General features: G+C 39.8%; 6 protein-coding genes across 8 annotated transcripts; all 6 read left to right on the top strand.

Moving 5' to 3' along the window:
- Positions 1–5,021: 5,021 nt before the first annotated feature.
- Positions 5,022–10,813, top strand: zfpl1 (zinc finger protein-like 1). 2 transcript variants are annotated; one of them, XM_074610394.1, is made up of 8 exons: positions 5,022–5,188; positions 6,839–6,946; positions 7,539–7,650; positions 7,840–8,033; positions 8,203–8,281; positions 8,409–8,600; positions 8,887–9,010; positions 9,124–10,813. In XM_074610394.1, exons 2-8 carry the CDS (start codon positions 6,845–6,847, stop codon positions 9,308–9,310), a joined length of 990 nt encoding a protein of 329 aa, XP_074466495.1. In that variant the 5' UTR covers positions 5,022–5,188; positions 6,839–6,844; the 3' UTR covers positions 9,311–10,813. The 2 variants fall into 2 exon arrangements, with proteins under 2 accessions (XP_074466495.1, XP_074466494.1); XM_074610393.1 differs by having other exon boundaries at positions 5,024–5,188; positions 6,834–6,946.
- A 7,780-nt stretch (positions 10,814–18,593) lies between these two features.
- Positions 18,594–22,258, top strand: LOC141753051 (uncharacterized). The gene is made up of 4 exons (XM_074611367.1): positions 18,594–18,752; positions 19,591–19,657; positions 20,080–20,184; positions 20,350–22,258. Exons 1-4 carry the CDS (start codon positions 18,649–18,651, stop codon positions 21,136–21,138), a joined length of 1,065 nt encoding a protein of 354 aa, XP_074467468.1. The 5' UTR covers positions 18,594–18,648; the 3' UTR covers positions 21,139–22,258.
- Positions 22,259–24,684: 2,426 nt separating this feature from the next.
- rom1a (retinal outer segment membrane protein 1a) lies at positions 24,685–30,997 on the top strand. Its single transcript, XM_074611678.1, has 5 exons — positions 24,685–24,842; positions 25,075–25,308; positions 27,943–28,373; positions 28,463–28,709; positions 29,727–30,997. The coding sequence occupies exons 2-5, from the start codon at positions 25,159–25,161 to the stop codon at positions 29,922–29,924; spliced, it is 1,026 nt and encodes a 341-aa protein (XP_074467779.1). The 5' UTR covers positions 24,685–24,842; positions 25,075–25,158; the 3' UTR covers positions 29,925–30,997.
- A 2,071-nt stretch (positions 30,998–33,068) lies between these two features.
- frmd8 (FERM domain containing 8) lies at positions 33,069–48,130 on the top strand. Its single transcript, XM_074611536.1, has 11 exons — positions 33,069–33,225; positions 34,859–34,956; positions 35,093–35,260; positions 35,768–35,869; positions 38,461–38,519; positions 38,782–38,948; positions 41,804–42,019; positions 42,119–42,242; positions 42,353–42,502; positions 44,211–44,439; positions 45,164–48,130. The coding sequence occupies exons 2-11, from the start codon at positions 34,866–34,868 to the stop codon at positions 45,274–45,276; spliced, it is 1,419 nt and encodes a 472-aa protein (XP_074467637.1). The 5' UTR covers positions 33,069–33,225; positions 34,859–34,865; the 3' UTR covers positions 45,277–48,130.
- A 742-nt stretch (positions 48,131–48,872) lies between these two features.
- vps51 (VPS51 subunit of GARP complex) lies at positions 48,873–57,421 on the top strand. The gene is made up of 11 exons (XM_074611534.1): positions 48,873–49,355; positions 52,813–52,942; positions 53,051–53,197; positions 53,278–53,497; positions 53,972–54,887; positions 54,992–55,207; positions 55,442–55,525; positions 55,637–55,771; positions 55,885–56,006; positions 56,214–56,301; positions 56,391–57,421. Exons 1-11 carry the CDS (start codon positions 49,179–49,181, stop codon positions 56,649–56,651), a joined length of 2,496 nt encoding a protein of 831 aa, XP_074467635.1. The 5' UTR covers positions 48,873–49,178; the 3' UTR covers positions 56,652–57,421.
- A 1,679-nt stretch (positions 57,422–59,100) lies between these two features.
- tm7sf2 (transmembrane 7 superfamily member 2) lies at positions 59,101–69,857 on the top strand. Of its 2 annotated transcripts, XM_074610904.1 has the most exons (12): positions 59,129–59,211; positions 59,961–60,011; positions 60,426–60,508; positions 61,455–61,651; positions 62,729–62,783; positions 63,323–63,517; positions 64,521–64,624; positions 66,284–66,403; positions 66,584–66,752; positions 66,837–66,917; positions 67,108–67,230; positions 69,171–69,857. In XM_074610904.1, the coding sequence occupies exons 3-12, from the start codon at positions 60,436–60,438 to the stop codon at positions 69,329–69,331; spliced, it is 1,278 nt and encodes a 425-aa protein (XP_074467005.1). In that variant the 5' UTR covers positions 59,129–59,211; positions 59,961–60,011; positions 60,426–60,435; the 3' UTR covers positions 69,332–69,857. The 2 variants fall into 2 exon arrangements, with proteins under 2 accessions (XP_074467006.1, XP_074467005.1); XM_074610905.1 differs by lacking the exon at positions 59,961–60,011 and having other exon boundaries at positions 59,101–59,211.
- Positions 69,858–70,596: the final 739 nt, after the last annotated feature.

Genomic DNA, 70,596 nt, shown 5'->3' with positions numbered 1-70,596 from the left:
TGTCTTCCCTTGTTCAAAGCTCTTCACACAGTTAGCACAACAGGACTTTACTTGGCCCAAACAATGAATGATTTTTTCATTGCTTTGGTACTAAAATGGATTCAGCTCATTCAACAGTATTCGCTTTCTTTGTTTTTAAGAAATAAATAAACTCAAATCCAAGCCTTGAGATTTCAAATGGGTGACAGTTTACAGTGATGATGTGTCGCAAATACAAATAATTCATATCATCTCGAAATCTATCAGATACAAAGGTACAGAAAGCCTTTCAATTTCATTTCCATTAATAAAAAAAGGGACATCTTTGGAAAGATTTTATTCATTTTTATATTCAGTATATCCATGATTTCGTCTTGTCTGTATCTGTATTATATTATACAATTTTAATGCCATCAATAATAAAATGATCAGCATGAAGATGAACCGTAACATAGTGTTCATGTTTTATGTGAAATGAGTGTGCAAAGCTGGTGTACACAGCAGTAAGACAAGTGTGTATCAATTCGGGGATCTATTAGCAGAAATGGAATATAGTATTCATAACTATGTTTTCATTAGCGTATAATCACCTGAAACTGAAAGAGTTATTGTGTTTTCATTACCTTAGAATGTTTCTACAGTAGCCGAGAACAGACAAACCAAACACCAGCTCTAGCAATAGCCTTTCATGTTTTTACGTTACCGATATGTTTGTGAAACTTCGGTAACGTGAGCCGCAGAGTGCAAAACCGTGTCACCACCAGCCGCCGTCTGACTTCCGTTGCTCCTAAAGTAGTGTTATTACGGTATGGATGACCTCTTGGTTTTGCACTCTGCGGCTGACGTTACCGCAGTCTTGGAAAGGGAGGAGTGATCGGAGTGGTGCTCAGTTGGTTGCAATCTGCAACCACACCACTAGATGCCTCCAAATCCTACACACTGTCCCTTTAACTGAAACCTCAGTATTGAGCAAATCCTATGCCACATAGTATTGCCATGTTATGCCTAAATTTAAAATATAAGATATTCTTTTTTATCTATTTCATCAACACTTCTAGGAGCAACAAAAAAATTAAACAAATCCAGATTTTGTACAGCGCACGTTTATTTGTGTGAACAGCAGATCTGTAGACAATATTATGAGTAGTGTGAAAATCATCAGCAAAAATTCAAGACTTGTAAAAAACATGACATAACATGATATAAAGAAAAATATTTTCTGAAGTCCTCACAACTGCAACAAAGCTTGAGCTCTGTGAATCAAAGCTTCTCTCCCATGTGACAGACCTGAATCATCCATGCACACTCATGACAAACTAAACTCTCTGAATGAAACTGCAGGTTGTATAGGTACAAGTCTGTGATTTTGAACAGTGTTTAGGGGTCTTACTGTGTTCATTTTCAGTATTGTAAATGCAACATGTTTAAAAGGTATTACACATCAAGATGGCGTAACTCCAGTAAGCAAAGGCACCACAGACTATCAGGATTTGCAGCACCCCTCTGATTTAGGGCCCATCCCTCTACAGTAACATCAGGGAACTGATTCATTAAACAAGCCATGCCTGAATCTTAACGCTTTCCCTCACGGACAGAGCTGATAGCTGATCAATAGTTGCCAGACTCAATCAATCAATGCCCCCCCGCCCAACCCGACAACCTCTCCGGTCACTCCCGACCCAGCTGCCTCAGCTCCAGGGCTGATTTGTCCTCCAGTGCCTCTGTCATTTGTCTTTAGATTTCCCTTCCATCTGATAGCTTCAGTGCTTTCCAAATGCCCTTTCCGCATGTCCTTACCCCCTGTCAGTGATTTATATGTGTGTCTGGTCATCGCTAAGGACGCTGCAAGTTCACGCTCATTTGCACAAAGTCATTTAGTCTCATCTTAATTTTTTTTTCTTTAAACAATTTAAACAATTTGCCACTGGGGGTGAGATGATCCCACTGGAATTCAGAGTTGTTTAAGTATGCTGGATGCTCCTGCACTGATATAATCTACTTAATTGTTACATTTAACTTTATTAAAAGAATGAGAGCAAGTTAATTCATTTGCAAATGTAAGTTTTTTTCCGCCGCCATGCAAAATTGGGGTTTTTACACTCAATGCTTCATTAAACAACTTTTTATTTCCTGATTCAGTGCTTTAGACCTTATAAGATATGCAGAACATCTCTGTCTCCTTCCTTTGCACTCCTTGGACTGTAGCTGTTTTTTCTTTTTCCCATTTTACTCTCATCTCCCCCTGGCAATTCACATGTGCAGTGAACTGTGAAGGAAAAAAAATTTTTTTACCCACATTATCAAATACATGCATGGGCATTTACACACACAAGCATACATGTACTGTCAAAGGATAAAAAGTCATTATTATGCATGAACAGGCTGCGTCGTGCACACATCGATGTCATTACCATGCATTTAAAGAAACGCTTGTCATGGCTGGATTGAGAGCTGAGTCCCAACTTTTTAAAGCAGCGGCTCTGAATTATTTTAACACTGTTGATGTCTATCAAGGACGGCCTGGGTTTTTTATGACATGTCATTTCCTACATTTACAATCCCTTATTATCTCTTTACGTCAATTGCAATTTTACATTTATGACATTTGGCAGACATTCTCCGCCAAACCGACTTAAAATGTGCTCATTAAGACAACACCATCAGATCAAATGAAGACATATTTCGCTGCAATCAAATCATCCCAGTGATCTGCTGCTTATAAGTGCAAGAAAAGCATACATTACTCCTTCATAGCATCTGTTCTTCTCTGTCTTTCACTAGTTTTAATTAACTCATTGCCGTAAATCACAAGCTTATGATCATAGGCCCCTGCCATCATTGATCATCTATTTAAATGATCCACAAATACACATAGATGATCAACAACCTATATCTGTGATAACGACGCGTCGGGGTCTGCTCTGCTGATGAACGGTTGATATCTGTATCTACACAGACAGTGCTGATTGGTGAATGATTGAATCCAGCATTCTGTGTACTTTTGGTAATAGCCAATACTTTATTGGCTGTCAGTTTGTACACCATCTGCTGACTAAACACACTAACTGCAATCTGACACAAGCCTGCCAAGTACAAAAAGGCAAGAGAAAAACAACACAAGGAGCCGTTTTTGCTGCTGTCTAGCAAGGGCTATATATATATACATATATATGTGTATGAAAAAGGTCAACTTCACTAAATATGAATCGTGTTTGTCGATAGTTAATTGCGATTAAGCGCAGGTCTGTTATAATATATAATCTGTTGTGATATATATAGTCTAACTAGTTTTTATATGAGCTGGATTATTATTAAGTATCTCTATGTCTAAAGTATAGTGAAATGTGCTTCAAGTGTAGATGTAAAGGATGGGAAGACAGGATGTTTTATGCACAATGAACATTTAAATGTGTGTAAATCATAGCATCCACTAGAATCATGAGAATCTGCAGAGAGACACATGATGTGGATAATGAGTGATTCCTTGTAAATAGTCTACCTGTTGATCATAAATCTCTCTTTGGATATACAATGTCGAATAGAAGATTGTAAGAAACTGGAGCACAAAATATATGAGGTCCCATAATTTATCTTCATTCATGTAATTCACAGTGTCAGTGTGCATGTCTTGCACAGACAGTGCGGATGTGAAATAAAGCAGAGCCTCCTCCAGTACAGTGTGAAGTGACAAGCTTTTTCCACACTGATTTAGGACATGCAAATAAACAAGAGAAGAAGAAAAAATAAATAAAATGGAATCTGAAGGAACACACACTCTGGCTCAGCAGATTTTTTATTTTTTTTTATTTCAAAATGGCAGTATACATAGTAACAGCAGAAAACATTAAAAACATTTACATATAGAAGAAGCATAGTGAAAACATAAACAAAGAGCTATGCCAAACATAAAAGGACAACAGAAATAAAAAAAAAAAACATAAGATAAAAAAAAAAAAAGAAACCACGCGAGAGTATGACAATAATTTCACTTAAAAACTTTAAAGATATTGCACACATTCATTGTTTTCATTGCTTTTTTGTTTTGTGAGGAAGAAATTGTTGACAGATATAGATCCATTTCTTTCATAAATACAAAGAAATTAGTTTGTTTTTTTTGGTAAATGTACACTTGTGAATGTGGAACTTTGCGAGAATTAAAATTAAATTAAAGGGACTATTTGTAACTTTTTACACGTATAAATCTACAGGGTCGGTTTCCCATGCGCGCTGGCATATGCGCGCTCGCGTGTGGCTATGCTGTTCAGACTCAGACTCCTCTGCCTGCCTGCTTGCCTTCACTCAGCTCGCTCCACCTCGCGTGCATGCGCGCACACTACACACTGCAGAAGAGTTAGTTTAGCTCTGAGAATATCTAGTGAATGTACAGTGGACGTTTGTGCAGAAATAACTGCTGCAGCTCCTCCAGACCAACAGAGGTTTCCCATGTCTTGTGAAGTGACGGGGCTCTGCAGCGAGAAACGTTATCGTCTCTGACCGGGTGCCGGTGTCTCCCTCCAGCTGGGGAGGGTGAAGCAGGAAAAGCCAACACTAGGATCAGCAGTGATTCATGGAGACACCTTCGTCCGGTCAGCTAACATTACTGCCAAGCAGGTGAAATATAGAGTGATATTGTGGTTTTAGCTGACGTGTGTCGCCTCACTGTTTTGAGCGATGCTCGTTCATGTCTATTTAGAGCGAGCGAGCCCGACGCTGACTTTCGTTGACTTAACGGCCACAGGTGTCGCTGTTAACAAGCATTTCTGAAAGTTACAAACAGTCCCTTTAATAAGAAAAAATGCATTACTGTCTTTGTCACTGTAACCATAGCAACCAAATATAATATTTTTATAGTACAGTGCAAACATTTTTTTTTTTTTAACAAAGTATAAAATGATTGCCATCTTTCCACAGTTCACATGTAAATGTACAGGAGCAGAATAAATGAACACACACTCCTGCTCAGCAGATGGCAGAGTGCTCCTGTTAGTGTGTGACACAAACACACGAAGAAGACAGGGAAGCGGAAGAGACGTGGCACATAAACAGAGAGGAAGGAACCGGAAGTTAAGCAGCTAGCTGCAGTGAGGAGTTTACTGATGACAGCTCAAGGAAACACCTTCCTTCCACGTGAATTAGACCAGGAAGCTTAAATGACAGTCGTACAACATTACCTGAAACGAACGGGACGTGATTAAAGTCTGTGTGACAGGTAATTATTCATCATTTGTGTTGTAACTTCCTCAACTCTACCAGCTAGCTGGCTAGCTCGCTAACGTTAGCTCACCTGGTAACTTCAAGCTAAGGTTAGCAGCTGATGTTAGCTCATACAGATGTTGGGAGTGAGCTGCCTGAAGGTGTTATCTAAAGGTGTTATCGGTGTTATTACACAACATTAGCACATTCACACTAATAGACAGTATGAGGAGCATCTAGTGCCATTGATAACTAGCATTATCTAATGAGTAAATTAGCCATATAGTATGTTTACCCAAATGTCAAATGCTGCTTTTATACAATATTACAATCTGCTAGCCTCGTTTGGGACTGCTCCATCCAATAATAGTGACATGGCAATCATAAAAAGACAATATATATATATATAAACTATATCATGATGACCAAAATCCCTGGAAATACAAACAGGATTTAGCAATATAGCTAAATCTATCATAGTATATGTACTGTGATTTTTAATTGCATTATATAAAGATTAGGTTGGTTGTTTGGAAAAATCAATCAGGAAGCAATCTGCAGATGCAATCATAGATATTCTCTTTCTTTCTCTTTCAAAGGTCTTTTGATTAATTGTCAATGATCAATAGAACAGTCATTATACAGGGAAAGTTAAGTTTTGTTTTTCTGAACAACACTCACCCCGTGACACAACACATCATACCTGACAACAACATACATACACACAGACAGCCACAGCTGGCCACAAAGGACCTAACTGATGGGGAGAGTATCTGCAAATAAGTCATGAAATAATAATACAAAATTAAAATAATAATTTAATATATACATACATATATATAGAAATAGAACAAAACAAATATAATGAATAAATAAATTAAATTAAATTTAAAAAAAAAGGAAAAAAAAGATACTACTACTGGCTACTCAGAGATTACTGTAGTGGGTTTCTCAAAAAAATGACAAATCATAGATATTAATTGCCTTTATTCCTTGTTGTATGTGGTATGGCAAAGTGTCTGACGATTGGCACATTTTTATCATCTCATGGTACTGTATATTGTCATATTGCCCCACCCAATACTAACATATTTCTACGCCACGATATGTAACGTTCATAGTGCATGTTTACATTGTGATTTTTATTGCCCATTTGATTATTTACCCTATCCACATGGTGAACATTTATAAGTACCTTTAACACAACTGGTTTGTCATTAAAATTAACATAACTGGTTTGGCAGAAGCGTTACAACACTCTTAGGTTCAAACTCTTCTCATGACTTTGTATTCAGAATATAAGGGAAGTGACGCTCAAAGTGATCACAAGCAAATATATGTTAACAGACAGCGTGTCTGGGGAAATTTCAGGTTGTCAGGACAACAGGGAAGAAATAAAGTAATGTGAATCTTTGCTTCTGTTTTGCTTTGGTCTTTATTAAAGACATTAGTATCAGGATACATACATTCAGTGGAAACCTTTTAATGTCACATGCTATTGCTAGTAAATGAAGACACAATCTTCTAGCTTCTGCTCATACTAAACAGGATGACGGTATGTAATTTACAGAATGATGAGAACAAGGATCCTCAGTCTGAGGAATTGTTGTTGTATACATCCATAACAAACCTGCATTTTTTTTTGTTTTACCTCAACACAGCGCAGGCGACTATGGGTCTCTGCAAGTGTCCGAAGAGAAAGGTGACCAATTTATTCTGCTTCGAACATCGAGTAAATGTGTGCGAGCATTGCCTGGTCTCCAACCACAACAAGGTCAGTGATTGAAAAAGTTACAGGGCTCAACACTAATAATGACAGGCTGTCATGCGTATGTTGTACATACTTTGCAGTAAAATCTTCCATCCAGCTCAAAGATGGCGGGATACTTTGCCTCCCAATCCTTCACAAATTTCCTTTTTGTTTTTTGTTTAGGTTCATCTGGTTCTTTGTCAGTTCAATCAATTTGCATATTTGTTTGTGACGGGTTAGTCGAACTTTACACCCCTAAGTCAAATAACTTAATTTGCTTCGCCATTGTCTCTAAAACAAATGCAGAGTAAATGCACCAACACACATGAGGCACAGTCTGGTTCCAGTTCTGACTGTAACACCAATATTTAAATATCATTAATGCCACAAATATTAAAAATTTATTAATTTCGGGGTGCACGTTTTTTATATGTTAAAAAGTGGTAACCCCTGATGGCAACCAAAGGCCGAGAATTGGTTGCCAATTTCTGAAATTAGTTGCCAATGGCAACCTGGCAACTCTTACTGTCGAGCCCTGAAATATCACATGATGTATGTTTGTACAAAACTTGTAACATCACATTAAAATTCTGTATTTCCACTTGCTGCCCTTCAGTGTATCGTGCAGTCATATTTGCAATGGCTCCAGGACAGCGATTACAACCCCAACTGTACTCTGTGTAATAGTCCACTGAATGCTCAAGACACTGTCAGGCTGGTCTGCTATGGTGAGATTACCACATTTCTGTTTATTATAAACTTATTGGGATACATGCTCACCTGTGTTAAGCGAATACACTTGTTGTTTAAATGAACAGAATTACAAAAAACATGGAATTTTGTTGTGCTCACAGCATTGAAAAATGACATCCCATCGTTGTTGCTGTGACGTGAAACTGTTGTTTTTCCCTCCACAGATGTGTTTCACTGGTCCTGTCTTAATAACTTGGCCTCTCGGCTGCCCCTCCACACGGCTCCAGCGGGATACCAGTGTCCCACCTGTCAGAGTCCAGTGTTTCCACCTTCCAACCTCGCCAGCCCAATTGCTGATGTGCTGAAAGAACAGCTGTCATCTGTCAACTGGGCTAGAGCTGGTTTAGGGCTGCCGCTGGTAAGGGCCTATTATTGTTAAATCATAACCATTAGACAGTCTTCCTGAAAACAAATCAAGTGAGAAGAAAATACACATTCAGAACTCTGCGTTTTCTAGTTGTATTTAAAAAGCAAGTCATACAGATGTAATGTAAAGATATTAATAAAACATGTTTTTTGACTGACAGATCGAAGAGCCCATTGGTGTCCTTGAGGAGACCACAGCTAATGATGTCACTGACTATACTGACTGGTCAACATTTGATGGTGAGCCTTAATGTTTGCTTTTCAGTAAATTAAGCGCATATTAATTAGGGACTGTTTTGTAGCTGTTTATTACAAAGTATTATTTAATTGTTTTAATCAAACTCTCTTTTTTTTTTCCTTTCTACAGCACAAGAACAAAGTAACATTTACCCCAGCCACTCTTACAACGCCAGCCTCAACCCACCGCCAAATTCGGTCTCGCCTCCAGCACAGGAAGACCACGGAGGTCCTCGTAAAAACGGGGATTCAAATACACAGGAGAACTCTGTGGTCAACTTCACTAATGCCACTACCTGTGACACAGTTACACTACACACAGGTAAAGCAATGGAAAGCCCTCTGAGTCTACTCTCTCCTACTGCTTTTAAAGTACTGCTTGTCTTTCCTTAAGTGCCCTAACAACAGTGGTTCTCCACCTTTTTCGTGTCAAGCATTTTTTTGGGGAGCCCCTGGAACCGCCTCAAGGACCCCTGGTTGAGAACCACTGCTCTACAACATTTAAAAAATGATTTTAGGTCACTTTTGTGCACATACTGAAGATTTAACGTACTAAGTTGCATTTTATTTTGAAAGATTTTAAAAAATAATTTGTTGTTATTCTCCAGCACCGTCACCAAGAAAGATCTACGACACGCGGGACATTGATCAGAGCTCCGTCACACAGATTGACTTTGACGACGACAAGTACCGGCGGCGGCCAACGTTGAGTTGGTTCGCTCAAATTCTCAAGTTAGTATCATGATCTGTTTTGGAACTGGAGCTTTCTGTTATTACTTTGTCACTCTGAATAAATCTGAACAAGTATATCATTGTGATCTCTTCACATGTTTTTATCTTTTCAGAAATCGCACAGGTGGAAAGCGGACGTCTCTGTCCTGGAAACAGCGTGTCTTCATGCTCCTCGTGGTCGGAGTTCTGGGATTCTTTACGTTGATAATCATCATGGCTAAACTTGGACGTGCCTCCGCCGGCTCCGACCCAAATTTAGATCCTCTCCTTAACCCCAACATCCGTGTGGGGAAAAACTGATAACAAAGCATTGATTCCTTCTTTTCCTTCTGTGTTACACAATATACAGTAAGTCTGTGTAGAACGAGCTGAAATGGGACTTTCCAATACACGGTCAGCCCAACAGAGAGAGCCGTTTACCCAACTTGAATGGAAAAGAGAAAGAGACGCTGCACCTTGTTTTTTTTAGAATGGAGGCAGAGCTCCATTCATTTACACCAGGCGGTAAAAACATGGCAGGGCCTTTCACAGACCATAAAATATCTCCCAACATTCGGAAGTTTCTTGTGATCCAAGCAAACTCGAAAGGCGACCAAGGCCCGGTGTATATAGTCGAAGGATACGGTTATTGTTGCTTTGAAAAGCTAAAGGTGAAGAGGGGTAGTATTTATATTTACAATTCCAGCTAACATTCGGTCAGTGATCTTTGTAAGTTGATTTTTTTTAAGTTCAGTAGAAACTAATTAAACAAGGTTGGTGTTGAAAGAACATCTTTAACTGGCGGAAAAGTCAGAATGTATTTGATCAGCAGCGAAACGTTCAATAACGTTGTCTACATGGTTCTTAACTGATTTGATTTGAGTGGCCGTTGTGCGTTTCTCTTTCAGAGGAGATGCAGCCCTCACAGCTGGAATCAAATATAACCCACACATAATTAACACATAACTACTTATGGGTGTCTGCATTACTTCTGAAATTGAGTGCATTGCTTTTAGATTTGCCATACATACTGTATGTATATTTCCCTGATGTTTTTTGACTGTCTATTAAATGGGAATACTACAGAATTTCAGTATTTCTAATGTTTTTATGTACTGCTGTGCATAGGACAAATAGAGTGAAGCAATGTCAGTTGTGTTGTGCAGCTTCAATGCGAATGAATAGTACGTCATAAAACATAAATAGACATTACTGTTGCACATTTGTAGCTCATATTAAAAAAAATGGTCTGTGATAACATTTATAAACTCTCCACAGACCGTAAACGCAGTGCTAGGCTCTCTGTGTACTATACTGTAAATTGCTGCACTCCTTTTCAAAGCAATATTTCCACTAAAATGACAACATTTATAAATAATTACTTAGTAAAACAAGGCAGCAAGTAACCACTCTTATTTTACTCAATTTTATCCTATCTCACTATGGCAAGACTGCAAATATGTCTGTCTTCAAAATAAAAAAAAAAAAGCTTTCTTTCAAAGAGTGTGTACCTTATTTCAACAGGTGGCAGGTAAAAGCAGAGGCTTCACTACGATGCATTAAGCTCAGACCACCTTTAAATAACTTGCAATGCATGCATCATTACCTGATGGGATCATTTTGAATGTTTGTTTTGTGAAAGGGCAGCCCAACCTGCAGTTAAAAACTCCATCAAAATCTATTTTTTAGAAAATATATGTAAATTGTTCAGATTGTCAAAAGATGCACTGGTGAAATTCAGAAAGTAAATGGGAAAATGAGATAAAAGTGTATTTTTTGTGAAGACAATAAACTTCACTGCAAGTATTTTGTGCATGTTGACAGAAACATATCTCATGTCCAATTATTTTTACAGAGGAGATATTGGATGTTAGGTACTTCCACCTGGTGCTGAAAATCATGTATGTACCTTCTACTCTGAGAAAGAGCAGGCAGACCTGCCCCTTAGACAAAACCTGATGAAAGGACTCACTGTGGTGCTCAGCCATGACACTTCTCTGAAAATAGTTTGCACACTACTCCCCCTGGTGGTGCATCCAGCTCAGGACCTCCACAGTGATGTCCTGTAGAAGTCAATGAGCTCAGTGATAGGATAGAGACCAGGGTCTGGTCTGTGGACAAACTCTGCTGCCTCCTTCAGCCTCCAGTGAGACTATATTCTCTGTACTAGACAATAAACGCTTATATTTATGTGGATAGCTAGGGCGAAATTGAAAAAGTGTGAGAAAGAGTTACCGAGAGGAATTTCTTTCTTTATTTAGTTGTTCATTTGTTACCTCAATGCAGAAAATAAGGAAGGGCTCCCACTGGCATTTTATTTATTTATTAATTTTTTTGAGAGGACGACCAGGCATACATGGCCTATGCCTTAAAGGACCAGTATGTAACAATTAGGGGGATCTATTGGCAGAAATGGAATATAATATTAATAAGTGTGTTTTCTTAGCGTATAATCACCTGATAATGAGAATCGTGTTTTCGTTGATTGAGAATGAGCCGTTTATATCTACACAGGGAGCGGGTTCCTTCTCCACGGAGTACGCCATGTTGCACTGCCATGTTACAACAGTAGCCCAGAACGGACAAACTAAACTGTTAACTTTTCCTGCTTCGGCCGGAGTCGATAACGTTACTCGCTGCTGTCGCCGCCACTCACTTCCCACGTACACACAGACTCACTGGCTCTGCTCCAAATGGTTCTAGAGAGGGTAATTTGCGTTTTCACGTCGGCCACCGAAGCTCTCCAATACGCTTGGCACACGGGAGAGGCTTCAGTTGGTTGCAATCGGATCACTAGACCTTTAAGCCGGCCCTGTGGATAGCATTGATTTAGTTGTTTGAACTTGCAATGGCTATATACTGTACTTGATCATGTAAGATAATTAGTTCAAGAGTTGAAAATGATGGCATTTTACAAATTATTCACTAATCCATCTAATACTGTCATATTTATTCTATTATAAAATCGTATGTTGTTGCATACTACTCAACATGCATGAGAAAAAACTGTCTTTAAAGTTTTTTATGCTTTCTACCTTGTTTATGTAATGCAGCATTACTGTAGCTTTTTGTGACACATGGACAACTGGAATTTAAGACCTCAGTGGTCAACAAATTAATAGCAGTATTTGACCTTAAATCTTTCACTACTTCACTAATTCACTATGAAAGTTTGAGCTGCTCCATTTTGGAAGTTCCTCTCGAATTTTTAGCGGTGTATGTGTGTGTGCTGCATGTTGTTCTGATGTGAAATCTTCCATCTGTCACAAAAACCTAATGCTGTATCGTGATCACAACAGTTCTAAGAAGTCTAAGAAATGAAAGTAAAATTGTGAGAAGGCGATGTTCATTCACCTGAAGCAGAGATGTTAACAAGTACAGTACAAGTGCTCGCCGATGTCATACTTTATTTTGTCCTCACAAACTTGTTTCAGCATGGAGAAACACTCGCCCCATTATTGAGCCTGTGACGAGGACATCCTGTATGATGTAACTTTGTCACATGCTGTCCTTGGGAATCCTCGCAATAACCCCCTTCAATTGTTCATCGGCGTTACAAATGCTCACCAATACATCACGTGTTTACGTGTGAGTGTTAGTTGCCTCTTCTAACTTTCCATTGCGTTCGCCAAACAGTCACAGCAGTGTGGGTTTGCCATTGATTTGCCAGTGGAACCGTCTGGGCCATATTACATTGATGCAGGGAAATCTGCCGGCGGCTATGAAGACACAAAATGACAACGGGGATGACAGATCTGGCTCTTGTATACACCACAAAGCTGTGGTTTGTATTGTCTGATACATTTCTTGACATGAGTAAACGGTTTGAGTCACGAGTGGTTTAATATAACCTCATAACGCCTTGTGATGCTTAATTGCTGTTGTCACTCTATATCGGAGTTCAATGCATTTCTCAATAACTCTGAGTTATTAGATTGCCCATTGAACTGACATAATAGGGACATCCTAATCAATAACGTGACACTCTGTAGTTATGTGTGTACTGTAGGCAGCACAGTTTTTCTGTTCCTCTGCTCTATTGTTGTGATGACAAGACTGTTGACATCTAAAGTGATTTTTTTTCAAATACTGTTTTTAATTTTATGGTTCTTAGCTCGGCCTTACAGGAATATTTTCACATAAACAAAGCAAGCACTAACATATTCTGACAAGCGAGAAAGTATTTTGTGAATATTTAAAACTTAAAAAAGAGGAGGTGACATCTGACACCCACCCACTTCCATGCCTCAGGTTATACAGGCTCACTTCAACAGAAGAGTTTTGCTACTTGTGATGTGCAGCACTGAAGGGACCCCTGTACACGCTGAGGAGCCAGTGTTTTTTTGCTGCTACAGTTACTCAGATCTTAGACATTAAGACATCCATATATCATCATGTGCTCAAGGCATCTTAAAATAATGATAATAATACATTCTCTGAAACTGGGAACTGTAAACATAATATGTTATTACATTCATGTTTGGCAGTTTGAGTGGTTTATTAAAGGGAAAGATTTGGCTGCATCTAGTGGCGTGGTTGCAGATTGCAACCAACTGAGTACCTCACCACCCGCTCCAAGACTGTGATAACGTGCGCCGCTGAGTGCAAAACCGTGGTAACACCATTCATCTCGCTCAGAAGCCATCCTTAGCATAATAACACTACTTTAGGAGCAACGGAAATCAGACGGCGGCAATGTGAAAACGTTAAAGGCTGTCTTTGGAGTCAGTGTTTGGTTTGTCCGTTCTGGGCTACTGTAGAAACATGGCGGACTCTGTGAAGGGAACCCGCTCCCTGTGTAGATATAAAGGCCTCACTCAAATCTAACAAAAACACAATGATTCTTAGTTTCAGGTGATTATACACTAATGAAAACATAGTTATGGATATTATATTCCAATAGATCCCCCAAAATGTTATTCACTGTTCCTTTAAAAAAAATTCTAAAATATTCTTGAGTAGATTTGATGAAATATTTGAGATAGTTATCACTGTGATATCTTTAATCTTAAGCCATGAATAGAAAGCAAAATGTCAGGTTTGTATATATAGTGTCTACAAATGTACAGTGCGTATAGATTATCTGTGTGTTGTATTTGAAGTTGCCTACAGCATGTCATCAAGTGGCTACGTGCAGCAACTGTCCCCTCTGTCATTGGATGGCACAGGAGTATATATTGATGTGTGAGTGTGTGTGGATTCCACATGTGCCTACCAGTTCAACTAGACACCACTGCCCGTGTCATTCCTGTGGCTTCTTTGAGGACGTAAGTACAGACGATGGCTGCATGGTAGATTAAACAATGTCTGAATTAACTTCTCTGTAGCTGCTTTCTGAACTAGAGTAGAATGAACTTGCATTAGAAACCTAGAGCTTGTTTTGGAATTCAAAATTTCAAAGCATTTCTTGTAACTTTACAAAGCTGCATTTTGCATGGGACTATGTTTTACATTTTGCCCTTTCACTGCATGTAGCACTGCGATTGTCTGTAGGACTGTTAATTGTCTTTCACATGAAATAGTATTGGTATTAATACAGTTGAGAAATGAGGTGCGTAAAACTGACCAGCAATCATGTTACTGCTGTAGTAAACCAGTATAGTTTTGATCATATATTACATAATCACTGTCTTTCCTAATTTACTGCAAGAATAAAATGTAAGTATTACCACGTTTCTATTTCTGAAAATGGATAGAAATATAATAGTCAAGGGCAGACTGACTTATGTAACGTTTCCCCAGGGATCAATAACGTGATCGTTTCTGAGGACAGCAGCAGCGCCAGTTGATGGAGAAATATTTCAAACCTTTACACCCTCATACGGACACCAGAGGCGTCAAAGGTCATAAGTCTGAGATGTGCGACCATCAAGAGAAAGACCACAAGCACAGAAAGACTGCTTCCTCGAAACCTCAACAAATGAAGCACCATCACCAAAATCAAGGCCATCGTCATCATCAAAAGCCACATCAGTCGGATGACAATGATAGCAATGGGTAAGTTTAGACATTTTTTCCACTGTTTATTGCCTGTCCTCATGTATAGAATCTGTGCTTAATTTTGAAATAGTAATGTAATTATCGTTATCATTATCTTGTCTCAAGCTTGTGTTGGTATCCAGTGTGTCTTTAACACAAATGTTTTCTTTTTAAAATAGCACCCATTCAACAGCAGAGGACAGCCTTTTCAGTGATCACCCCCCCGACAATCAACGTCCGTGTGATGATGACAAGACTCATCATTCTCACCATCACGTGCAAAACCAGCGACATGTTTCTCCTTCAGAAACTCCCTTGAGTTCCTCAAATTCATCCTCCTCCTCTTCTTCTTCATCCTTGTCTTCTTCTCCATCATCATCATCACCCTCCTCCTCTTCTTCCTCCTCCTCCTCCTCTTCCTTTTCTTCCTCCTCTTCGACATCTTCCTCTACCTCTTCCTCTAGCCTGTCCTCTGAGACCGGCAGTAAGAGTTCAGATAAAGATCCACTTAAGAAGCCCCAGTATTCACAGTCCTGTACTGACATTTCCAGGAAACCCAAGTACTTTGAAGAAGAAGACGACACGGCCCCTTTGATAGATAAAAGAGGTCATAAAAACAGGCTCTCTGCCAAACAGAAAAAGGAGAAAGGCAAATCCTCTCATAGTGGCTCCACTCAGGGCACCCTGAAGAAGACAAAGAGGACTACAAGAGGATCAGGAAATGATGGAGGTGTCCGCAAAGCCAGATCAATGGAGGCTCTCACTGGACCCAAAGAAAAGGAATGGCATGGAAATGAAGATGGAAATGCACAAGAGAAGAGAAAAGGTGAAGCCAAAAAGAATTTAGTGAAGGAGAAGATGAAGTTCTCTGCCTTCCTTAATGAGATCACTCGACAGGTTCTCAGCCCGATGAGACTCTCCACTCTTGGTGTTACAGATGCTCAAAGACCCTGCAGTCCAGGCCAGGTCTCTGTTAGAGCCGGTAAGGTAGACACCAGCACTGAGAAAGACAGACAGCAGAGGAGTCGGCATGCCAGTGCAGGCTCAGTTAGCTCCAGCAAGCACTCCCATACCAGCAAGCACTCTTCTCAACTTTCTCGCTCTAAATCTTTCCGCCAACGTCACCGTTCTACAGACTCACCCCAACAAATGGATCACAGGCCCAAAAGCTGCACTGATATTAGCTGTTCGAAAATAAGTCACTCTTGGTCTTCTCAGGATCGCTCCCCTTCACCTTCTTATGAGCCCGACCACCACCGTCACACTGCTAGTCATCATCATCACCATGGTGACTGCAACAGCTCATATTATCACCATCACCACGGACACCGCCACAATCCTGTCTATCATCATAAAGATCACCCTAGCCCCACTTATCACCACGGTGACCACGGCAACACTTCTCATCCCCACAGAGACCATGACAACACATCCCATCACCATCACTATGGAGACCATCATCATAGAGACCACTACAGCCCAAATCACCACCATGGAGACCACCATGGCCATGCTCATCATCATCACCATGGAGACCACCACATCACAACTCATCATCGTAAAGGTCACCACACTCCAACACATCACCATGGAGATCATCACAGTTCATGTCACCACCACCATGGCAACCACCCAAACATTGAACGCCCTACTACACCACGTGGATCTCATGGAGATCACCACAGAGAACCTCATCATCATCATCATCACCATGGAGACCACCACATTCCAGACCATCAGCATCAACATGGAGACCACCACATTAAATCTCATCGGCATCACCATGGAGATCACCACAGTCCAGACCATCAGCGTCACCATGGAGACCACCACAGCAAAGCCCATCAACATCACCATGGAGACCACCACAGTGAATCGCATCAGCATCACCATGGAGACCACCACAGTGAATCGCATCAGCATCACCATGAGGACCACCACAGTGCAGACCATCAGCATCACCATGGAGACCACCACAGTGCAGACCATCAGCATCACCATGGAGACCACCACAGTAAATCCCATCGGCATCACCATGGAGACCATCACAGTCCAGACCATCAGCATCACCATGGTGACCACCACGGCAAAGCTCATGAACATCACCATGGAGATCACCACAGTCCAGGCCATCAGCCTCACCATGGGGACCACCACAGTGAAGCTCATGAACATCACCATGGAGACCCCCACAGTGAATCACATCAGCATCACCATGGTGACCACCACAATGAAGACCATCAGCATCCCCATGGAGAACACCATAGTCAAGGCCATCAGCATCACCATGGTGACCACCACAATGCAGACCATCAGCATCACCATGGAGACCACCACATTGAAGCTCATAAGCATCCCCATGGAGACCACAGTGAAGCTCATCAGCATCACCATGGAGACCACCACATTGAAGCTCATCAGCATCACCATGGAGACCACAGTGAAGCTCATCAGCATCACCATGGAGACCACCATAGTCCGGGCCATCAGCATCACCAGGGAGACCACAGTGAAGCTCATCAGCATCACCACGGAGACCCCCATAGTCCGGGCCATCAGCATCACCATGGAGACCACAGTGAAGCTCATCAGCATCACCATGGAGACCACCATAGTCCGGGCCATCAGCATCACCAGGGAGACCACAGTGAAGCTCATCAGCATCACCACGGAGACCCTCATAGTCCGGGCCATCAGCCTCACCATGGAGATTACTCTAGCACAAATCATCACCAAGGACATCACCCTGAATCACATCTCAACCAGCCCCACTCCAAAAACAATGATCTTGACCATGATGACAACACTCATTTAAAGGGGTGTTCTGCTGGCAGTCCCCCTCTACACAGGCAGCCTGAATCTCTTTCCAGCCAGACGGATTCACCCAGGAACACCAGCTGCCCCTCCAGTCAGGACGAGGAACAGACAAGCTTCTCTGGCCCATCATTACATAAGGTATGGCATTTCTCTTGCGGGCCTATACTCATTTGTGAAATCCCCTATTACACTATGTTCATAAAGTAATTATTGGCAAGTCAATAGTTGCCCGTGTTACACATGCTTGATGAACCTGGTTATGTAATAATGTTCCACTCATTTGATTGCCTATTGATTTGGGAACCAGTGTGCATGTCACGGTGGACACTAGATTAGTTATTACAGAACGATAGATTGGCTATCATGCACAGTCTAATGATAATTGAATCGACATTCCCAAGTGATGTTCTGTACTCATCTCTCATTTTCCAGCTAATTTTTTCACTCTATTTTTTGGGCATCATCAACAGTATTTCTGAATGAATCTTTTTCCTTGTCAAAGTAATTTTGTTTTCTTTCATACAGGAAAAGACACATGAACTGGGTCGAATCATGTAAGTGTGTGATATAATTCTTTTGAGTTTGTTAATAGTCATAGTCCAAGCGACAACCATGATCATAGATTAATTGGTTGCACACTCAAATTATTTTGGATGTGAATATCATCATATATACTGCCCCGATTAATTTCAGAGACTCAATGTGTAAAATGAGAATAATCGATTAAGAATTATTAAATGAATTCATCAAATGCTCATGTACATTTTCTCTCTGAATTTCTCTTTTGTGTATCTGTATTTGAAAGGATACTACACGAGCAGAATGAAGGTCTGCATCAAACTTTGCTAAAGACAGCAGTGAGGATGGAGTGTTTAGGAGAGGAATTCATGATCAGCCAAAAGCTTGTGGAGGCAGAACTTCAGAGGACACGTATGGAGCTTAGCAACCTCACAGAGAGGTTTAGGAGGTAACGAATGCACAGAAAACACTTTTTGTTCTTCTGGTGGAGTTTAAAGAGGACTCATTATGCTTTTAGGCTTTTCCCCTTTCCCTTAGTGTGTTTTCTTCTGTAACGTGGTGATGTCACCAAATAACACATATGCATAATGCCTGCTTAGTGGCTAGTTTGGCATGACCTCAAACAAAGCTAGTTAGAGCAGAGCAGAATTGGAGTCCTAGAGTTTGGTTTGGTTGATCAATCATACTGTATGTGGGCTGGTATGAGAAAAGTAAAGCGTTTTTTGAACATTAAAGCATGTAAACGTGTTCTAGTGGAAACCCAAAAATACAAGTATACACTGAAAATAAGCATAGGTCCTCTTTAACCTCCTCCTGTCACATAATCACATCACCGTATACATAATACACAGAAGTAATTTTAATTATTTCCTTAGGAGACAGAGGTAGCAAATAGACAAAATACTTTTTTCCAGACTGCTGTTATTAACGTATACTCTTTATTAGACGGTTTGGGGTTCTACATGTTATACTTAATAGGCTGCTGAATCAATTTATTCCTCAATCAATTAACCAAAAACATAAATTTGGGCTCATGTGACGTTACAGAGATCTGAAAGTGTAATCAATCTAATCAATATGAACAAGGCTCAATCTGCTGGCCCTTAAAATATGCTTTGAAATGAGATTTCACCTCTGTTTTTGCTATCATGTTTCATACCTAAGGTGGTAGCTGCAAATGACGCATTGCTATATCACTTAACCTCATACAATGTGCATGTATACTGCAATATATTGTACAATTGTTAAGTAACTTCTCCCTCTTTACCTGTGCTTTATTATTTCAGACTGAACGACAACTGCTCCTCCACACAACAGACTAATAGTCTTCTAGAGCAAAAGCTTCATTCAGTGGTAAGATTGGAATCATTTCTATGTTTGTTGTGCCTGAGCCTGAATTATTAGAAACATGAAAACAAATATGATTGTTGTTCCCTGATAATAATTAATATTATCATATGATGCATGGATATTCTTCGTAGTCACGCTGTTATCAATATGTCCCTCATACTATTGATTTTTTTATTTTATTTTTGTTTTTTATTGGTACCTTTGGTTGTGGCTTCTGCACCACTGATATTACATGTATTGTAAGCAATAAGAAATGTCAATGATGAATGTAGAAACGAGTTTTGAGACATGCAGGAGCCTTTTTTTTTTACTGGATTATTAAGGTTGAATGAGCAGTAAAAGTTATTCAAACTCTTGGGAGGGGATATTGTGACTTGCTGGAGGTTTACCTGTGACAACTGTGCTTCTTATACTGTCTGTTTCAGGCTCAGAGTATGGAAGGAGAACGCGAGAGGTTGAACCGTCGTATTTCAGCACTGACGGAGCAGCTCGCTGATGCAAAGTATACCAACAGTGTGGAAACATTCAATGTAAGCTCTTTACCTTCCTCCTAAAGTCGAGGCAGATAGAGGCTTGTGGCTGGTATGGGCAAAAATAGACAGACCATTACATACAAAACCCCCCTCTTCTTTATTTTTTGACTTTGCGTCATTTCATTAATGAACTGATCAACTTGTGACCTCTACTTACTGTAGGTGACGTCAGTGCTACACAAAACTGACCTCTATTTGTCAGATGATGTCATCAATCAGAGGGGTCCTCCCATCACTCCCCCTCCGGCTCAGTTCATGGACAGCCATAACTATGAAAAGGCCAAAGCCGGCGGGCAGGAGCAACCTCTGGGCCCAGTTCCAGAGGAGGAGGAATCTGATTGGTCAGAGATGGGAGACGAGACCCCGCGATTTATACTGGCAGGATCAAACAGAGGTCAAGTGTGGAGACATCGGGAGGCAGACGTGGACAAAGACAGCGAGTCAGGGGGTGAGGAAATTGTCAGACGACATTCTCCGCGCCCACCTCAGGGACCTCATTTCCAGTTCACCATCCACAATGAGAACCTGTGTGATGGCGTGATGGGTGAGGGCACTTACAGGATCACCACAAGTCCAAACCTCGGCTCTGCCGTCCTGATACGGTCAGCTAGTCTGGAGGAAATCCCTCTGGCACGCCACCACATGCAGAAGGAGCTAAGAGGCACGGAGGCCATGATGGACCTCCACCACCAAAGGGATGAAGCTATCATGGATTTAGATAATGAGATCATTCATCACTGGAGAGCGAGCAACGAAAGGGACGCGGCTATAGGGAGGCCGATAGAAAGCAGAATGTCAGAGGCAGATAGCAGCCGGGCCGGCCTGCAGATGCTCAACCACTTCATATGTGGAATTCAGCCTGGCGAAGGAGGACAGGGCAGGGCCGAGGTGCACGGCTGGAGAGGAGGGATTCCAGACGAGGTGTTGAAAGGGGAGCGAACAAAGCTGTGACAGAAACATGAGTGCACTGTTCACTGTGTCTGAAATCATAATTTACTTTGATTTTTATTTGCACCTGATTCGACTGTTATCAGGCCATTAAATAGCATTATCAGTCACTAATAGCACCATAGATGTGGCTCATTAAGGGCCTACTACGCCTACTACATTGTAAACTTAAAAGCAACACGTTCTAACATGTTGTAAAACTTAATGAAATGTCACAATTTGAAGACAAACAAAAAAGCTTCTTTAGGTTTAAGCAACAAAACTACGACTTCTTTGGGTTTAGGCAAAAAAAAAAAAAAAAGAAGATTTTGGCAATAAAACTACAACTTCTTTAGGTTTAGGCCAAAAAAACACCACTTAGTTAAGTTTAGGGAAAAACATTGTGTTTTGGGTTAAAATAACACAAAGACAACTACACATTGTTGGTTTCACATAGGATGCAAACTCCAGTCTCCTGGGTGTAAACCCTGTGTTTTGTGACCCATCCATCGTCCCCGACCTCCACCCATTATGGAGTTTCATGCTGTCTACACTACGAGCCTCACTTCCGTTTCTGCTCCTGTCATAATTACTATGGTCGCTAGAGGTCGCTGGCATGTTCTTTTATACCTTGTTTCGGTGCTCTGCCATGTGAATAGCTGATAAAACCTACTAGTGGGTGTAGTAGGCCCCTATTTGACCTACCTCTATGGGGCTTATAGCGACCGATGACGCCTATTTAATAGCCTGACATCAGTCTAATCAGCTGTTATTAGGAAAAGTTCAATGCAGCTTCTTTTCAGTGGCTCAGTGGTTTAGCACCTCTAATTAACATGTGGTTGGAAACTGTAAGACTTACTGGATTCACTTTGTATCTAACTAACACTTTTCAGACAGCACATTGGGCTCCCTCATTTGTTTCTCAATACAAATCTACACTCAAATAGACAATTGTATTACAGTACACATGTTCAACACATAATCACAGTTTTAAAGAGGACCTATTATGCTTTTATACTTTTTCCTTTTCCTTTAGTGTGTTCTATAGTTTTTTGTGCATGTAAAAGGTCTGCAAAGTTACAAAGCCCAAAGTCCACGCCAAAGTGAGTTGCTCTCCCCCACAGAAACACTGCTCCTAAACTGCCTAAAAATGCCTCGCTTTGAAGTCCTGCCTTTTCTTCTGTAACATGGTGATGTCACCAAGTAACACATTTGCATAATACCTGCCTAACAGTTAATTTGGCATGCCCTAAAAAAAAAGCTAGTAAGAGCGGAGCGGGAGCGGAGACTGAAGAGTTTGGTTCAGTTGACCAATCACAACAGAGCTGGCCAGCTGACCAATCAGAGCAGACTGGGATTCTCGAGTATGCACCTGAAAATTAGCATGATAGGTCCTTTTTAAACAAACCTATAAAACATGAGATCAATACAACCAACATTTGCCAAGTGGAATTGGAGGCGGGTAAATAATATATATATTTAAAACATAAACTATATTTTTCTGTACCTTGAAACATCCTCTACAGCTTAACTTTGGTCATTTAATGAAAGAATGTATATTTTTGTTGTATAAATACAGATATAGGCATTTCCTTTCCTGTTCTAGTTACATCTCTTTATTCTGTTTGCTTTATTGCATGCAACATTATGTATTCATATAAGGTGTACTTCTTGTTTAGGTAGCCACAATTATGCATTGTTGAATGCATTGTTTCACATTATATACTAAAAGTGTTAAGCACAATCTAAAAACATCCTAATCAATTGTTAATCAATTTTCCTGTTGTAAAACGTAGTATTAGCATGTGCCATATAACATATTGTATACTTATAAATACAGTTATGAAATAGCTTTAATTATGTGTATATGCAAAACAACTGTCCTGTCTTTGTGCAAAACATTTATTTCCTCTAGTTACAATAATTATCCTGCCCAAAGAAATGCTTGCAATTGAACATGTTTCACAAGCTTGTGTAAATATATTCCATGTAACTCTGTTGATGTAACATCTAATAAATAAAATGAAGAAACAATGAAATAAATGAAATTTCAACTGTCTACTTTTGTTTTATTTCAGCTCGGAACATGATTAGAAAGAGGAAGAGATACTTTGTTGAACAAAACTTGCAGGTGTTCTGTGACAGTGAGACATGTTTTTTTTGAAGACAGGCTTTATAACTATCTCACTGAGATCATCTTGTGATGATGATGATCACACCAGCCGCGATGCAAAATCTAACAAACACAAGGCTTTCATCCAGGAGATCGCTGTTCGTGTCCAGTGTGATACGTTTCACTTTGACGTTACAATCAGCTGATCGTTCATGTCCTGTGTTCACAACGTCAAGTCCTATTTTCACTGTACAAACATAGTAATTTTAAGCCCAACCATGTTAATTCTTCCCTAAACCCAACTAAGTGGTTTTGTTGCCTGAAAACAAGTGTTTTTGTTTAATTCACAACATTAAGCATGTGTTTACTGCAATCAAAAAGTGACTCTGAGGAGTTGTTAAGCACGTGTTTAGTGCGACGGAAAAAGTAACTCAGAGGGGTCTGACAAAGCGTCAATAGTCTACAGTATGTGACGAGTTGGGATGAATGAGCATGTGTTGAAACAATACCAGCGTCACTGTGGTGGCTGGTAAATATAGCCATGGAGACTGAATAGTCATCAGACAGTCAAACCAAAGAAATTTTCCCCTGTGACTGTTTATTTTTTCGCATTGAAAGTACATTTTTAGCCATGTTAGCAGTGTGGTTCTATGGATGTCAGTCTGATGGTCGGTCAGTGGGTTTTGGACACCACTTTGGTCCAGATTGAAATATTTCATCAACTACTGACCTTTCCTCTAGCGCCACACGAGGTTCGCATTTGTGGTTAAGAATGAAATGTCTCAGAATTGCCCCTGACTTCTCATCTAGTACCATCATCAGGTCTAAATTTGGATTTGTTGTTTATGACCACATAGTCACAAAACTGATGACATTCATCAGCCTCAGCTGTGCTTTGTTTTCAGTGTAGTAAGCACATGATAGTATGCTAAACTAGATGGACATTGTACTTGCTCTGTTGTGACCCTGGCCTGGATAAGCAGGATGAATATGAAATGATGGATCTTGTACCCGGTTGTGTTGTGTACCAGTACCAGTACCAGTTAGGCAAAAGGAGACTCATCATGCTGTCTTGATTCTGCTTAAAACAGACAACCCAACCTTGCGTTCAGCACAGGGGCACCACAGAGAGAGAGAGAGAGAGTCCTATGTATCCCTTTGAGCTCCTCACGGGTATTATAAGATAATCAACACTTGGGAAATAAAGCCCATAAAATTAAAGTATTATTATAAAATATAAATCAGAATGATTTATTTATCTGAATCTCATTTTTGTCTCATTTTCTTTTAATCTCAAATGTATTCCAGTTCATGTGTGCATTCGAAGGCAAGTGTTACACAGTTAATGGATTATAATAATATCCATCTCCCTGTCAGGTCTAATTTGTCTTGTTATCCGTGTCCCTCTGTATGAGTGATGGGTGCTGAGCAGACAATGGCCTGGATTCACAGACCACTTTAAGAGGATAGGTAGGCATTAGTGGTATGACGTTCCCTGCATCTAGGTTTGCCAAATCCAGTGTGCCAAATCCACTGTGTGGCACACTGGATGGTATATAGTGGTCGCCGGAGATAACTGGACCTTTTTTCAGCACTTTTTGGGGAGACAAATAAGGTGAACTTTGATGCACGGACACCTGTTTGATTGGAGATGCACCACAATCTTTATCCTCCAAGGATTTTACACTAACCTCGCTTGACTTATGGATACAAAATTTGCTCTTGGAAATCTGTTATCTTTTTAATTGAGCTTGCTCTGTTGCTACTGGTTTATTTTTCAAATTTGTCATCTTCATCTCTGAGCCTTCAGAGTCCTGCTTCTGACCTCTCCTCCTTCTCCCTCGCAGACAAAGCACAGCATCGGCCCTCGCTGCCTCGTCGCTCTCCTTCCCCTATTCCCCCGGTAAGACTCGGATTCACTCGCTGCAACCATGGTGGTGATGAAGATGAAGTTCCCCTTTCAGAAAAGGGTGAAGCTGGCCCAGGGACTGTGGCTCCTCTCCTGGTGCGCCACAGTTGCCGGGGCCATCACCTTCAGCCTGGGCTGCGTCCTCAAGGTGGAGCTTCGCAGGAGGGCAGAGGTACTTGAGTTTTAATGAGTTCATCATTCCAAAACGTTCTTGTTTATGACTATCTTTTAACATGTAAGTTAACAACCAATTGTGTAATTACTTATAGTTTAAATGGAAAAACAAGTGACATGCAATGATGTTTCAGTGTAACTTTATAGTACAATGAGTAGTCCAGCTGTGTTCATACTGGGGAGAAAATCAATCTGCCTTGTTGCCTTTGGTCTGATTATACTGTGACAGAGAAATCAGATTAGTTGTCAAGCAAATGTCTACACAGAGGGACGGCATATTTGGAAGTTGTAAGGTGACACAGATGATTACACACTAATGTACATCAAGTACACCTGACAGATGCCATCTGTGCCCGTCTTACTTTCAAACTGTTGGCACCATCTTTTTGAGAGAAATCATAAAAATTAGAAGAAGTGTCTTGGAAGGATAAATGAAATCTGATACCGTCAAAGGAATGTCCTTGATGGAGACCAACAAGAGATGAATACACCTGTGACCCAATTTGGATTCTGACTCATCATTTAATAAAGCAGGCTCTGTCAGTCTTAATCAGCCTAATCCCTACTCCTGAAGGCCGTCATCACAACTGTGCTTTAATAACAAACCTATAGTTATTTATTAGCTTATTTGGATGTATTTTATTCCGACATTTAAATAATTGAATTCAATTATTTGCAGCCTCAAAGACATCATATTTTCTATGTTGTTATTCACACTATTTCAAGTATTTTTTGAAAATAAAGTATCAAAAAATGTATTTTAAATTTTAAGAATTTTACGGCAAAAGAGCCCTTTCGACCTGTTTTGATTGCTTGATTCTGTTTACATGGCTGTAAAAAATTTGCATATTATGAATGGAAAAAGAAAATGACAGATATATATACGATAAGTAAATTAATAAATCACAGAATATTAGTTTTACAGAAATGTCCTCATGTTATGTCACATTGTAGTTTACTCCACTGATTTTCCTCCCATCATTTCGCACTGAAATAAAATCAATGTAATTGAATCTAAGATGTTAAAAACACACCCGATTCTGTACAATACTTTTAGTGTCCTCCATACACCAATGCACATACACCTTAATTATACACGTTTATTCAACTATTGTCTTCTTTAAAGTGACCTTCAAATGTCCTTTCCCTCCCACTAAAATCAACCACTTTAGATGTCACTTTGTATGAGAATTTCCAGACTTGTGGCTTGTGCAAAGATCCTCCGCAAAAACCAGTAGAATATGCTCGCTTTGCACAGACTTTTGCACACAATACAGAGTCTCATATACTGTATAACCTTACTGGGTAATACTACATTTAAGAAGGGACGGATCAACTGTTTTCATATATCTCGGTTTATGTGTACTTGTAGGCTATGTACATGTTTTTGAACAGTGTATAGATGAATCCTACTAGCAAAATTAGGACTGAGTGAGAAAATGACAACTGCAGTTACTGTACTGCACTGTAGGTGCCCTTGAGCAACACAGCTGAGCCTCAACGGCTTGAGGTGAGCTGCTCAGTGCTCATTAAACTCTGATTAAACTGAGATGCCCTGTAATGCCGATGATGGAAATTATTATGCATGCATTTAGGAGATTTCCCCTTTATAAATAAAGGTTGAACTCTTTTGAACCTTCAAAGGTTCATCAACATACATGTTGCGTGGTTAAGTTGTTCAAATCCACAGAACTTGAACTTTAAATTCAGGCTGAATTAGTTGGATATAACAAAATAAGATACAATACATCTATAATTCACACTTATACATCTATACTAGCAGCCAGTCTAGGAAATATACTCATTACCAGCAACACGTAGCTTCAGGAGCTGTTTAATAACTGGTGGAACTTTAGTTATATGTGGGTGTTTGGGAATAGATGTTCAACATAATATTTCCAGGTGAATTTCAGGCCATTATATAGGTGTTTTTTCGGTCGCTATAAACACCATAGATGTGGGTCAATAGGTGCCTACTAAACCTAGGTGAAACTTAAAAGCAACACCTTCTAACACATTGTAAAACTACATGAAATGTTACGTTTTGAACTCAAACAGAAATGCTTCTTTAGGTTTAGGCAACTAAACTACAACTTCATTAGGTTTAGGCAACAAAACTACAACTTCTTTGGGTTTAGGCAACGTAAACACTTAATTAAGTTGCTCCCAACTCCTCCACCCCAAATGGAGTTTCACGCTCTCTATGCTACAGTACCTGACTTCCGCTTCTGCTCCTGTCATTATTACTATGGCGAGGGTTAAGGTTAGGGTCATTATTACTATGGTCACTAGAGGCTGCTGTCGGGTTCTTTTATACCTTGTTTTGGTGATCTACCATTTGAATAGATGATATCACCTAATATTGGGTGTAGTAGGCCCCTATTGACCCATATCTATGAGGATTATAGCAACTGATAACGCCTATTTAATGGCTTGACAACAGTCTAATTGGCTGATTTTGTGGTAATTTGAGGCAAATAGTTACATTCCTTCTGTCAGATTATATGATTTTTAAGCAGCATATTTTCATATGTTTGTTGAAAGGTTATGCATAATTTTTAACAAGGTATGTTTCCTTACAGCAAACAAATATAATTTATATTGATTGCATTATTGTGTGCCTTACTTACAGGTGATGGATAACTCGGACATACATATTGTGCCCAACACCCTCATGATCGTTGGTCTGGCCTCCTTGGGTATCAACTACTTTGCTTCAAGGGTCTGCCAGGATGCTCTGGATGCCGGACGATTTCCTCGCTGGAAGAACATGTTGAAGCCCTACTTCGCCATCTCTTGCTTCTTCACCGTCCTCATGTTGCTCTCCGTCATCATGTGCTACGCGATGAAGGGCAGCCTGGAGTCATCCCTGAAGGTCGGCTTGAAGAACGGCATCCGCTTCTACAAGGACACGGACACCCCGGGCCGCTGCTTCCAGAAACAGAACATCGATCGGCTGCAGATGGATTTTCAGTGCTGCGGGAACAGTGACTTCAGGGACTGGTTTGAGTGCCAGTGGATCAGCAACCGCTACCTTGATTTCAGCTCCAAGGAAGTGAAAGAGTAAGTTGTGCACAATAGGGGTGAGTTTCCCATCTGTAGACATCTGATTATTGTATCTGTATCTAATCCTGAAACATATCTTTCCTCAGCCGCATCAAGAGCAACGTGGACGGCCGTTACTTGGTCGATGGAGTCCCATTCAGTTGCTGCAACCCCAGCTCTCCTAGGCCATGCATCCAGTATCAGCTCACCAACAACTCAGCCCACTATAACTACGAATACCAAACCGAGGAGCTCAACATCTACCTCCGAGGTTGCAGAGAGGCTCTGGTCCACTACTACATGGGCCTGATGAACACCATTGGGGCTGGAGTGCTGTCAGTTTTCCTCTTACAGGTATACTATGAGAAGAAGAAGCACAGTAGTTTTACAGGGATTTCAGGCACAGTTGGTGGTGCAAAGGTTAGCTTTTAATTTGGAGGATGGTCGAGTTGTAACATTGTTCTTTTAGGGATTGATACAGCTGCAGAGGCGGTATAAAACCACACATTGGCGATTTTAGACTCTTTTTAGAGGTGCTTAAGCACACCTAGATTTCCTCTCAGCACCCCAAAAAATATCATGTGAAACTAGATAACTTAAGGAATCCATTGGCATCAACCATTTCATGTTTGCTTGTCGGCAAGTGGGCAAAAAAATGCTCCAATCTTAGGCTAAATTTTGGCAAGGGAAAACTGGAATTCTGATTTCCAAAGGGGTCCTTTGACCTCTGACCTCAAGACATAAAGACATTTCCCCGATAACTTGATGCAGAAAATGCAGAAATTGGCGCATAAAAATTCACCAGAATGCAGGAAATGAAGTGTTTGATGCGCAAAATTTCCTGGGGGAGGACCCCCAGACAAAGACCATATATTGCCAAGAAATGAAAGTCAATTGTTCTTTCCATTGCAATATCAACGGCCAGCAGCAAAGCTACGCTTCTGCCATTTTGGATTGAAAGAGACTACTGGATGCCAGTAAAACGTTTACCTAAAAAGTGCCATATAAAAGCAAAACAAAATAATTTCTATTCTATTATCATATTCTACCAAAATGGTCTGTGTTGAACAATAACCTATTATAGATATACAGTAATAGAAATGCGTTTTCAGTCCAAAAGCACCGGAGTTTCGCCTCTTTGCTTCTATACTCTTTGCCCCCGAACCCACGCTTAATATGTCCCCCCCACCCAATGTTGAATGAGAGTGACCATCAATTGATTCCTCCTTCATTTATTGGGTCTGATGTGCACAATTTATGCAATATCCATCAATCACCACTTCCATTTCTTTATCTTTGATGATGCTCGCTAATGAAATCTGCATCTACATCTACCCTGCTCCCCCTATTTTCCAACTTCCTCCCTTCCAGGGCTCAGTGCTGGTGAGCTTGCGGTTCCTGCAGACCGCCATGGAGGCAGTGGCGGGGAACGAGAACACAGAGATTGAGACGGAAGGGTACTTGCTGGAGAAATCAGTGAAAGAAACCGTCATGGAGTACCTCGAACCCGTGTTGAAGTTCTTCCTGCTTACAAACCAGGTGGAGGAGGGCGATCCTGCCACCACCTAAACCACAAAAAAATGTGTACACACATGTAAATAATTTTTACACAAAGATAATTAATGATTTGAATTTGAAAATAGAATATTAATCACAAATTTCTATGAATTTCACAGATTTAGGGATAGTATTTTTTATTGTGAGATGACCAGCACGGGTGAAGTAAATATTTACTATATTACTATATTGTACTTTCACACTCAAATTCTATATGCTGAGCTGATACCCCCTCTGTTATCCACATACTGTACAACATCAGAAAAGATATACACAAATACACAAAATCACCTCACTGCTTTTGACTGTGATCTGCATTTAATTGCATTCACACACAAGTCCGTGTCAAAAGCAGTAAAACAATCACCACTCAGTCACTCGGTAAACAGTGATTCACGAGGCAGTGTACAAAAATGGTCTTACAAAAATAAGGAAGTAAAGCTGACTGTAGAGAGACACGAGGCACAATGCTCTGCTGCGCAACAGGACTACTCATGGGACATAATATATAACAGATGACTTTAAAAAAATATTAAAATTTGAGGTTACTAATTGCCTTATGGAGTGGAGTCACTTATTGCTTATTTTTTTCTAACGACATGCAGACATTAAAATACTTCACCCTCCATAACAGCTGCTCCAAGTTGCTAATTTCTTCCCTGCCAGTGAAAGGAATAGGATTATGGAGATGGATATAATCGATGTCAGTAATGCAGTGAAAGCCATCAAGTGTGTCCTCTGTTCTGACACCTTTCTTAAAGCTTTTAATCCAATTTGTTAATACCCGACCTGCTGCCCTTGCAGTTAGACACCTGCGTCAGGTGAATGTAAGATGCAGAGTGAACTATGCCATGGCTTTATTTGCTTATGGAAATATAAGTACTTAAAAAATTATAATGTTTGATGATGATTTTCAAGTTTGGAGGAAGAGTTTTTGTTCTTTTACCCATGTCCCTGGGCAGTTCATAAAAAATAAGAGATTTATTCTACACTGTCTTTATGAAACAAAATATTGGTTAATCTCTAGAATCAATTTCTAATATCAGCCCATGTGAATAGCTTTATTAAAGGTCCTTTTAAAAATATATGTTTGTCTTGAGTGATTTTTCTGGGGATAGGCAGACCTCTTCTGACTCGAGTACACCATATTTAGGTTTAGAATCACCAATAAAGATCTCAGAGGGCTACTTGTTATTACAAAAGCTCCAAGCTATACATTTTGATAGTATCTTGATTGTCTGGTTTGCAACTATAATTACTGTTATTCATGCATCGCCTTGTCTTTTTATAATATTATTATTATTATAATAAATAATAATAATAATAATAATAATTATATACCTGCCAATAATCAAATAGAATAATACAATAACAAATTGAGCAAAGCCAGACCTGTTGTAAGTCAGAGCCATGAAATAAATATTACTTTTGTCAAGGTTAGTGACAGTTTTAGTTGAGACCGTTTTAGAGAGGTGTTGATTCAGGGTCATTTTTGATGAAGAAGTATTCAGATGTTTTACTTAAGTAAAAGTAGAAGCACTACTGTGTAGAAATACTCTGTTACAGTAAAACTTCTCCTTTCTAAATGTTACTTAAGTAAAAGTACAATTAGCATCTAAATATACTAAAAGTACCAAACGTACAAATACTCATTATGCAGAATGGCTCATTTCACAGTGTTATATTAGCCTATTATAAAATATTATATTATATTATTGTGTTTTTATCACTATTGAATACTTTTTTAATGTTGTAGTTCTTCAATGTGGAGCCAATTTTAGATACTTTGTGTACTGTATTGGGTAGATTACTTTTATGTAAAAGGTAACTGATGATGCTGACCAAAGAAAATATTAAATATAAATAATATAAACATTAAAATCTAGATCTGAAAAGTAAACTAACTATAGCTGTCAGATATAGTGGAGTAAAAAGTACCATATTTTGCTCTGAGATGAAGTGGAGTAGAAGTATAAAGTAGCAGAAAATGTAAATACTCAAGTGAAGTACAAGTACCTCAAAATTGTAGCTACTTCATTACAGTACTTGAGTGAGCTGCTTACAACAATCTTTGCATGATGTTGTAATTGATTGCATGAGAGTTATATGGTATTTCTGTCCACCTGGAGGACAAAACAAACATGTTAATATGGTACGACAGTTGAAACAACTTGTCCAACTGGCTTCAAACATTAAGCCTACCATAAATTTGATGCATGACTCAATGGCCTAAAGTGTGTATTACAGTCATGACTACAGTACAGTGTAGTACTGAAGAGCACTTCCGCGGTGAGGCAGAGAAAGAGTCTGTTTATGATATTGTTTCTAATAAAAACATGGTTTAAATTTGGCTGCAAACTTTTGCTTGTGAATGAATATATCAGCAACAATTTGTTTGTTTATTTTGTTTATTTGTTTTGCACAATTTAAGACTATACAACATAACAAAAAAATAAATGAATAATATACAGTGCAGGAAGAGGCAAAAACCACTGGGCTTATCAGAAGCCTCCACCTAGAGACAAGATTAATATAAAGAAATAATTTGACTATAATAGTGATAACAAAACAATTAGGACAAGATATATATATAATAACAACAATAACTATACAGTATATATATAAAAAAGATGTGGTGTATGGTTAGTGTTTGTGAGGAGGATATTGATTTAAATATCTATAAAGACTTCTGGGCAATCGTAACCAGATACATGGACAACATGGAGGAAAAGCAATTACAAGACAGCAATTAAATCACCCTTTATCTAGAACAGATAAATAAAACTAATCTGCTGCCTGCGTAGTTACAACGTCATGACGTCTTGCCAACGTAACGAGACGACGACGTGCTCTGCGCGCCCTATGATTCAACTCTTTTTTATAACTCACTCTCCGGATCCTACCTTTTTGAACCTGTCCCGTGTAAAAGCATTTTTAAATGTACAAAGTCTGTTGGTCAGTGTTCTTTCAAATTATCTCCTAACGAACACTTTAGATTATTCGCTTTTAGCTGTTTTAAAATCTACCTCATTCATAAACACGTCAGTTGAAGCGGTATTTCAAACCTCCCAGAGTGACTGTCACGCCCAGTAAAGAGCCGTTCAGAATAAGCGAATCGTTCTTCAGTCGCACACTCTCTAACTGTTGCAGCTGCCCGGAAAGCTAGTTTTAGTGAACTGGCTAGCTGCTAGCTGTAGCCAGGTGGATAACAGCGACTTGTTCATTAGCTACTTGATGTGTTTAGCTACGGTGTTTACTAAAGTTGCTTTCCCAGACAGCGCATAAGTGGAGGGGAATTCACCAAAACTGGCAGGTAGGTGGACAACAGAGACATTTTGTTCCTTCACTTGTTATTGACAGTATCTCAGACTGTCGGGTGAAACACCAAAAGGGAGCTAACTAACCACTAAACCACTGTTTTGGTTTTGTTTGGGCTTGTAACGTCAGGACATGGGTAGCTAGCTAGCTCTTGTACCCAGGAGGGCCTCGGGATTCTGCCGTTATATCACTGTATTTACATCCTCTCTGTATTTAGGCTATTATATATCAATGCTCGAAGCCCTAAATACCATAGAAACGGTGCTGAGTAACAGTGACATATTGGGGCCAGACGTCAACAGGGTGAGGTCAACAACACTAGTCGAAAGGGATGTTCTGATTGAACACATGGTCTACCACATGGTGGCGCTGGTGCATAGTGAGTCCTTTTGCTAAATTAGCATGATTACTTACTTGTTTATTCAAACATGACTAAAGGAAATGGATGGGGTGGCATATGTCAGTGAGGGAGACCCACCCACTAGATAGACCCAGCCATCAAACTGTACAACACCTCTCTAGGGAGGGAAGGGACAAAGGAGGACGGTCTGCTGGACAGATAATAATGCACACAGTGCACTTTTATAGACTAAGCTACTGGAGTTACCCTGCACTATATTCATTTTTAACAGTCTCTTCTGCACTATATTCACTTTTTTAATAGTCCTGTATCACAGCTGTTACCCTGCAGTATATTCAGTTTTAACAGTTTTCTTCATCTCCTTGTATTTTTATATCTGGTATATTTTTTTGTACTTTGCACTACTAACTTTTTTACTGCCTTTTTACTAACATGTTTTGCACTATGGAACTGTGATTATGGAAACTTGAATTTCCCTCGGGATCAATAAAGTATCTATCTATCTATCTATCTATCTATCTATCTATCTATCTATCTATCTATCTATCTAATATTGCTAATATATCTAGTGAAGTGAAGTAATCTCTGAAGCAGTGACTAGGCCTTTCTTTGAAGGTATATGAGACTAATGTTAGTTTGAGCACCACATATATACTTTTACTGGCCACTCTGGCTAGCCAGCTGTACATAGATAACTTTGAATTTAAGAAATCATGAAGTTCTGTGTTGACAAAATGTCACACTTTTCCCAACCTCATCACATCGAATGAGTTCATCCAGGTCCTATGTCCCACATCAGACAGTTAAAGCTGCAGTGGGTAGAAATATAGCAAATATGATTAAAAAATCTTATTTTTAAAGCAGTCACCATATCCTGAAAGTATTGCATGAGACAGGTAATCTGAAAAAAATCATGTGCCTATGTGTCCTCCGGTGCTCCCAAACTTTCTCCCTCCAGGTCCTATGTCCCACATCAGACAGTCTAGGAAGCATGGGTAATGCATTCTGCATGGGCTAGATTGGAGTGAGCTGCAGATGTGCTGCCCATGTTGGCGTTTGTACATCCGCACAGATGAAAACTACCACATGTGGAGTTTCCATTTCGATTTTTTTTCTATCCATCTCACACATTAATACTCCTCTGGACTACTTTTCCAGTTCAGGTTTACAGACTTTTTCAGGCCGTTTCTAAAAGATGTTGTAATGTACATGTTATGTTACTGTGTATATAATTTGACTGTTTTTGTGTTTGGTTGTTGTGTTTCAGAGTAGCGATGGAAGGCGACGACTGCAGTTTTCCTCCAGATTCATCGGATGATCACTCGAATAGAGGAAGTGTTGCTTCTTCTGCAACACTTTCCCGTGGTACGGTGCAGAAAATATTATTAATGTAACTCATGGAGGATAAAATCACTCCTCAGTATTTCCTAGCAATCATTATTTTTATTTGTAGCAAATACAATTTTGACTTAGTGTTGTTTCTCTGTGTTTGTTCACACAGCTCAAGATGTGCTCATATACCTCTGTGGTGACAGCGCAGTGCACTTATCAGTAGAAGGGCTTGGTAGTGTCTCCGTGCAGGAGTTGGGCCGCAGTGTTCGTGAGGCTCTCCACATTCCTGAGTCTACACAGGATGCTTTTGCCTTTTGGCTTAGTTCTCCGCTGCTCGGTAAGAACTTTTTTCCCCTCACTTTCTACGCTCATAAATGCTGCGACTCTTCATCTGGCAATGTGTGTATATGTGTGCTTCTTTCTTTAAAAAAGATCATAGTCTGGCTCCAAAATATTATATGATACATTATATTTTTGTCAGGATGTTAGGCAGGATATGTGTCTGTGTAGAGTCCTGAACAAGCCAAAATAATAAAGCCACTATACAGTACTATACTGCTTGAATAAAACTGTACAAGCAGGTTGCAGGAATAATTTAGTTTAGAAATCAGGTCAGTCACAGATAATTAATTATAATTATAATAATGATGATAATAATAATAATAATAATAATTGCTTTTATTTTGTGGCTTTGCCTTTTGAAATGTCCATTTACTCTTTGAAATGATTGTGCCTTACTTCGATGTAAGCAGCTCTAGTATCACAACAGCAAACGGCACAATAATCAGAGCAGGAAAACGGACACCTCTCACTGTGTTACATTCGCCTCCTCCTTGCTCCTCAGAATTGCAGTTAAAGGCGAGGCATCAACCATACAAACTGTGTCGGCAGTGGCAGGACCTGCTGTATCGCTTCACTGAGGCCTCCGAGGAAGACATCTCACAAGGTGAGAGTTCGCTGTGTTTACATGCATTATTTAACTGCATTGTTGTCAGCTTGCTGCAATAAGCTAATTTCTGTGGAAGTCGTCTGAACAAGAAACCGGGTAAGATAAGGATTAGAGGGCTTGGTTTATAAAGTCAGATTTCTGCCGGAGAAACATGATGTCTTGGCCATGTATACACTTAAAAGAGAAATATCCAATCAGTGCTGGTGGTAAATGTAGTCCACTGAAGAAATTAATTTCCCAGTGCGTGCTATATTGACAGAGAAAGCTGATCTCTCCTGTTGTGAAGCAATGCTGGCTGTGCCTACATGTACCAGGATGCATTGCATGCGCTACACAAGCTCTCTTAGCTTTTTAGTCTGATAAATAAACAAAATAAACTCACAAAATGTCAATAAAGGAAATATTTTCACACCATATCCATAACTCAGATAGATATAGAGATAAGGTTGACAATTGTCAAATTTTCCCTTTTAACCATGTTTCTAATGTGAAATGAAGAAGTCTAAATACTGTGTGTTGGTTTCCACATTTGAACAGTAGATTATTTGTAAAAATGGTTGACAATAAGATAAAGTAAGGCTCAATGACTTCAGAGCCTGTGCCCTCACTTTGCCCTCAATTTAAAAACTCCAACCAAAAAAATACAACAAAAGTCTGCACCATAATAAGCTGTATCAACTAACTAAACCACATAAAATGTGTCTAGGGGAGAGGAATGTGATTACTTACAAACTGCATGTAGATGTTAGTTTTAGAGTTACCGCAGTGCAAGTACAGTACATCCCCTGCCTTCAGCTGGTTGCTCTCAGTAACCTGGTTCCAAAACACACTTTGTTTCTTTGTATGGCAAACACAGCCAGTTTCTTTTCTGCAGCTGTTCCCTGTGGATTTGTAGCTTACTTCTAAATGGTGCTTAGTACCTCGCTCAGGGTAAAAGTGCTGTTAGGTTTGTTTGGAATAAATAACAGGAAAGAGAGGGAGTTGGCATGATAAGCAATAAACACCCGTGGCTGAACAAGCAAAGTAAAAGCAGGAACATGGAGGAGGAAGTCAAACAGCATGGAGGGGAACCACTCTGAGAAAGAGAAGAGATTACACTACACATTTTAGTGAATATTTCCTAGTGCAATTTTAAAACTGAACAGTTACCACATTACAGCAGCACATCACCCCCACCCTCATCCACCTCCACTGGCTCCCGGTCAAGTCCCGCATCACCTACAAAATCCTCCTCCTCACCTACAAATCCCTCAATGCCCTGGCTCCTCAGTATTTATCTGACCTCCTCCACCCATACACACAGCCCCGGAACCTTAGATCCTCAGGCACGGGTCAGCTCTCCATCCCTCACACAAGAATGCGAACTTTTGGGGACAGAGCCTTCAGTGTGACAGCCCCCACACTTTGGAACTCTCTCCCCATAGAGCTCCGCAACGCACCATCTCTGGACACCTTCAAAAGACTCCTCAAAACCCACCTCTTCACCAAGGCCTATGGCCTCTAGCTTCTGTTACAGTTGTTGTGTTTATTTATGTCTTTGTTAAGCGTCCTTGGGTTTCATGAAAGGCGCTATATAAATCCAAGCTATTATTATTATTATTATTATTATTAGTTTAGACAGCAGCATTCATACAGTATAGAATAGATATTGTCAGCTCTTTAGACATTTTAAGCCTCAAATCTTTCACATCATACAAATGTTATTTTGAAGCACTTATTTTAGGATGAGGGATGTTCAGCAAACCTGACCAGTGTAACAGTGTCCACAATATGTTGACAAACGTAAAGGCGATGTCAGGGGAGTCTCAAAAACCCACACACAAATGCAGGGAAGTTCACACATGACAAGCAGTTTGTAAATTGAGGTTCTTTATATAAATGTAACAACATCCAAATATGTTTTTGATGAAAATTGCAAATAAGTTTGAATACATATGTCGATTTCTATTACATTTATTTAAAACAATAAATATTTGTGCATGCATCAGAAATATATTTGTGAACCTTATTTTTATTTTTTTATTTATGTACAACGATAACTGTTTTTGTGTGCATTGAAAAAAATACTTTTGTGCACAGTCATTTATATATAAATCACAAAATACATTTGTGAATCCTTCTTTATGCATTCATTAATATTGAAACTGATCTGACTCCATAGTTGATCGCCAAAACAATATAGGCAACAATTTTGATAAAAAATTAATAGTAATTTTTTGAGCAAAAATGCCCAAAAGTCTTTTGTGATGTTAAATTGGAGGTCTTTGGATTTTGGATTGATGGTTGGATCGAACAAGCAACTGGTGCAAAGTGCATTGCAAAAAAACAAAATCAAACAGTGACTGCTTAGCACAAATAAAACTAAAAAGTATCACAAAGCGGTATATGGGGCTTCCACCCACAGTACAGGACTATGAGTCGGCGCAGAGTGAGTTGGAGGGGGCATCTACCACAGTGTTTGTCGCTATACTTTCACTCCTCCACTCTGGGCATTGAGGCCGAATCTCACCCAGTGACGATCGGGCGAACGGAAAAAACTGATGTTAACCTGAACCCTAATCCATCATTGTCTTCTGCCTTTTCCTCAGATGAACCATGTCTCCAGTACCGTCGGAACGTTTTTTATCCTAAATCTAAAGAGCTGCAGGTACTATTAACCCTCATTCAGTGCCCGAATATTCAATAATCCTAGATATGAGTGAATTATTAAGACATTTTTATCCAGCACTGGGTATTTAGAGACCAAGTTTAGTAAGCCTGTTGACTCACAAAATGCAAAGTGGGCTTTAATGAAGATCTAATGAAGTTCTGTTTCTTTTCTACTCAAAGATGTTGACCTCAGACTAACTCTGAGCTAATATTCCTGATGACTGATGGATAATTGTTGTCTTTGTCATACTCCTGAGCAGATAGATGACGAGGGAGTGCTGAGGCTTCTGTATGAGGAGGCCAGGGGAAACATTCTCACGGGTCGATACCCCTGCGACCCCGAGCACTGGACGGGTCTCGGAGCCTTGTCTCTTGCTCTTGACGAGGGAACTGGTCTTGACGAGCAACATTTTACTACAACTATAAGGTACGTTATAAAGGTTGGCTATAAAAATGTTGAACAAATAAATTCTGGATGTGGGTTTTAAATGCTTTACTATTTTTTTTTTATTGTTGACCCTTCAGTTTCTCTTAAAGGAATAGTTTGACATTTTGGGAAATACGCTTATTCGCTTAGATGAGAAGATCGATACTAAATGTTTTTTTTACCTTGGGTCAGCGCCAGTATAGCTGTTTCCCCCTGCTTCCTGTCTTTATGTCAAGCGAAACTGACCGTTTCTTGGCTGTAGCTTCCTATTTAACAGACTGACATGCGAGTGGTATCTTCTTAAGTTCATTTTCAAAATGTGCTTTATTAAATAAGTCTATTTTAAAGTAAATTACAGATTATACCTAAAGTTGGCATTGAAACATATTATTGAAATGTGAACTGTGATGTCACAATATGCACACACACTGATGTTAACTTGAAAGTGAGCCAGTTGTGTGCCATTTTCTGGGAAGATAAACAACACACAGCTTCTCCTTTTCAACACATGAATCCTACTTGACTTTCTGCTTAAATGGACATTTTGTGGAGGTCACAGTCTACTTGGTCATAGTTCGCCTTTTTAGAAAAAGAAGAAGTATGTACTGGCTCCTGCTATTAATTTTTTCAAATGGTGAGAGGGCGCCTCTCTTTGGCTTAAAAAGCACAACCAAACTCATGTCCCTCAACCCACATATTGTAAAGGGCAGCTGGTAGATGGAGCAGCTTCAAATACTTCGGCACAATCGGCAACAACATGTTGCAATTTGATGAAAATCCACAGGCATTGTGAAAAAAGGTCAACACTGCTTCTTTTGTTCGAGGGGGCCCTGTTTATGTTGATGACATTCATATTGTGCCACAGCAGTGTTTTTCAGTTTCTTGCTGTTTTTTAAGTGCCAAGTACAAGAATGCACAACATGACATTTTTGATTGGAGAAGGATAGACATGGGAATGTGTTTCTTTTTTCTTCGTAAAGCCTTTTGAGACTTGATTGTAATTCAAGGGCTGATGATTAGAGGTACTTGACGAGGCCTATATGTCAGTGCACATATAATACTGCAACCTATTTTAGGTACTCACAGGTCACAGGCTGCCTACAGTTAGTAGGAGCATACTTCTGAATAGATATTTATGAGGAAGTCTCATATTTTTTTGCTTACAGTGTTGGGATAATGTCTTAGTTTGTGTCTGTTGAGTCTACTTCCCTTTAACTGTTGCACAGCCTCATACTGTGAAGAAATCTTCTTTTATTTGGCGTTTAATAATTAGTAAAGGAGCTAAATGCGAGATTGGGAGCATATCTATTGCCTCCACTCGGCTCTCAACATAGCGACTGCTGAGCCGGCGGCTTGCAGCTAACGTTGCTAACAGTGAAAACAATGGCAACAGTGCTGACAGAGCTAACAGGGTTAATCTAGGAGGGGGTTATCAGCTGTAACCGCCGTATGAGAGCAGTGCAGAGCGGCGGCTGTGAGCTAGGCAGTGGGGCACACTCACATGCACTAACATCCACTAAAAGCACACGCGGCCGACCCGGCTATGTCAACAAAGCACAGAGAAGCTCGGATTACAACACACAAAGAGGGAGTGACTTCATTCTCTGCTCAGGTAGACATTACTCCTCTATATCTTTACATAGCAAATAGTTGTTGCTATATTAATCCTCTGAGTATTTTATAGAAAACCTTTCAAATCAAAACAGACAATTCAATGTATGCACTGAATCAAAACAAACATTAGGACTTCATCCAAAATTCTAAAAGTCACTTTCTTTATTGTAGGAGCTATTTATTTGTTGTTAGTATTTAGTTGGACCAGTAGGACCAGCATGCACCTGGGTGGGCGTGTGGTTTTTTACCAGAACAAGAGAGGCAGCGACATCCATGTTTTCTTTGTACTTCATTTGCTTGCTTGCTTTTGGACAAATCATCAGAAACACATACATTTTGCATGGACAATGTACTCTTGCCTGCGTAAACCACATACCCATGGTGCGTCAGTGGCCCTTTGATTAAAGTTTGATGTTGATTTTTCCGACAAATGGGCACTACACATATTTTTGTCTGACCAAGAAACTGAGCATACTGTTCCCTCAACACCAGAGGAAATGAGAGGAGACACTTTAGTTTATCTTTTGCACATAAATTACATCATGTTTAACAATACAGTGGAATCAAATCCTCAAATTATGAAGTGATTGGACTATTGTGGAGGAGAAAAACCCAACTATAAGCTTGATAATCTTGATATCTACTGATGGAATCATGCTTTGTATTATAATTACTGGTTGCAGATTATATTTTAGACCGAGAGTTTTTTTTTTTCAGAGGATCTCTAGGTCATCATCAGTTGACGTCTTTTATGACGCTGAAGAACAGAAGCTGTCCCACTTAAAGAGATTTTGTTTTATGTCAGGACGTGAGCGGTAGTAATTTAGGAGAGGAGGTCAAAATACCAGCAACACTTGTACTGTGAAGATATTTATTGTGAGGCCGACGCGTTTCAGCTTGTGGCCTTAATCAGGGTCGTCATAAAACATATTACAAAGGACATTTAAATGGGATGAGCATGAAAGGAAACAATCTGTAGCATTGAGTTCTACAGCACCTGCAGGAGTGAAGGAAACAGACGATTCAAGGAGAAATGTATAATGCCACAGTACAGTAGAACAAGATGTTCTCAGCATCCTGTCAATCATAAAAACAGAGCTACCGAAGCGAGGGACAACACACGATTATACAGTCAGCGTTTAATAAATTAATTTTGAATTGGATATATTCTTGAGCCCTGATCTGCACAGATAAGATGCACTTTATGAATAATGCAAACTTCTCTCATCTGCTTTCCGCAGAGAGAAGAAGCTCGCCTCTTTTCTGCCTGCACACGTTGCCATGGGGAGCGGCGGCTTGCTCTCCACTCTGAGGGGGAAGTCGAGCCGTCAGACGGGGCTGGAGCAGAAACTCTTGGAGGAGTACAGAAAGATCAGCCCATCTGCTGGAAACCCTCCTGAGCCCACGCAGCTCCTACACCAGTACCTCAACACATGTCACACTCTGCCTTATTATGGGTACGAATTTGTGCAATGATGAGACATTCATACTCGCAAGCTTATCTTCAAATCACTTCATATTTATTAGATTTTAATGAACATTAACCACGCAAACAGGTGCGCTTTCTTCTTTGGGGAGATCGACAAACCGGTGCAAGGGATTCTCCAAAGGGCCAAACGCAAAGCTGTCAACGTTGGGATCTGCCTGGAGGGAGTCTATGTGATGGATGTCAAAGAGAAGGTGAGTGTGTGCATACTTGGATAATCATCGTGCATACTTGCAGAAATGTTGAAAGCAGTTTTCATTTATCTTCTTAAAAACTAACCTGGTTGAACACATTTTGCTTGCAGCATGTGCTGCTCGGTCTGCATTTCAACGAGCTTTCCTGGGACCACAGCTACCCCGAGGATCAGGGGGACTCACACATTCTGTGGCTGGAGTTTGATGGAGATGAAGACGGCACTCCTGTCAACAAGTTGCTAAAGATCTACTCAAAACAAGTAAGAACAAGTTTTGTGAAACCATCTTATACGATTACATTTAACAACTGGACTTATGTATGCCGATTTTGAAATTGATTTTTTTAATGCCAGAATCAATATAATTGCTTCTTTTGAGTCTATGCAGAGGTAGAAGGAAGTTTCCGCTTTTATTGTTGTAGTCTGAGTAACGTGACATCATATGCGTTTCAAAAACCAAAACAAAGCTGGTGAGAGCCGAAGCGAGAGAGAAGAGGGCGGCGGAGGGTCTGCGGGGATACGACTTGCACCCTCACATTTTTAAATCCAAAGTATGTAACACAAGTAACACTACACATACAGTAAAGTATGGAAACACTTTGGGTTTCACACATTGTCAGGAAAAGCAGAGCTAGACATCATGGCTAAAGCTGCATGCTAACTCTGTCATGGACAGGTAATGTTATCGTATTGCGGTAACGTGCGGTCAAGCCAGTCGTCACTCGCATCTCCGTGGTCGAATCGGCCGACGCAACAACTGTAGAGCACCCATATACTGACATTTATGTTAAATGCATTCAAAAGGCCCCGATAGAGCTGACAATGGATGTATAAAGAGCTGACGGGAGAGCTAGCGACGGACTTGGCAAAGTTAGCGGAAGTATACACGTCTGACTACGTCCGGTGTTAACAAAGGGTATATACAAAATTCATATATGGAAATAAGATTAACTGGATTATATTCACCAGAATTATGAAACATTACATGTCCCTTATAAATTAAAATTAAAATACCACTCATTTATGAGGGAAATGTCTTTATTTGATTTTTGGGTTGCTGAAAAAAATTAAATAAATAATTCTTGACAATGACTAAAATATTTGTCTTCAGGACATCTCTGACTACATACATGCTAAAAATCAAACATTTTTACTCTATTAATTTCGAGATTTTCCAAAGTAAAAGTCGCTAGAAGTGAATGATTCACATTTTTCCCATGGTCTCGTGTTAAAGAAGTTAACAAAAATCAAAATAAATCGTAATATCAGATCGCAATACATATTGAATCAGCACCCAAGTTTTGTGATAGTATCGAATTGGGAGATACTGTAGGTGTATCGTCCCAGCCCTAAGTGTCACCAACCAGCACGTGTACTGTATCCCCAGATTGCCTCAGAATTGTTGAGCATGTTGTGTTGATTGGCTTTTTTTTGTGTCACACCTGTCGTGGTTGACTCTGCTATCTTTGCTGTAGTATGAACATCAATTTAAGGACGTCCTGCCGGCTGCTGTGACAGATGTAGTCATTTTCTGTGGATCTCACTTCAAATGTTTTCGACAAGGAGAGAGGGTATGCAGCCATCTCCAGAGAGCGCACTGCACCTGGTGTTTTTGAGAGCTTCAGGATCGGGTGCAGCTGCTCCGCCCATTTTTTTCTAAGAGGAGCACAACACTCGATATTAGTGTTGAAACCTAATATTTTTTTGTATTTACATTTGTATCATCCTTTTCAATGGTTGTTGAATTGAAAAAGACTGTCTCAGCCAACAGATGGTGAAAAGACGTTACATAATGGTAGAGGCAGTAATACTTAATCATGCTGGCCCCAATCCAAGGCTGGTAATCTGACCCTTAATGTGCCTGTGGATCACTAATGGACCATCGAAAAGTAAAGTACAGCTGTTTATACGTATGTATACGTTTAAGGCTCAGACTTAATTGGTATTTTTTTTTTCTTTTGTCAACCAGGCAGAGCTAATGAGCGGCTTCATCGAGTTCTGTGTAGAGCTGAAGTCTGCGTCTGAGGGAGGAGCTGCGGCTGAAATGGACGGCGAGGTGAGTCTGTCTCAGCAGTCCGCCGGGCAAGACGGCAGCAACAAGAACGGACGCGGAGGAAGGCGCGGGATGCTGCGCAGGCAAAGCAGCGTCTTGTGCAGCCGGGTCCATTCTCTTAACACTATCAGCTACGTGGACAATGGTGAGTCTAGTAATGGTTACAGTTAGTTGTCCAAGCCTACTAAGGAGCCGTACACATGCCGTGTCTAAAAACTTGTGGAAAATTACGCTTTTTCTACTTTCCCATGTGCTTGGGAGGTTGTGCACCTGTCGCACCTTCCGTTACTAAGCAACCAAAACCTGAATGTTGCGAGGACAATGATGATGAAGTCGCGATAATTAAGCAGGAAGTGTCACTCACTAAACAAAACACAGTCAAAACAAAGATAAATGGATTTCCAGCACCGTAAATCCCTCACAGTAGCTTTACACTAGATTTCTCTCAATTTGTCTGACTTTTCAACCGGATCTTATGACGTTCTTGGACGGAAAGGGTGAAGCAAGTAAAATAGTCTGTTGGACAGATAATAAAGCTCTGGAAATCCCTGCACTAAAAGTATTAACTTCTCCATACTTATCATAGACTGATATTTACGGAAGAAAAAAAAAGATATCTGTTGGCTTGCTGTGATTGGTTGTTCCTCATGCGGTGCGCGCTGCAGCGTTCCAAAAGTTTAACTATTTTTAACTCGGGGCGCAGCCGTGGTGCCCCAAAAAATAGGCACTTGGGAACGCTTACGCGCTGCGACGGCGCAAAAAATGCGGCATGTGTACGGCCCCTTACAGTATAATCTTTCTAGAGTGAGCCACATCTAAACCGAGACAGTGTCCCAGTAGTAACTTTCAATATTTCTGTTTTCTTTCAGGAAAAGAAATCAAACGCTTGAAGCCGAAAAGAGCTGCGTCCTTCTTTGCCCGACAGGCGTCTGTGCCCACGTACTCTGCTGTGCAGGTGACGGAGAGCCTGGAGCAGGGTTAAAGTCGCCGATCGGCTCGGCCCCAAGCCTCTCAAATAAAGACCAAACCTGAACATTTTACACTGAGATTTAAAGACTTGATACAAGCTTGAGACATTTAACTGATAATATATGAACATGCAAAGGACCAAGCGAGGGATCTAAGTGTGAGTGACAATATTTATCTTTTGAAGTTGTGTGTATATTAAGAGAGTACGGTAATGTGAAAAAACAAAAGGATCTATTAACCGCTATGCTTCCAAGGTTAAACTGAAGTGGCTATTCATTAGATGGCCTTACATCCAGAAAATCTAGCGTTCTCTGAGCACCATATCATCGATCTCCTTTTATGAGTCTGAGACAAGCCTTAGAGAAATGACTGTATGATACCTTCCTGCAGCGCTCTGGAGCTGTTTGCTGTTAATATTGAAAAATGGAAAACCTCATTAGAGTATAACCACTGCAGTACCTCTTTTTACTCTTATTGGGGGTTTGAACATCGAGAACAGTATATCTCCGTATAGCATTAAACATTTTGTAAGAGTTACCACAAACTCTTTACAGTCAGCATGACAAACACTTTCAGGGGATGATCAGAGGGGGTGTGTTCCCACTATTCTGCTTTTTCAAACTGCCAGTGCCTTGTTCTCATCAAAGGGTGAAGACACTTTAGAAAAGCACTGGTTAAAAACGTTTAGCGGTTAGTGTTACTGGTCATAAAGGGTCCGTATGGGAGGACATTGTCTGTGTTGTGGAAGCTTCTTGTAAGTACATGCTTTTTAAGAGATAATTAATATTTGCAGTTCACTTTAAAAACAATTTGATTTTCATTTGTAAAAGCGGATTAGCGTGAATGTAGTCTAAACATGTAAAATAACAGGATAAAATAGAAATGTTTCCATGTATTGCAGTATCAAGTCCTCTTTGGTGAACATTAATTTAGTTGCAGCAATAAAAGGATCAAATTAGTGTCAAAAACCACCCAAACCATACACTAAGTTAGTAAAAAATAATCAGATAAATGCTCGTCAAGCAATTAATGAATCTTGCAACTCTCTTATTCCTGCCACTGAATGGTTGGTATGTCATATTCAAAGTTTAACTTCCAGTTGGCACCATCAGTACACCCATGCACAGGTCATGACTTGACTATAACTCGCTTGGTCAAACCTGATTAGCAAAGTAGAACTGATGCAATAACGTACTTGTGCAACTTCTGACATGAGAGTGACAAAAAAAAGAAACCTTCTTGTTTAGTTGTTATCAGCACTACCTACTGCTACCACCTACTGCCTCTTAAACAACTTTGAAAAACTCAAACTGAACCTACATGTCTAAGTTTTGGTTGGCCATTTGAAATGATTGTTTTCCTTGCAAACACAATCATTGTTGACATTATTTGAAAGAGGACAAGGAACATAGTGTTCATACAGTGTTTGTATAAAAGTGTTTTTTTTTTCTGGGTTATTTTGTTTAAAAATAAGACCGTTTTCTCAACCCGTTAAAGGAACACTGTGTAGCATTTCGGTGGATCTATTAGTAGAAATGGAATATGATATTCATAACTATGTTTTCATGAGTGTATAATCACCTAAAACTAAAACATTGTGTTTTCATTAGCGTAGAATGAGCCTTTCATATATACATTGGGAGCGGGTCCTCTTCACAGAGTCCACCATGTTGCTCCGCCATGTTTCTACAGTAGCCCAGAACGGACAAACCAAACACTGGCTCTAGAGAGAGCCTTTTTACGTTACCTGGAGGCCACTGTAGTTCTCCAACTCTGCGGCTCACGTTACCACAGCCTTGGAAAGACTGCAACCACACCACTAGATGCCACTTAATCCTACACACTCTACCTTTTAGGAACATATGTGCTTCAGTTTATCTGTAAAAATCGCCATACTCTGAGATACATTTTCACTGGACAGGACTATGTGCTCTGTGCATATGGCACAGACCAACTGACCAAGAACATCAGACTATGCTGTTGAAATCTCAGCCTGTACACCAAAGCAAGCCTATGTAACGTGCTGCAACACAGTATGCTACCTTAACGCTCCAGAGACTGGCTTTTAGTCTCCACCACATCGCAAAGTCATCCAGGTGTCTCTCTCTGAACTTCACCCTAATGCAAATACAGGCAGTTTCTGACTTTGCAAACAAGCTCACTTCAATAATGGCCATTTATAATACTGCCTTCCACTTGAACGCATGTCCTTATTTCAGATGTGGCGACATCACGTCTTCTTCCCGATTCTCCTGAGCATGCAAAATGTTTTTACTTTTCTACGCGTGGACGTGTTATACGTCAGCTACCGTCTGTAACTGCAGCAGTCCAATATATTGTTGCTAACTTACACTATGCATGTCACATTGTAGAATAGCCATTCCACATCAGACTACACATCATGTGATACTGCACTATTAATACTACACTGTTTATATATCTGTTTTTGTATTGTTTGTCAGCTTTTATGAGAAAATATTTTTATTTCATTTTCATATACTTGTCTGTGTTCGTACACGAGTGAAATGAAGAAATAGGTCATTGAAAGCATTATCTTCTCAAGCAAATCACTTTGCAGAAGCGTTAAGTGCCTTTTTGGTTGTACTGAGTTGGCATCTGAATGAGTGTTTTGGTGCTTGGAAACCAAGAATGGACAATTATTTGTTATTGCTACATGGGTTTTAAAAAAGTATTCATGTTTTGTAATATAGTACCCACATTTTCAGCTAGACCATGCATTTCATCTGATATCTTGATATACTGAATAACACTGGGCGGCTGTTGAACAGTGTATTGTGGTCTATGGAGTGGTCAGTCTGCCTTCATTAAAATATCTATGTGTTTTTAAATAAACAGCTGCAAAGTGGGCCCATTTCTCTGGAAATATCTGTTAAAAAAGTGTGTTTAATACCTCATGTACCTACAGCCTAAATATACTGAAGCCATGATTCTTTTCACCAACACTAACTGTTACCTTGTGTGTGGTTTTTATTGAGGTAATGTTTTGTATCTCTACATTTTGACCCTTTTTTGCAATAAGTGCCGTTAACTGCTGTCAATGTAAGCCTGCCTGATGGGGATGGAAGTCATGCTCTCAAGAAAGATTGATCTAGCTTTAAAACAGATTCTGTTGCAAAGTATTGACCTTAAAGGAACAGTATGTAGCATTTAGTAATTTTGTAAAGCAGCAAAGGGGATAGTGCAAAAAACAAGATGCATCAGCTAACACAGTAAAAAAAAGAGCTAAACAAAGTGTAACAAAATATGAACCATTTAAATAGAAGTATAAAAACAGGAGCAGTATATACGGTATTGACAATAAACAGACTATTAACAAAATTGCATAAGTGGAAAATGATATTGCAGTGAGAATGAAATGAAATTCCACCTGAAAATATTGCACAGTATGAATTACACCTTAGTAGTAATAACGATAATGATATTGCACAGCCATTATACCGTATAGTGCAGTTATTGTCAAATGCATTATACGTATCTATTCTTTTGGTTCATTTGACAGCAGTAGAATAGCATGACATGCGCAGTAGTGCACTTCCAGACTATCAGACCAGAAGTACATTTGAGAAGCCAACTCTCTTGACTCCACTTACTCTTTGACGACGTCAACACAACGTAACACCGGATAGGCTACGAACCCGGAAACAGTGACGTTTTCAACGCTAGCTGCTTGTGTACTTGTGTATCAGGAAGAATATGACATTTTCCAATTCATTATTTTGAACAAAAAAACCTTATTAAGAGCAGACAGCTAAGCTACACGAATATCAGTCACTTTGGAGCAAGAAGTTAACGTTTTTAGTTAGTTGTCAGTTTGCTCTCTTGCCAGCTGGACGCTCGTCGTCTTTGTTTATCGTCGTTTTGTTTGTGCATTGTGTCAGCTGGCCGGTGGACAGTATGGACGGAGAGGCGGACGGCTTGGTGGACGAAGCCGGTAGGAAGCGCAGGGTGCACGGCATGCTGAAGCTCTACTACGGGATGAATGAGGAAGGAAAGGTCCCGGAGCTGCCGGAGTCCCTGGATCCCTGCGACATTAACGGGCCGCATTTTGACCCCGAGGTTTTCCTCAACAAGGTGAGAGCCTCTCTCTGCTGTCATGTGAACTGTTTCCACTGTGACACACATGTTAATGCACTCTGCAGCACTGTGCATGCTATCAACTGTGTGCCAATATCAGTGTTACCTGGATCTCCTAATGGGCCTAGTAACTTTTCTATATGCTGTTTTTAAATGATATTTAGTCCCCATTGAGTATTGTTGCTGAGCTCACTGCTCATAAAACTACAATACCCAGAGGGCCATTTGCTGTAATGTGGTAGGGAAATTGAATTGAATTGATAATATGAATGATAATTTAATTCAATTCAATTCATCTTTATTGACAGACTCGAAGTCCATTAAAAAACATACAACACAAACAACAATACATACATTAAAATAAAAAACTGCCACTTTTTTATAATCAACAATTATAATTTATTATTAATTTTATAATTTTATAATAATATTTGACTGAAAGGAAATTTGAGTGTCTGGGATGCATCACCAGCAGTCAGTTTAAAGTGATGACACACTGGAAAGGCTCCTTAGGTGTACCAGGGAATATGGACACCTGTAAAAATGCAGACAGTTGTGAATTGACATGAGGTCATGGGATAAAGGCTAAAGAACCAAACAGGTCTGGGTATCATCGGATAATCCGTTTTTCCTTTGGAATTCAGAAAGGAAAAAACGTTTTTTTATTTTTTCGTTTCTGAATCAAAAAATGAAAAACGAACCCAAACCGGGCCGTTTGTTTGTTTTTGCGAATTCCTTTTCTCATTATTCGTTTTTAATTGAAGAACGGAAGTCACGTGGGTTTTTCGTTTTTTCGTTTTAAACCACAAACGAAAAACGGAATCACGTGGTGCTCTGTTTGTTTTTTGTTTCCAAACGAAAAACGAAAAAAACAAATTAAAAAAACGACAATTTATTCCGAACAATTAATGTTGCATAAGTAAGATAACAGAGTTTACAGAATTCTGGATCCAATCAACGTGTCCCTGACAACATACAATGCATGGGTCAGTTCGCGAAGTCTGAACCCCGAGCTATCCCTGATCCAGCGTTTTTATGGTTTACACAATATCAATAGTCATGAGCTTATGGCACGTGATGTTTTTGCTGCATATCTTCTTTTTTGTTTCTTCTTCTGACTCCATCCTCCCGTGACCTTGTGAAAAGAACAGAACATGCAGTCCCGTGTGCCTCCCCCTTGTCCTCGCCCTTGAGTAGTTCAAAGCCTCTCCAAATGCTGCCGGAGATTATTACAATGTGACTATATAGAAATCTACAGTCACCGAATCACCTCCTCAAGGAACAAAGCAGTGCAACAACAACTGAACAGCCCCAAGTCCTTCATTCCTTCACCCTGAGTTATGCCCTTAGAAGCTAATAATTGAGAGACAGTTATTGAGCAATTATGAAACAATACAACAGTTTTCAGCTTCCCTTATAAGCAGGTTATTTCAGGTCATTGTAAGCACTTTTGTACATAATAAATCCAACAGTTCACTAAAAAACTGAAATCACTAACTTTCTGTATTCTGTTTGGTGGTTTATGAGGCTTTTCAATCATTTCTAGTCTATTTGGTATAATATGTAATTTAGTTAATTTGTTCGACATCATGATAAGGCTGATTTTTCAACCAGTGGTTATGACATTAATGCCAGCTAGACAGAATAAAGCTCTGTCTGTCATGACAATAGAACTGTACTGAAAGCCTTTCCTTTACTCGGGTGACTCTTTACAGCCGTCTGAAGACAGCAGGTATCTGTTAAATCTACAGTATCTAGAGTGATGGAGTGGCCTTCAGTCCAGTACAGTATTGTCATGACAGACAGAGCTTTATTCTGTCTACCTGGCATTAATGTCATAATCGCTGGTTGAAAAATCATCATTATCATGATGTAGAACTACTCGGCTACAGTCTTCCTAATGGAGTGCAGGGGATCAGGTGGAAGTGTCAGGTGTGTTGAAAGGATTAGCCACATAGTGCTTCTCACCTGCCGACATAAAGAAACAGCCCATAGTGAGGGTGTGAGAGAGAAAATTGTCAATTATGTGAGAATTCTGTATAACATCTGTAGAGACCCTCCCTGTAATTTATCACACACTTTTTGGATAAAAGACATTCATGTGTTAATGAAAAGAACAAAACAAAAAAGTATCTATGTATGTACTTATTTGTGTATTTATTTAGCCTATTTATCTTCTACTATTACTTTGATCATGTGCTTAAATAATGTTACACTTTTATAGAATGACCAAACTATCTTCTTGGCTTTTATTTTGACATGTTTGCCTTCACTTCCTGGTCACGTGACTGCCGTTCTCCGCACTTCGATTCAAAACAGAAAATGACAGAAAGAAACTTGAAGAAACTAAATCGGATCATTTTTTTAATTTGTTTTTTTCGTTTTTCGTTTGGAAACAAAAAACAAACAGAGCACCACGTGATTCCGTTTTTCGTTTGTGGTTTAAAACGAAAAACCCACGTGACTTCCGTTCTTCAATTAAAAACGAATAATGAGAAAAGGAATTCGCAAAAACAAACAAACGGCCCGGTTTGGGTTCGTTTTTCATTTTTTGATTCAGAAACGAAAAACGAGAAAACGGCCGTTTCCTGGTTTTTGGTTTAAAACGAAAAAATAAAAAGTTTTTTCCTTTCTGAATTCCAAAGGAAAAACGGAATATCCGATGATACCCAAACATTAAGTGGGAATATAATTCAGTTTTCTAGAGATGTTCCAATACCATTTTTTCCTTCCAGATACCGGATCCGATACATGAACTTGCGGATTATTATTATTATTACTACTGACCATGTATGGATGTGATATGATTACTATCTTTGTTGTATGGCCTGGCTCAGGTTAAACACTTACTAAAACATGAAGAAATACATACAGAGAATTAATGCAATATAACTTTCTTTTATTATTGAGTTTGTCAGTTACAAAAAAACATAAATTAATAATAACAAAAATTCTAAAATATTAAATAATCCGTTTAAACAAGTTGATTTTTTTCTGGGTTAATAAATTATGGTATCGGATCGGTGCATAGATACTCAATACTGATTTTTGGGCAGTATCGGACGCATTTCCGATTCTGGTACCCGTATCGGAACACACTACAGTTTTCATTACCAAACAATGCAAAAATTAACTAGTGTTCATTCAACTGACATTACATCTCATGGAAAAGGCAAAGAATGAAGTGGACTGGACTTGTTAACCACATAATACAACAAATAATTATCCAAGAAATCACCAGTAAAACCTGCAGTAACTTAAATTCCATACACATCATTGCGCTCTTTCTTGTGGAAGAACGGTAGTGATTGAATGTACACACATTTACAGGCAGTGGATGATAATTTAACACTGCTTTGGTGAAATCAGTTATAAAAAAAGCTGCAACATGAATTTTATATGTACTGTTTTTAAGTGTCCATGTGACCATTGTGTGTTTTGTGTCCGAATGCAGCTCAGAAGGGAGTGCTCTCTTGCGGAGTTGATGGACCAGGAGACCTGCATGGTCAAGCAGATCCGCTCTTTGGACAGCGACATGCAGACGCTGGTGTATGAAAACTACAACAAGTTCATATCTGCTACAGGTGAGGGGGACGTCTCGCTCACTGTTAAGTTACTGTTGAAATGTTGTCCGATTTCGTTGAATTGTCTATAGCTGGATAGGTAAACCATCTTGCCGTGTTTTTTTCCAGACACCATAAGAAAGATGAAGAACGATTTCAAAAAGATGGAGGATGAAATGGATTGCCTGTCTGCCAACATGGCTGCAATCACTGAGTTCAGTGCTCGTATCAGTGGCACTCTTCAAGACCAGCACGCACAGATTACAAAACTCTCAGGTGAGACCTAATCAGGCAGTTAGTTTTGTTGAGTCAGTTCATGATGGTTATTTTCATATTTTTGTCTTTTCGTGTTCCAGGGGTTCACACTCTGTTGAGGAAGCTGCAGTTTCTGTTTGAACTGCCTGCCAGATTAAATAAGTGTCTGGAACTGCAGGCCTATGCTCAGGCGGTGAGATCCCACCGCCGCGCCCGCTGTGTGCTACAGCAGTACAGCCACTTGCCCTCCTTCAAGGGGATCCAGGACGACTGTCACGCCATCATGGACAATCTGGCGCAGGAGCTTCGACAGAAGTTCAGGTGGGAATCTCTCAACCTACATTTAGATTAGAGACGCCACTGTGAGTGAACATAACACTTAGGAGTCACGTTTACTGCAAACAAGAAATGTGACTGACGAGGACAACCATATTTTATGAAAAGTATTTACAAAAGCGCGGTGCTGGACAGAAAAGCATGTTAAAGATGGAAAAATGGAGTTCATAGAAATAAATTAGGATTGAATCAATTGAAAATGACAAATCCTCATTTGGTTCTTTTAGACTGTTGCCATTATTTCATCCTGATTTCACTCAAACTAATATTGCCATTTTGCTACATTTTATATTAAAGATATTAATGCTGCTCAACTAAAAAGTCATCTAAGAAAATATTTGCCGTAATACAGATGTTTTGTCACTATTGAATGTTGTGCTTTCCTGTACAAAATCCTTTTTACAGTTTGAATTTCGACATGTTTAAAGATAGATTTGTTTCTTTGTTGTTGCCTTAAAGGGATGGTGGGTCAAGCGCTAAAGATTTATCAGAGTGTGTGGAGCTGCTGCTACAGCTGGACGAGCCAGCGGAGGAGCTCTGTGATAAATTCCTGAGCCATGCGCGCTCTCGGCTCGAGTCGGACCTCCAGGGTCTGGAAGCAGAGATAAGACCGTACCCGTCTGCCTCAATCGTGAAAGATGCTCCCGCACGCAAGTTGTCGTCTGCTGCTGCGGCCCCTGGATCTCCGACTGTTAGCTCCCCCAAAACGAGCGCTCTCCCTTCTCCCACCTCAAACACTGACATCCTGGAATTCATCGACAGAGGCTGCAACGAATTTGTCAGCAGCTTATGTTTAGTAATAGCATCCTATCAAGAACTATTTATCAACCATGCTCAGACAGGTGAGCTCGCATCCAAAAATATCCCTCAGATGGCAAATGGTAAGCTGCACGCCTTTGTGGATGATCTGGCCGCTCGGTATTTCTCGCTGGTGGAGCGAAGGATACAAGAGGAGAAAGGGGTCGGAGATAACTCCCTCCTGGTCCGCGCGCTCGACCGCTTCCACCGCAGACTTCAGGCTGTGGCCAAACTGCTGCCGGGCTCCGCCGTGCCAAACCAGGGGACAGCGATTGTGGTGCGGGCGGCGACGGAGCGAGTCAAGCAGTACCTCTCCGCCCTGCAGAGCTTCTACATGGACAGCCTGACAGACGTGAGGCAGGCCCTGGCGACACCTCGGCTCTCTGTGGCCAGTGCTTCAGTGGCTGGAGGCGGAGGTCTTCTAGGGGGACTGGTGTCCGGCAGGGATCCGACCAGCCTGCCAGAGCTGCTCTCCTCCCTGTCGGCCTCGATTCTCAATCAAATCAAGTCAGTGTTGGCATCAGTGCATCTCTTCACAGCTAAAGACATCACATTCTCCAACAAGCCGTACTTCAAGGTGAATAGTTTTTCCTGTTTATTTGTTAACAGCTTGCCCCAGACAAAATCATTTTCTGCTCTACCCCAGAGTGACAGCTGTTTTCCTCTGTCTTCTCCTCACAGGGTGAGTTCTGCAGCCAGGGTGTACGTGAGAGCCTGGTGGTGAGCTTTATAAAGTTTGTGTGCCAGTCTTCTCGCCAGTTTTGCGAGAGTGCAGGAGACAAGGGGGGTTCGACTCCTCCGGCTCTTCTGCTGCTGCTGTCTCGCCTCTGCTTGGACTACGAGACTTCTACTATCTCCTACATACTCACTCTCACAGATGAACAGTTCCTCGTGCAGGTAAATGGCTTGTCAGCTTATGAATGCAGCGGTTTTCACAAAAGACCATATGACACTGTAAAGATACAGTATTTAACAGTATTTTTCTCTTGAAAGTTGCATTTTAAAAGTGCATCAGCCCCCATAAAATTACTATTCTGTAATGTTTTTGAATGATTTTTTTTAAACTCCTTAAAATTGACATATTTCAACTCCCAAAATGTAACCTGTCTTCTCCTTTTTGTACTTTCTCAGCATCACAGTCCCGTAACACCCGTCACAACTTTATGTGCAGAAGCCAGGGAGGCAGCACAGAAACTGCTGAACCATTATGTAAAGGTAGGTTTTCACCTTTTCTTACTGAGGGGGAAAAAAGAGAGATCAATGCAGGGAAATAGTTCCACAAATCTCTTCTCACAAATTTGTTTATTTTATTGTTTGTTTTTGCAGGTTCAGGGCCTGATTATCTCTCAAATGTTAAGAAAAAGCGTCGAAACACGAGACTGGGTCAACACCATCGAGCCACGTAATGTCCGCGCTGTGATGAAGAGAGTAGTAGAGGACACCACCTCCATTGATGTGCAGGTCACAGTTCACAACATCATCATCTGCATTATTATGTCCTCACGTCCACTCATGATGCTTTCATCACCATGCGTGTGTAGATTGTCTTATGAACTGTCTCTGCTCCACCATAGGTTGGTCTGTTGTACGAAGAAGGTGTGAGGAAAGCACACAGCAGTGACTCCAGCAAAAGGACTTTTTCTGTGTACAGCAGCTCGAGGCAGCAGACCCGCTATGCTGCCAGCTACACTCCAAGGTAAACATGCTGCAAATAGACTGGTGATGAAACAAAGTGGAGTCCTCTAAAATGCTACCTCATTTCCGGGTTTTAGGACTCATTCCTGTAGCACTCTATTACCGCCTTCGCTTTCATTGCAGGGGGGACAATTGTTACCGAGTTGTCTTTAAGCATAAGAATAAGCTCTTAATTGTGGATTTACTTGAGCATTTTGTCTCCCTGCAGTGCTCCCATGGATACTAATCTACTGAGCAACATACACAAGCTGTTTTCAGAGAGGATCGACATCTTCAGCTCAGTAGAGTTCAACAAGGTGAGTGCAGGTCTTTGTTATGCTGTAGTGTTATCTTTAGTGAAAATCACATCTCACACACAAACCCACACATCCCTTCAATGTCCCAGGTCTCCGTGATGACGGGAATTATCAAAATCAGTTTAAAGACATTCCTGGAGTGCGTCCGCCTGCGCACCTTTGGCCGTTACGGGCTGCAGCAGATCCAGGTGGACTGCCACTACCTGCAGATGTACCTGTGGCGGTTCGTCTCCGACGAGAACCTTGTGCACTTCCTGCTGGATGAGATAGTGGGGAGCTCCGCCCACCGGTGCCTGGATCCCGCCCCGATGGAGCAGAGCGTGATCGAAGTGATCTGTGAACGGGGTTAAAGCTCAAAGTGCGGCACGGCCAGCTAAGTCTTCTCCAAACACCAGGTCACAAATACAGACAGAATAACAATACACACTGGAATTTAAACTCTCTGTTACATAATTACTGTTAAATGTTAAATTTATTAATCCAGATTCAAACAATACTGTAAAATGGGGTAGGGGTAGCACTTTCACTACTGTAAGAATAGCAGTAAATCTTCCAACACTAATCAAACAACATTTGGCGATTATGTTGTCAAGAAGATTAAATCAGACAGATCAATATTTCATTCCAGGCACTTGCCTTATAAAGTGCACATGAGCCTTGACTACTTGGGTTTAATATTACAATAGTGATTACAAACCATAGAATATGAGAAGAGAAACCCCTCTCATCTCCTATATTGGCAAAGATAAAAATAAATGAATTACCCATGATGTAAGCGAAACTTTTTATCACATGTTCCCCTTGAAGGAAACGTGTTTAAAACACGTTTTGAATACAGAATATGAATGATTAAAGACAAAAGCTGTGTCCTGTGGAAATCTCCTGTATTAATACATTATTTTAGGGGTAATTTTGCTGAATAATATGCAATCTGAATGTCATCTGATTATGTAATCTACAGTATGTCTTAACACTAAAGTAACCACAGCAGATTTACTGTAACTCTTGACTTCAGGTTAGTTGATTATCTTGTTTTCTGTGCATGCCTTCCACAGATAAACAGGAATGGTTTAAATGTGTACGTCTACAATAAAAGTGTATGAATGTGTGAGATTCAAAATGTGTGTTCTTCCATTACAAAACCAGTTGAAACAGGCAAATTCAAGCTAGAGACCTTCTTGCGATGGATGACATCACACTGGCACCCCAAATCGGGCCAAAGGTGTAAAGTGTGGGGGCCAATTGCACCTTCCCCACTTCCTACCCCCCTTACTTCTGGCGCCCTTGACCGAACCACATCTATCTTCGAACTCAGTCTTAATTTTGATCTCAGCTACATACCTGTAAAGTTTTGTGACTGCATCTTGCACGGTTGTGACGCTATCGCTGTGACAAACGCTGTGTTCCAAATTGCATACTTTTTCTTTTTCTTTGTAGTACGTACTACAGCTGCCCTTACAAAGTACGTACTGTTGCATGTAGTATGCGTACAACTGGGACATACTACTTCGTCATAACATTGCGCCTTGAACTTTGACCCTCTTGCTCATATATCCGCTGCAACAGGGATTGTGGGTCAGAATAGCCAGAAAAGCAAACTGCAAAATACAACGGGATGCAGAGTAGAACATCCAGGTATTTTTGGCATACTGCATTTGTATGCATGCTATGTATTGGGACGTACTTGTTACTTTTCTTTCAGACTAAATAGTTTGGTAGTATGGGTATTGGAACACACAGAAAATTTGTCCACATACAGACAGAAATATAATCACTTGGCAAAGTACTCAAAACTGCATCTGTGGTAGTTCCTGCTACAGTAGGTGTCTCCAGGACCACATTTTCATGTTCCTCTGCTTCTCCTCGCAATTCATCAACCTCTGGAAGAACTTGGCTTTTATGTCTGTTTTGACTATATGGACTTTATTTTCATCCTCTCTATTGTCTTCTCCTCCCACATCTCCCGAGTTTGCCAATGCCTCATAAATTGTCTCCAGATTTTGCGGTCTGGTTGTGTTCATCAACTATGAAAAACAGTTTACAAGATTGTAAAAAGTAAATTGCAAAGAAATACACAAACTTGCAGCCAATTTTATTCTTTATTCTTGGCATACTGCATTTGTATGCATGCTATGAATTAGGACGTACTAGTTATTTTTCTTTCAGACTAAATAGTTTGGTAGTATGGGTATTGGAACACACAGAAAATTTGTCCACATGCAGACAGAAATATAATCACTTGGCAAAGTACTCAAAACTGCATCTGTGGTAGTTCCTGCAACAGTAGGTGTCTCCAGGACCACATTTTGCCATGATGGCACACACAGACAAGGTGAAAACAGTACCAGCCACATGGTATAATATTATTACATGAATATTTTCAGTTGCAGCCTCACTGTTAACATACAGGTTTTAGAAGTCGTTTAACTCCACAATATCACAAGATATCAATGGAATTCAATCAATCAATCAACATTTATTTGTATAGCCCTTTACAATAACCAAAAGGTACCCAAAGTGCTTTACATTAACATCAAGAAATAACGAATAAAAACATATATCATAAAATCATAAAAAGGTACATAAAAAGCACAGGAAAAAATGTCACAGCGCTACTAGGTATTAAAAGCCAATCTAAATAAAAAAAGTCTATTCAGGAATTCAGGTGTATTTCACAACGTCTGCAGCCATCCCTCTCTACAGCACGCAGCTCACTGTCGCCACTTGATGAGCTCATCTGATTGGCTAAACGCTCTTCTCTCCACCCTCTTCTGATGACCACGGAGGGATCTGATTGGCTGAGAGACAGTTTGCTTGTTGACGTGTTTCGGGGGCGTTTCCATCTGCAGGTTGGATGGATGCATGAAGAATATCATTACCGTCCCATCTACACCTCCATGCTTTACACCGGTAAGACACTGTATTTACTGTGTTACAAGACTAGTAGCTTTTTGTTCTTTACATGCACTGTAATTTAATGCAAAGCTGTTAATTGTTTCTCTCGTGTTTAGGTTATTGTAGCATCCGCAAGTGATAGGACAGCGACGTTAAAGGGCCGGTTGTCTCACGTCTCATAATAGAAATGTAGCTGCATGGACACACAAGAACTAACAGGGTGACCTGAACTTTGTCACGGTGGTTTATGACAGCAGTCGCAATAATATAACAGTATACAAAATAACAGCTAATCTACATTATGTCATAGAATGTGGAAAATGATTTAAAGAATATTTGAATATACTTTTTGTTGACACTGAAACATCAAATCGTTGATACTCATTTTTTATTGACTGACCACTGACCAGTGGTGGAAGACTCAGATCTTTTATTTAACTAAAAGTACAAATACCATTATGTAAAAAAAAAAAAAAAAAAAAAATACTCTGCCACAAGTATTACCAACTAATGCACTTAAAGTATCAAAAGTAAAAGCCCCTGAACGCATCAGAATGGCCACTTTCATAGCGTTAAAGGTGTTATTGATAACATTTTTATGTGGATGAATTAAAAACTAAATAAATAATAATACATCCAGAGAGCCTTAAGAAAGGTGCCGAATAAAAGTATGGCTTTTCCTAAAAAAAATTATTATGAATGTGAATTAATAATTGAAAAAATTGATGGGTCCAAAATGAATGTTTTGTTTATCTCTGTGTTAGATATCTGACGTTTGGTTCCCACTTCTAAGAAGGCTTGTGAGCCAATTGACGGTAAATGCCTGGCAATGACTTGTTGTGAAGTAAATGCAATGGAATGAGGGAGGTAGAATGCAAGATCTAGTGGCTGAATGTTATCAATGTTATCAATAGCACCTTTAAATATACTAAATTTATATATCATTATTATTATTATTGATGCGTTAAAAGCTAGGCAGCATTTTAATGTAGCTGATTGAGTGAAGCTACTTTGAACTATTTTATAACTTGTTGGGTAGTTGTCACTATCCTGTCAAAAACGTTCTTGTTGTTACAGTTTGGTACCTCCATGTAAATCCCAGCATAGCTACAGCTATGCTGGGATTTTTACTAATTGACATTACCATCTAATTACTATTCATTTGTTCCTCAAATGCCTTAATTTTGACTGAAATATATCTACCTTAACACCTATATATGTTTTTACAGGAAACCAATAATGAGGCCAAACAATCAAGCGCTCAAACAGAGATCCTCACTTGACACAGAGAGGGAATTTGGAGGAACCCTGGGTGAGTGACAGCAGGCCTGACCGCCTTACCCATGAGCTATCACAATACACCCACCTTCATTTTATTTAAGACGTTTTGCACTTTTACTCCACACCGTATAGAAATGTTTCCTATTACACTTGCGGCAGCTAAGCAGAAAATAATCATTTCATTATTCATGCACTCCTGTCACTTGTGTGTCACTTGTTCACACTTCTTCTGTTTGGAAATTGTGAATGCTGAATTACATTTTCATTATGTTGCTCACAACAACACACAGCAACAGCGGCATACAAAAGAGCATTAATGCTAATTTGCTATTTATGATATATAGACACTGTCATGATATTTGTTGTCTCATAAAATCATAAAACTGCTGCCACAATAGATGTAATAAGATGACAAAACTCGCTGCAGTAAAGATCACAGCATGAAATCCATCATCACAAGACTTTTCATTACAGCTCTAATTATGAATCATCACAACCATCCAAGTAAGATTTGTTATTGTGAACATGACATGAAATGAGAGAACAAATACATCACAGCTTATGTGTGTGTGTGAAAGCACATTTTCCTGCTGCGTTCCTTAAATTGAGCATCACATCCAATTTGCTATCCAGTTGTTTTTAAAGTAAAATCACATTTTGAACATGACAGCTGAGCTCTCTGCTGACTGCAGATATGACAATACTGAAGTGAACTACGTGGTTTGTTGCACCCGCGCTGACAGCTACTCTAATAGTTTTGCTACTACGCCGTTATTCAACATGCATAATTATTCACCGTTATCACACATTTGCTATATTATATACTATCTGGTACCTTAAATGGTCTCACTGTGCTCCATTATCAAGTTTTCCCTGTGATGCTGCTTCACTTTTTTTTGTATCTTCATTGCTTCTGACTACTGCTCAGTGATGTGTTGTCAACTTGTCATCTCACTTTTATCTGTAATACCTCTCAGGTGCCTTATGCATACCCATCCTCCTCCCGTTGACGGTGCTGTTCCTGAGCTGTGTGAGTCGGTCCCCTGATGCCAGCGTGCTCCAGTGGCCTCCTCCTCTTCCCTCCACTGACCAGCTGTGGGACCCTCTGGCGCTGGTGCTTCTGCTGGGATGGATTTCTCTGCATGCCCTCCTCTATGTGATGCCATTAGGAAAGGTATGACACGTTCATCAGCCTGGCTCAAGGTTAAACTTGCATTAAAACTAGCTGTGGTGATGAACACACCAATAAGATGCTGCGCCTGGGAAAAAAATAATGTTTTAGGGCAAATGGTGACTTTGATGATACAACCAACCATAGAAGCACCTGTTGTGTGTTGAATTAAACCATGCATACTCAATGATAAACACTTATTTATGATGTAGGGTTAGGTGATAATTAATACTAATAAATTAAATAATTATTGTCTATCAACTTTCAGTGGAATTGTGATAATATGATCATATAGTGTAATCACTGTTTAAATGAGTGATTCCAGCTAGGGCTATTTATTTTTTCTCTATAATTTCACTTAAAATTGTTATGTTCATTTTGCACTCGTGTTCTTAAAATGAGAATATAAAATGAGAAAAAATACTTTTCATTTGTCAAGTATTGAATTTACACAGGATTTTACAAAAACAGGCTTACCATGTGGTTATTTCATATAGATTATTTATTTATTGGATTACCAGAAAACGTGCTATATTGTGATATACAGTATATATTGTTATCGAGATATGAAATGACCTATATCGTGATAGAAGATTTTGGCCATGTTGCCCAGCCCTAATTCCAACCTAATTGTATTTTTAAACCAACAAAAGAAGTTGTTAAAGCCGGGCTGAGTAACGTTTGCTGAACAGCGGCCACAAGTGGTAATTACAAGATAATGGCACCTTAAATGTTTCCATTGTTCTCTTGAGTCAGCTGCAGTGGTTCAACATTTTGGGAAATAGAAGACAAGATTGATACCCCTTCACATGTGAAGAGGTTTTTTTTTTGTGTGTAAGCCTTAAAAACTTGACTCAATTTATAATGTTATTTGTGATTTTGCATATATTTTCCATACCATGATATACAGTATACTCTTGAATTTGGATTAGTTGACTTTTTCTAAGATACAACTTCATTGGTCCCCCCACAGATAAAATTAATATGCTTTACCTGGCCTATGACTCTGTTCTAATTATTAAGAAATACACAGAATATGTTTTATGTGTTCAAATTGAAAATGATTGTATTTACCTGCAGGTGTCTGAAGGATTAGTGCTGAGGGATGGAACGCGTCTCAAGTATCCCATAAATGGTATTTATATGACTGATGCAACGCATCATATGTTTTGTTTTTATTTTTAAGAGTTAATATGAGTTATATGAGTATAGTTATGTTAAAGGCACAGTTTTGATCTTTTAGTCATATTTTAAGTGTGATTTTCTGCAATGTTGTTGAGCAATGACCAGCTTTGTTTACTGTGAGTAATGATAATTGTGCTCTTGAATATTGTTGTCTATATACTGAAGTATTATAAAGTAATGATAGCTGTAATATTTCATTGTTATGCTTGAGTTTTTACACAAGTTTTGAGAGTTTTTTTTCCCGATTTGTAATGCACCTGCTGTGACATTTTATTTTAAGGAGGATCTAAAAGTGTTTCTTTATGTATCTTTTACTTTAACCTCTACGCTTTCTGGCTGACCTGACCTTGAGCTAAAGTTTACATAAGTTACACAATCTGAAGTTCCATCTCTTCCAACTTTTACCTATTTTTATTCCAGCCTGTGTCAGTCTGCTTATCTCTTTCCCCCGGGCTTCGACATTTAGCTTTGTTTGTTTCTCTCCCCCAGGTTTTCACGGCCTGTGCATCAGCGGCGTGTTGCTGATGCTGTTACTGGGGCTCGGGGCTCCTCTGGGGTATCTGTTTGAGCTGCTGTTGCCTCTGGCTGTGTGTGCAATAGCAGTGTCATTCCTGTTCTCCGTCTACCTCTACATCCGCTCCTTTATGGTTCCCGCTCATGCTCTCGCCTTGGGGGGCAACACAGGTGAGGGTGGAAGTTCATCATTAAAGGAAGAATCCACCATAAAAATACAATTTTAAAACAACTTACTGGGCATGTACTGTGCATTTGTAGGACTCTTTTAATGTTTGTAGGAGGATTTTTGGTATTCCTGTGGGTAATTATCTAACAGGCCAAGCTCTTCAGGAGCCTGCAGGCATCAAGTGAACACTCTTTCGAGTAAGATGACCCCGCTGCACCGGCTACGCTGTGTGCTCTGCTGCATCTGAAGGCAGAAACCTGAGAGCATCCAGTATTGTGATTCAGCCTCTGCTCGCCGATGATGGCGCTCATCCCAGTTTGTGAAAAGACAAAATGAGCAGAGCTACAACGACATGTTGTTCTATGTGCACATGCTGTAGAGTCAGACTTCTTGGTGATTCAGTTCACATGAAATTCATTTAATTAACATGTAAAATAGGTACATACATGTATGATTTTCACAGAATATAGGCAAAATAAATTAAGCCAGTGGCTAAAGAGAAGGATGGAAACAAGATGCTATGTAGCTATAGCTGCAAAAATCCCTGCAAAACTAATAGTATTCTCACTTCACCGACATGTAATAACTGATGCAATGGATTGAACATCACAGATCAGCATAGGCCTTTTTCACAGAAGACATTTTACCTCGACCTTTTTCACACATCTAAATGGAATGCAGCCGTCAATTAATGTTGATCACAGCTGTGCTTTTCCCACTGTGACATGTGAAAATGTCCGCTGTGAAAAATGCATATTAATGTGACAGTGGATTTGTCAAGCTAATTGCCCTAAACAGCTTTATACTGCAAACAGGTTTTTAGTTGCTAATTAATTGACTGCTAATATTGAAATGATTGCTGATGAAGTCAGTGACATGACAGACAGATCACCTGTAAACATGATATTAATTCACTTTTGATTTACTGTATATGCTGTACCTGCAGACACTGAAAGTACAGAATTAGATTTTTTTTGAATGCGTTCATCTCTCTGTCCTGTCTAGGAAATCCCCTGTATGACTTCTTCATCGGACGGGAGCTAAACCCCCGGATTGGAAACTTTGACCTTAAATATTTCTGTGAGCTCAGACCGGGTCTGATGGGCTGGGTGAGTTAATCTGCAGGGGTGAAGAATCAACTCACTTTCAAATCATTTTTTTTGAGATTCTGTTTCTGTTAAGATTATATATCATACATATAAATGTATACTATACCGTATTTTGAGGTAAAAACTAGTGAAACTGCCTCTGATCAAGTGTGAAGAGCCGTTTTATATTAAATTTTGCTTCATAGAATCTTATATTTTACTTTCAGAAAAGGTCTTTAACCCTAGCTGTCATTTTCTCATACAAAGAAGAAGTAATACAGCAAAACAATGTCATTTAATTTAAAAGCAAAAGAACTAAAAACAACAAAGTGTTTATTAAAACACAAAGCTGATATATGTACTTCTAAATCTGTTGTGATGTGTGGAGTGTACTGCTTAAAACAGAATACGTTTGTAATCTTTCACTTCATTAGTAAATATGAATAATTTAAGATGCATGCCTCTAAGCATTAATTAACGCTGTAACGTGGTGATCTCTTTTAGAGAGCCCAACAACACCAACAGGTGGCGATGTTGCTCTCCCCTGATCTTTCATAATATTTTGCAGTAAGAATCAGGAACTTTTCTCCCTGATGACCTGACACAGTAAGACGTTTGTTGGAGGGCAGGCGTCGTTCTCTGTGTCTGAGTCGTCAGACCGAATGAGACGAAATATAGAAATTCCAGTGAGAGTTTCAAATCAGATTCCTAAAATTACAACAAGGTTATCTCCATCTTCACTAGTCATAAAAAAAACACCATCTATGAGACAGTAGTAGAGACAGTAAAAGGATGGAGTCATACTGCAAAATTGTCAATGTTATGAATCCATTATTTACGTATTTTTACTCTGTATTTACAGTATAAACAGTAAAACCTTTGCACATCTGAATGTTCTAAAGCCAGGTGCGTAGGAGAGGACAGAAAAAGCTTCCACCAGCTGGCTACAGACAGTGTGTGGGAGATGTTTGCTTCCTGTTGAATGTTTAAACTATGTACTTTCAACATCTTACAATTGCTGATAATGACATTTTAAGGGCTAAGTCTCCTAAATTATTATTATTATTATTAGGAAAGGAAAGAAAACACAATAGGTCCTCTTTAACATACCCCCATTTGCTCATTTATAAGGTCTATCTGTACAATCTAATGCAATTCAATACAACAGCTCTGCTATAAATTCTACCTTTACATTGTTGGAAATGTGTAAATTCAATTTTGTTTATTACTGAGGTCATAGCTAAAGGTAGTGTTGTACTGGATGACATTATATTGAGAGTTTCCATTTTTTTGTCCTCCTTATTTACGTACATGACGGGGGCAGTATATTAGAAACAAAGCTCTGATTATAATGCAGTCCAGTGCTAAAACATGTAATTGATTAAACACCTTTATGGCAGTGTCAACAAAAACAAACATTGAAGGCATCATAAAAGATTAATAATTTATGGTAGTGCTGTTGTATTGGATTGCATTAGATTGTACAGATGTACCTAATATAGTGGTGCTGGTTGCAGTTTCTTTGCATTGATTATTGGATGTTTGGTGTTTCACCTGACATTGGCTTTTTGTAGTTCTGATCCAATTAATCTCATAATGAATTTGTCTACCAATACTTGGGAAATGTAGGTGACAACTGTCGCCTAACTGGTGATATTAATCCCCCGTCTTTTCTCTCAGGTGGTCATAAACCTTGGCATGCTGATGAAGGAGGTGGAGCTCCGCGGTTCCCCCTCACTCGCCATGATACTTGTCAACAGTTTCCAGCTGCTGTATGTGGCGGATGCTCTGTGGAACGAGGTGAGGGCTCAACAGAGTCACAGATAAAGATTATGCTTCCTTGTAGATCCTAAATGTCATACATGAATTCTCATTTTAATCCTGCAGACATTTAAAAAGATACCAAAAGATCAGAGAGATCTTTGTAACTATTATTATTATTTTTTTCACTTAATCCCATGCACCGTTGTGTCCTAACAGGAGGCTGTTCTGACAACCATGGACATTGTGCATGACGGTTTTGGCTTTATGTTGGTCTTTGGGGACCTGGCATGGGTTCCCTTCACATACGGCCTGCAGGCTGCCTTCCTGGTTGTGCATCCGCAGGCCCTAAGTTCACTCGGAGCAGCAGCTATAATAGCAATGAATGGTAATCATGTGTGAGCTCTTGTTCATCAGGCTGTGTGTCGTGGTTAAAGATGGCGATGTTAACATTTGTCTTCTTTGCCATCAGGTATTGGATATTATGTTTTCAGAAAATCCAACTCCCAGAAGAACCAGTTCAGACGAGACCCTACACATCCAAGTGTTGCAAGTCAGTCATTTTTTTATACACGATCTTTTCTAAATCAAGACAAATACTCCCACTTGTGCTCTTTCACATCATTTTCTATCTAATTATGTGTCTGAACTCATGCTGCGTATATCAGAATGAAGTGGGAGTTGATCTCTGAAGTGACTTTCACATCTTGTACTCAGAAACATCTGCGTTTTTTTCCTTGCAGGACTGGAGACCATCGCCACAGCAACAGGGAAACGGCTGCTGGTGTCTGGCTGGTGGGGTCTCGTTCGTCATCCCAATTACCTCGGTGACCTCCTCATGGCCCTGGCGTGGTCCCTGCCATGCGGTAAGACAGCTTAAAAGCCTCCGCAAGGCTCGTTTTTACACTGATGTAACACGGTCACAGAGAGTCATCGTTAGAAAATGTGGATGAAGTCATAGGTAAGAGATTAATGTCAGGCTCAGTATTAATCTTGTCCAACCATATTTATCATTAGAAAGAGATACATTTAATGACATGATCTAAAACACAATGTGGATCCTACTGTCACTACTCTCCATCTGTACAGTGGTACGGTGGACAAAATAACAGAAACAACTTACAGTTCAATCAGTTTCGGGGTTTCCTTGACACGAAAAGGTTGAGAACCACTGATCTAAATCTTTAGTTTAAAGGCTTTATTGGGGGGGCAGCAGAAGTTGCGAGCAAACAGTTGCAAATTTTTCAACTATAGCTTTCATTTGGAGTCACGTTTGTGGTCATCTGATGAATATAAGTCAAATATTCACTTTCTTTTTATCTCTGTTTTGGTCTCCACCAACTGGAGGTGAAAGGTGGTCGTATTGTTAACTGGTGCATCACCTTAAAAGCAACATTATGCAATTATCTCTTAACTTTCTAGAGCCAGTGTTTGGTTTTTGTTTGTTCTGGGCTACTGTAGAAACAAGAGGACCCGCTCCCTGTGTAGATATAAAGGGCTCATTCTAAGCTAATGAAAACACAATTCTTATTTTCAGGTGATTATACACTTAATGAAAATATAGTTATGAATATTATATTCCATTTCCTGCTAATAGATCCCCTGAGATGTTATACACTGTTCCTTTTAACAGTCAATGCAGTGTGTCTAACACATCCTGTGCATCAAATTTGCCCCACCAGCTGCTAAATGCTCCACTAGTTTAGTCGCTTACTGTGTCTGTTTGCTGTTTGGTGCTGAGCAAATAGTGTGCATTGGGCTTTTAGAGCTTTTCACTGAAAAACAGCTGCCTGATGCGGCTGAAAAACAACACTATTATCAGAGCAGCGAGACTAAACCAAAGCAATAAAGCTGCAAGCTGGAAAATCAAAACAATGAACTGAAAGACGCTTAAAAGCTCAGTAGAGCTGAGGGGAACTGCACAGTCACGTCATAATTATCTGTGGGTTTTCCCCTTCCATATACAAGTAATGATATGATACATTGTTGCTATGAAAATATTAATTTTATATCTGCTTTAAATCAGGAATTACTTGACCAAAAATAAGTTGAACAAAATACAAATCGGCAAACTTTCTGTAACTGACGGTTTCCGATATCAAGACATTTCAGTAGCTACCAAACAAGTATCCTATTTCCTTCCTGTCCATATTAGATAATTACACCGTGTTTGTGACTGATGCAGAAGCAATAAAGGCAGCAACAATGTGTTCTCTTTGTTCCTCTGTAAGCTGCCTTATGTTTCCCGTGAAAACTCACTCCTTAAAATGGTGGCTGTCAGACTTTTGTTCCAGCTGTCACACTGTGCTCATTGGTATTCAAACTTTGCGTGACTCACTCGTGTCGCTGCCTGTGTAATTGAGATGTACTGTAGATTCTGCCGCTGCAAAAGTCACAAACGGCTAAATTATGCACTCAAAAAAAAAAAATAACAGTGTATTCCAGACGTATGAAAGCTGCACTCACAAAGAGGAACATTCAGACCCTGACTGAAAGACAAAAAGGTATTTTCTGAAAAACACTCTCAAAAAAATGACCAACACTTGGAACATTAAAAGCGTAATCAAAGTGGTATTCACTGCAGGGCTCTTGTGTAACACGGATTGAAAAGAAAAGGTACAGCTACTTGCAGAGGAGGGTGTACACTTGATTACAGCTTGTTTGATGTCATTCACATCGTGAACAATGTACAACAATAGTAAAAGAATGTGTCTTGATCATTTTAAATAACTTCATCTGTGAATCATAAATATGTTTTAGTTTTCTCCTGCTTACAGTTTATGAATGCTTGTCTTTTTTTTTTTAGGATTCTCACATCTTCTGCCGTACTTCTATGTCATATATTTCACCGTCTTGCTGATTCACCGGGAGGCTCGTGATGAGAGACAGTGTAGGGCCAAATACGGACTGGCGTGGGACACCTACTGTCGACGTGTCCCCTACAGGATCTTCCCCTATATCTACTAACTGAACAGGAAAGCAGATGGGTGGAACGGGACCAAAACTGTCTCACAATATCCTTGTTGTGACTTTTTTTAAATCCACACACAAACCTAGCAATAACTTGAAATGTGAATCCATTTTCAGTCACACAAACCGCAAATAATATCCGATGCTGCTACTGGGAATCTGCAGGGATCTCACAGTTTGAATCAGCCTTGATTCGTTGGACGGATCGCAATTTCTTATTCATTGAATTTTTAACTCTCAAACCTCAGAGGAATCTGATACAGGTGAATCAGTCTCTTGTTCAGCTAAAGCATTCCAGCATAAAAGGCTAAAGCTGTAGTACATCTGAAGACAGTGTGGCCTTGTGATTCTTGTCTGAGGAAAATATGATCTCAGAAAAATAACAAATAAACGCATTCTGCGCCTTTTTTAATGAAAAGACTGGGTCACAGAATATTTACCATTTTTTTGTTTTTACAATGTCCTCTTTTTTAAGTGTGTGTATCTGTGAAATACATTTAAAATAAACAAATACAAAACGACACTTCATCATGCATCTTAATTTCACTTATTAGACAGACAGTGAATCTCTCTTGAGTATTGTGGAATACACAATAATGTTGTGTGTACTATGCGGGGAGCTCAAATGCTTATGGAGTTTTTTCAAGCCTGTGAAGGTGGCACCTAATAGCCGTGTCAGTTTTTAATAACCTTTTCCAACCTGTCATCATCCTGTTTAAATGGATTCTCTTTCAAGCATTCAGGCCCTTAATAGCAGACGTTCTCCGAGCCTCTGGGCTTTTTCTGTCAGGCTTGAGCTTTGAATACGCTCTGTTCTAAATTACTATGAAGGAACAAAAAGTATTTGGACAGAATTAGTACAAGTAAAATGCAGCCTGAAAAATGGCCTCAATCATCATTAAAGTAATGCTCCTTCTTGAAGCTTTGAATCAGAGGAGGTTGATTCACTGTGGAGGTGGCAGGTGGTCGTATTGTTAACGGACTGATGCGTCACCTTGAGGAAAACTTTTTGAATAGGTGCTTACTAAGTAGTAAATCTTATCATGGCCAGCAACATTTTAAAAGTGGAGTTTTTTTCTTTGTTGCACCTCTTTTTAAACCCCTATTCTGTTAACACGCAATGCAAAAATCAGCATTTGCAATTCTAAATCACTGTGCATTTACACTGCAAACAATCTTTCTCTGATATTGAAATGAGATGTGTGCATACGGATGACAGAGCTCTCTTCTGACGCACACCTTAATTTTCCACCTTTTAAGCC

This window comes from Sebastes fasciatus, chromosome 16, assembly GCF_043250625.1.
Source record: "Sebastes fasciatus isolate fSebFas1 chromosome 16, fSebFas1.pri, whole genome shotgun sequence".
Classification (NCBI taxonomy): Eukaryota; Metazoa; Chordata; class Actinopteri; order Perciformes; family Sebastidae; genus Sebastes; species Sebastes fasciatus.
The sequence above is the reverse complement of the archived record's forward strand: the minus strand, read 5'-3'. Positions and strand labels throughout refer to the sequence as shown.

What these genes read in the sequence shown, in the direction of transcription:
- LOC141753051 (XM_074611367.1), top strand. Translation starts at nt 18,649, where the DNA reads ATGGAGTGTTTAGGAGAGGAATTCATGATCAGCCAAAAGCTTGTGGAG. An exon ending in CTCACAGAGAGGTTTAGGAG is followed by an intron (nt 18,753 to 19,590) that starts GTAACGAATGCA and finishes TTATTATTTCAG; the next exon opens with ACTGAACGACAACTGCTCCT. An exon ending in AGCAAAAGCTTCATTCAGTG is followed by an intron (nt 19,658 to 20,079) that starts GTAAGATTGGAA and finishes TGTCTGTTTCAG; the next exon opens with GCTCAGAGTATGGAAGGAGA.
- zfpl1 (XM_074610394.1), top strand. Translation starts at nt 6,845, where the DNA reads ATGGGTCTCTGCAAGTGTCCGAAGAGAAAGGTGACCAATTTATTCTGC. An exon ending in TGGTCTCCAACCACAACAAG is followed by an intron (nt 6,947 to 7,538) that starts GTCAGTGATTGA and finishes GCTGCCCTTCAG; the next exon opens with TGTATCGTGCAGTCATATTT. An exon ending in TGTCAGGCTGGTCTGCTATG is followed by an intron (nt 7,651 to 7,839) that starts GTGAGATTACCA and finishes TTCCCTCCACAG; the next exon opens with ATGTGTTTCACTGGTCCTGT.
- tm7sf2 (XM_074610905.1), top strand. Translation starts at nt 60,436, where the DNA reads ATGAGGCCAAACAATCAAGCGCTCAAACAGAGATCCTCACTTGACACA. An exon ending in CGGATGCTCTGTGGAACGAG is followed by an intron (nt 66,404 to 66,583) that starts GTGAGGGCTCAA and finishes GTGTCCTAACAG; the next exon opens with GAGGCTGTTCTGACAACCAT. An exon ending in TACACATCCAAGTGTTGCAA is followed by an intron (nt 66,918 to 67,107) that starts GTCAGTCATTTT and finishes TTTTCCTTGCAG; the next exon opens with GACTGGAGACCATCGCCACA.
- vps51 (XM_074611534.1), top strand. Translation starts at nt 49,179, where the DNA reads ATGGACGGAGAGGCGGACGGCTTGGTGGACGAAGCCGGTAGGAAGCGC. An exon ending in GAGCTTCGACAGAAGTTCAG is followed by an intron (nt 53,498 to 53,971) that starts GTGGGAATCTCT and finishes GTTGCCTTAAAG; the next exon opens with GGATGGTGGGTCAAGCGCTA. An exon ending in TGCTGAACCATTATGTAAAG is followed by an intron (nt 55,526 to 55,636) that starts GTAGGTTTTCAC and finishes TTGTTTTTGCAG; the next exon opens with GTTCAGGGCCTGATTATCTC.
- frmd8 (XM_074611536.1), top strand. Translation starts at nt 34,866, where the DNA reads ATGGAAGGCGACGACTGCAGTTTTCCTCCAGATTCATCGGATGATCAC. An exon ending in CGAGGAAGACATCTCACAAG is followed by an intron (nt 35,870 to 38,460) that starts GTGAGAGTTCGC and finishes CCTTTTCCTCAG; the next exon opens with ATGAACCATGTCTCCAGTAC. An exon ending in CACACTCTGCCTTATTATGG is followed by an intron (nt 42,020 to 42,118) that starts GTACGAATTTGT and finishes CCACGCAAACAG; the next exon opens with GTGCGCTTTCTTCTTTGGGG.
- rom1a (XM_074611678.1), top strand. Translation starts at nt 25,159, where the DNA reads ATGGTGGTGATGAAGATGAAGTTCCCCTTTCAGAAAAGGGTGAAGCTG. An exon ending in AGCTCCAAGGAAGTGAAAGA is followed by an intron (nt 28,374 to 28,462) that starts GTAAGTTGTGCA and finishes ATCTTTCCTCAG; the next exon opens with CCGCATCAAGAGCAACGTGG. An exon ending in TGTCAGTTTTCCTCTTACAG is followed by an intron (nt 28,710 to 29,726) that starts GTATACTATGAG and finishes CCTCCCTTCCAG; the next exon opens with GGCTCAGTGCTGGTGAGCTT.